The 72089-nt window shown below is 42.7% G+C and overlaps 1 protein-coding gene across 2 annotated transcripts; it reads right to left on the reverse strand.

Moving 5' to 3' along the window:
• Positions 1–11812: 11812 nt before the first annotated feature.
• On the reverse strand, positions 11813–16411 carry LOC123182324 (uncharacterized). Of its 2 annotated transcripts, none has more exons than XM_044594847.1 (3): positions 15784–16411; positions 14334–14447; positions 11813–12185 (listed from the first exon to the last, which is right to left on the reverse strand). In XM_044594847.1, the coding sequence occupies exons 1-3, from the start codon at positions 16378–16380 to the stop codon at positions 12042–12044; spliced, it is 855 nt and encodes a 284-aa protein (XP_044450782.1). In that variant the 5' UTR covers positions 16381–16411; the 3' UTR covers positions 11813–12041. The 2 variants fall into 2 exon arrangements, with proteins under 2 accessions (XP_044450782.1, XP_044450783.1); XM_044594848.1 differs by having other exon boundaries at positions 11813–12246.
• Between the last annotated feature and the right edge of the window lie 55678 nt (positions 16412–72089).

Raw genomic sequence — 72089 nt, forward strand, 5'->3', positions numbered from 1 at the left:
AATGTTTGGCACTAAATCTTTGAATGATGAGCATGATTGCAATGTTGTTAGTACGAACTCTTTGAATATCCATAGTACTAATGATGATTGCACTAGTCATGATGAAAATGTCTCTTATAAGCATGTCAATTTTTGTGGAGTGCATAGAGTTTGCAAGTACACACCAAATAGGGAAGATAGATTTTGCAAGAGGCATAAGTATTTAGAAACCAAATGGTTGCAAGAAAGGCTAGATGTTTGTGCTGAAAATTTAAATTTTCTTAGCCATCCTTGTGAACTTTGCAATGAACGTGGTCATTTAAATATCCAATGCAAATTGTTTCATGATCGAATCGTGTCCAAAAATTGTGATGACTTGATTTCCCTTGCGCATCATAATGAACTTAGTTTGCTTGTGGGTTATGAAGAAATGAAACGTATAACTAAGGATATTCCAGAATTTGCCCTTGAGACAGTTCTTGATTTTGATCTAGAGGAAATTTATATGTATTGTGCGGTGAATTGCATTGAAAATCCTTATATTGCCAATTACATAAAGACAAGAAAACAAATAGAAGATGAAAAGAATACTAATGAAAGGGAAGAGACTTCCCAATATCCTCCTATTATTTCTTATGATGAATCAGGTAACGAGGAGGAGCCTTCTATTCAACCAATCTCATTAATAAGGAGCTCCCAAAAAGGTATTAAACCCATACTTAATGTGAAGAAGAAAAAGAAAAGACGGAGAAGCGAAGGTAAAAAGGTATCCCTCCCAAATGATGTTGCTCCTATTACTCATTGTGATGATGATAATTGCTATACTATTGGTGTTATCCATACTATTAATGATGAGAGTGATTATGCTTATGATATGAAAAGGCCCAAGCTTGGGGATGCTATGTTTGATGAGAATGACATGTTTAAGAATTTATTTGCTGCAATTAATGTTTGTCCCAAGCTTGGGGATGCTATGTTTTCTGAAGATGATATTTTTAACCTCCCAAGTTTTGATATGCAAATTTAATATGATGATAGCATGCCTCCTGTTTATGATGATTATATTGATGAAAGTGGGTTTGGAAGAGTGTCAACTTTAGGAAGTAATGATCCCACTATTTTGGAGGGTGTTGAATATTATTGTGACAATTATGAAAGTGGATTTGGAGAGGTCATGACTTTATTTAGTGATGATTCCACTATTTCGGAAGAGGTGCCAATTGGTTATGAGAACAAAGTTGCTATCTATGATGATTATTGTGATTACTTGTATGCTATTAAGAATAATGATAACCATGAAACTTGTCATCATGATTTTAGTTTTCAATTGGATTATGCCTCACATGATAATTATTTTGTTGAGTTTGCTCCCACTATTATTCATGAGAAGAAATTTGCTTATGTGGAGAGTAATAAAATGGGGATCATGAAAAGAATGCTTTATGTGATGGTTATTTTGTGGAATTCATCCATGATGATACTGAAAATTATTATGAGGGAGGAATATATGCTTGTAGGAATTGCAATAATATCAAGTTTCCTCTCTACGTGCTTAAAGTTTTAAAGTTATGCTTGTTTTGCCTTCCTATGCTAGTTGATTATTGTTCCCATAAGTTGTTTGCTCACAAAATCCCTATGCATAGGAAGTGGGTTAGACTTAAATGTGCTAGTAATATTCTTCATGATGCTCTCTTTATGTTTCAATTCTTATCTTTTATGTGAGCATCATTGAAATCATCATGCCTAGCTAGGGGCGTTAAACAATAGCGCTTGTTGGGAGGCAACCCAATTTTATTTTTGTTCTTTGCTTTTTTTCTCCTGTTTAGTAATAAATAATCTATCTAGCCTCTGGTTAGATGTGGTTTTATGTTTTAATTAGTGTTTGTGCCAAGTAGAACCTTTGGGAAGACCTGGGTGAAGTCTTTGCGATCTTGCTGTAAGAAACAGAAACTTTTGCGCTCACGAGATTAGCTGCAATTTTTTCCTGGAGAGTGATTTTAGGTTGATTATGTTTTCAGATCATTAATATACAAATTCCTCAGGTCCACCAATTTATTTAAGAATTTTTGGAGTTACAGAAGTATTCGAATGATATAGATTACTACAGACTGTTCTGTTTTTGACAGATTCTGTTTTCTATGTGTTGTTTGCTTATTTTGATGAATCTATGAGTAGTATCGGAGGGTATGAACCATAGAGAAGTTGGAATACAGTAGATATTACACCAATATGAATTTAGAATGAGTTCACAACAGTACCTAAGTGGTGATTTATTTTCTTATACCAACGGAGCTTACGAGTTTTCTGTTAAGTTTTGTGTTGTGAAGTTTTCAAGTTTTGGGTAAAGATTCGATGGACTATGGAATAAGGAGTGGCAAGAGCCTAAGCTTGGGGATGCCCAAGGCAACCCAAGGTAATATTCAAGGACAACCAAGAGCCTAAGCGAGGGGATGCCCCAGATGGCATCCCCTCTTTCTTCTTCGTTCATCGGTAATTTTACTTGGAGCTATATTTTTATTCACCACATGATATGTGTTTTGCTTGGAGCGTCGTTTTATTTTATTTAGTTTTGCTTGCTGTTTGAATAAAATACCAAGATATGAAATTCTTAAATGTTAGAGAGTCTTCACATAGTTACATGATTATTCAACTACTCATTGATCTTCACTTATATCTTTCGGAGTAGTTTGTCGTTTGCTCTAGTGCTTCACTTATATCTTTTAGAGCACAGAGGTGGTTTTATTTTATAGAAATTATTGATCTCTCATTCTTCACTTATATTATTTTGAGTGTCTTTTAGAACATCATGGTAATTTGCTTTGGTTATGAAACTAGTCCTAATATGATAGGCATCCAAGATGGGTATAATAAAAACTTCCATATAGAGTGCATTGAATACTATGAGAAGTCTGATACTTGATGATTGTTTTGAGATATGAAGATGGTAATATTAGAGTCGTGTGATATGTCCATTTTGCATCATGCTTTTATATTGATATTTATTACATTATGGGCTGTTATTACACGTTATGTCACAATACTTATGCCTATTCTCTCTTATTTTACAAGGTTTACATGAAGAGGGAGAATGCGGCAGCTGGAATTCTGGGCTGGAAAAGGAGCAAATATTACAGACCTATTCTGCACAACTCCAAAAGTCATGAAACTTCACGGAGGCACGTTTTGGAATATATAAAAAATACTGGAGAAAGAATCCACCAGAGGGGGCCCACACCCTTGCCATGAGGGTGGGGGCGCGCCCTACCCCCCTGGTCGTGCCCCCTGCCTCGTGGGCCCCCTGGCAGGCCTTCGATGCCCTTCTTCTGCTATATGAAGTCTTTTACCCTGAAAAAAATCATAAGCAAGCTTTTGGGACGAAACACCACCGCCACGAGGCGGAACCTTGGCGGAACCAATCTAGGGCTCCGACGGAGCTGTTCTGCCTGTGAAACATCCCTCCGAGAGGGGGAAATCATGACCATCATCATCACCAACAATCCTCTCATCGGGAGGGGGTCAATCTCCATCAACATCTTCACCAGCACCATCTCTTCTAAAACCCTAGTTCATCTCTGCTATCCAATCTTTGTCCCAAAGCCTCAGATTGGTACCTGTGGGTTGCTAGTAGTGTTGATTACTCCTTGTAGTTGATGCTAGTTGGTTTACTTGGTGGAAGATCATATGTTCAGATCCTTTATGCATATTAATACCCCTCTGATTATGAACATGAATATGATTTGTGAGTAGTTACGTTTGTTCCTGAGGACATGGGAGAAGTCTTGCTATAAGTAGTCATGTGAATTTGGTATTCGTTCGATATTTTGATCAGATGTATGTTGTCTTTCCTCTAGTGGTGTTACGTGAACGTCGACTACATGACACTTCACCATTGTTTGGGCCTAGAGGAAGGCATTGGGAAGTAATAAGTAGATGATGGGTTGCTAGAGTGACAGAAGCTTAAACCCTAGTTTATGAGTTGCTTCGCGAGAGGCTGATTTGGGTCCATATGTTTCATGCTATGGTTAGGTTTACCTTAATACTTCTTTTGTAGTTGCAGATGCTTGCAATAGGGGTCAATCATAAGTGGGATGCTTGTCCAAGGAAGGGCAGCACCCAAGCACCATTCCACCCACATACCAAATTATCAAAGTAACGAGCGCGAATCATATGAGCGTGATGAAAACTAGCTTGATGATAATTCCCATGTGTCCTCGGGAGCGTTTTCCTTCATATAAGAGTTTGTCCAGGCTTGTACTTTGCTACAAAAAGGATTGGGCCATCTTGCTGCACCTTATTTACTTTTATTACTTGTTACCCGTTACATATTACCTTATCACAAAACTATCTGTTACCGATAATTTCAGTGCTAGCAGAGAATACCTTACTGAAAACCGCTTGTCATTTCCTTCTGCTCCTCGTTGGGTTCGACACTCGTACTTATAGAAAGGACTACGATAGATCCCCTATACGTGTGGGACATCAAGACTCTTTTCTGGCGCCGTTGCCGGGGAGTGAAGCGCCTTCGGTAGGTGGAATTTGGTAAGGAAAAATTTATATAGTGTGCTGAAATTTATTGTCACTTGTTACTATGGAACATAATCCTTTGAGGGGCTTGTTTGGGGTATGTTCACCCCGACCAGTAGAGCAAAGAGTTGCTCCTCAACCTACTGAACCTACTGAAATGTTTACTTTGAAATTCCTCCGGGTATGATAGAGAAACTACTAGCTAATCCTTTTACAGGAGATGGGACATTACATCCCGATTTGCACCTAATCTATGTGGATGAAGTTTGTGGATTATTTAAGCTTGCAGGTATGCCCGAGGATGTTATCAAGAAGAAGGTATTCCCTTTATCTTTGATGGCATGGTTTAGGCTATGTGATGATATGGGATCATGGAACTACAACCGATTGAAATTGGAATTTCATCAGAAGTTTTATCCTATGCATCTTGTTCATCGTGATTGCAATTATATATATAATTTTTGGCCTCGCGAAGGAGAAAGCATCGCTCAAGCTTGGGGGAGGCTTAAGTCAATGTTATATTCATGCCCCAATCATGAGCTCTCAAGAGAAATTATTATTCAAAAATTTTATGCTCGGCTTTCTCTCAATAATCGCTCCATGCTCGATACTTCTTGTACTGGATCTTTTATGATGAAGACTATTGAATTCAAATGGGATTTATTGGAAATAATTAAATGCAACTCTGAAGATTGGGATCTCGATGAAGGTAAGGAGTCAGGTATAACACTAAGTTTGATTGTGTTAAATATTTTATGGATACCGATATTTTCTGTGAATTTAGCACTAAATATGGACTTGACTCTGAGATAGTAGCTTCTTTCTGTGAATCCTTTGCTACTCATGTTGATCTCCCTAAGGAGAAGTGGTTTAAATATAATCCTCCCATTGAAGTAAAAGTAGTTGCACCTATTAAAGTTCAAGAAAAGACTATCACTTATAATGTTGATCCTATTGTTCCTACTGCTTATATTGAGAAACCACCTTTTACTGTTAGAATAAAGGATCATACTAAAGCTTCAACTGTGGTTCGTAAGAGTAATACTAGAACACCTACACCCCCTAAGAAAATTAAAGTTGAACCTAGTATTGCTATGGTTAAAGATCTCTTGGCTGATAATATTGATGGGCATGTTATTTACTTCTGTGATGAAGCTGCTAGAATTGCTAGACCTGATACTAAAAATAAACATAGACCTGATGTAGGCATGCCTGTTATTTCCATTAAAGTAGGGGATCATTGCTATCATGGCTTATGTGACATGGGTGCTAGTGCAAGTGCAATACCTCATTCTTTATACAAAGAAATTATGCATGATATTACACCTCTGAGATAGAAGAAATAGATGTTACAATTAAGCTTGCCAATAGAGACACTATTTCACCAGTTGGGATTGTTAGAGATGTTGAAGTCTTGTGTGGGAAAGTTAAATATCCTACTGATTTTCTTGTTCTTGGTTCTCCACAAGATAACTTTTGTCCCATTATATTTGTAGACCCTTCTTGAATACTGTTAATGCTAGGATAGACTGCAAAAAGGATGTTGTTACTATTGGTTTGGGGGATATGTCTCATGAGTTCAATTTTGCTAAATTTCGTAGACAACCCCATGATAAATAATTGCCTAGTAAAGATGAAATTATTGGTCTTGCTTCTATTGCCGTGCCTCCTAATGATCCTTTAGAACAATATTTGCTCGACCATGAAAATGATATGTTTATGAATGAAAGAAGGGAAATAGATGAAGTATTCTTTAAACAGGGACCTATTTTGAAACACAACTTGCCTGTTGAAATCCTAGGGGATCCCCCTCCACCCAAGGGTGATCCCGTGTTTGAGCTTAAACCATTACCTGATACTCTTAAATATGCTTATCTTGATGAAAAAAAGATATATCCTGTTATTATTAGTGCTAACCTTTCAGAGCATGAAGAAAAGAAATTATTGAAAACTCTGAAGAAGCACTGTGCTGCTATTGGATATACTCTTGATGATCTTAAGGGCATTAGTCCCACTCTATGCTAGCACAAAATAAAATTGGAGAAGGACGCTAAACCAGTTGTTGATCACCAACGGTGGTTAAATCCTAAGATGAAAGAAGTGGTAAGGAAGGAAATATTAAAGCTTCTGGAGGCAGGTATAATTTATCCCGTTGCTGATAGTCAGTGGGTAAGTCTTGTCCATTGTGTCCCTAAGAAGGGAGGTATTACTGTTGTTCCTAATGATAAAGATGAATTGATCCCACAAAGAATTGTTACAGGTTATAGAATGGTAATTGATTTCCGCAAATTAAATAAAGCTACTAAAAAGGATCATTACCCTTTACCTTTTATTGATCAAATGCTAGAAAGATTATCCAAACATACTCATTTTTGCTTTCTAGATGGTTATTCCGGTTTCTCTCAAATACCTGTGTCAAAAGAGGATCAAGAAAAGACCACTTTTACTTGCCCTTTCGGTACCTTTTCTTATAGACGTATGCCTTTTGGTTTATGTAATGCACCTTCTACCTTTCAAAGATGTATGACTGCAATATTCTCTGACTTTTGTGAAAAGATTGTTGAGGTTTTCTTGGATGATTTCTCCGTTTACGGAACTTCTTTTGATGATTGCTTAAGCAACCTTGATCAAGTTTTGCAGAGATGTGAAGAAACTAATCTTGTCTTGAACTGGGAGAAGTGCCACTTTATGGTTAATGAAGGTATTGTCTTGGGGCATAAAGTTTTTGAAAGAGGTATTGAAGTTGATAAAGCTAAAGTTGATGCTATCGAAAATATGCCATGTCCCAAGGAAATTAAAGGTATAAGAAGTTTCCTTGGTCATGCCGGTTTTTATAGGAGGTTCATTAATGACTTCTCAAAAATTTCTAGGCCTCTGACTAATCTATTACAAAAAGATGTTCCTTTTGTCTTTGATGATGATTGTGTAGAAGCATTTGAAATACTTAAGAAATCTTTGATTTCTGCACCCATTGTTCAGCCACCTGTTTGGAATTTACCCTTTGAAATTATATATGATGTAGTGATTATGATGTAGGTGCTGTTTTAGGACAAAGAGTTGATAAGAAATTAAATGTTATCCAATATGCTAGTAAAACTCTAGACAGTGCTCAAGGAAATTATGCTACTACTGAAAAAGATTTTTTAGCGGTTGTATTTGCTTGTGATAAGTTCAGACCTTATATTGTTGATTCTAAAGTAACTGTTCACACTGATCATGCTGCTATTAAATATCTTATGGAAAAGAAAGATGCTAAACCTAGACTTATTAGATGGGTTCTCTTGCTACAAGAATTTGATTTGCATATTATTGATAGAAAGGGAGCTGAGAACCCCGTTGCAGACAACTTGTCTAGGTTAAAGAATGTTCTTGATGACCAACTACCTATTGATGATAGCTTTCCTGATGAACAATTAGCTGTCATAAATGCTTCTCGTACTGCTCCATGGTATGCTGATTATGCTAATTACATTGTTGCTAAATTTATACCACCTAGTTTCACATACCGGCAAAAGAAAAAGTTTTTCTATGATTTAAGACATTACTTCTGGGATGACCCACACCTTTATAAAGAAGGAGTAGATGGTGTTATTAGACGTTGTGTACCTGAGCATGAACAGGAACAGATCCTAGCAAGTGTCACTCCGAGGCTTATGGAGGACACCATGCTTGAGATAGAACTGCGCATAAGGTATTGCAATCTGGTTTTTATTGGCCTACTCTCTTCAAAGATGCCCGTAAGTTTGTCTTATCTTGTGATGAATGTCAAAGAATTGGTAATATTAGTAGACATCAAGAAATGCCTATGAATTATTCACCTGTTATTGAACCATTTGATGTTTGGGGCTTTGATTATATGGGACCGTTTCCTTCCTCTAATGGGTATACACATATTTTAGTTGTTGTTGATTACGTTACTAAGTGGGTAGAAGCTATTCCAACTAGTAGTGCTGATCATAACACCTCTATTAAGATGCTTAAAGAAGTTATTTTTCCGAGGTTTGGAGTCCCTAGATATTTAGTGACTGATGGTGGTTCACATTTTATTCATGGTGCTTTTCGTAAGATGCTTGCTAAGTATGATGTTAATCATAGAATTGCATCTCCATATCACCCGCAGTCTAGTGGTCAAGTAGAACTTAGTAATAGAGAGCTCAAATTAATTTTGCAAAAGACTGTTAATAGATATAGAAAGAATTGGTCCAAGAAACTTGATGATGCATTATGGGCCTATAGAACTGCATATAAAAATCCTATGGGTATGTCTCCGTATAAAATGGTCTATAGAAAAGCATGTCCCTTACCTCTTGAACTAGAACATAAGGCATATTGGGCCATTAAAGAGCTCAATTATGATTTCAAACTTGCCGGTGAGAAGAGGCTATTTGACATAAGATCACTTGATGAATGGAGAACCCAGGCCTATGAGAATGCCAAACTGTTTAAAGAAAACGTTAAAAGATGGCATGACAAAAGGATACAAAAGCATGAGTTTAATGTAGGTGATTATGTGTTGCTATTCAACTCTCGTTTAAGATTTTTTGCAAGAAAACTTCTCTCTAAATGGGAAGGTCCTTACGTTATCGAGGAGGTCTACCGCTCCGGTGCCATAAAAATCAACAACTTCGAAGGCACAAATCCGAAGGTGGTGAACGGTCAAAGAATCAAACATTATATCTCAGGTAATCCCATAAATGTTGAAACCAATGTTAACCGTAACCCTGGAGGAATATATAAGGGACACTTTCCAGAACGCTTCAGACTCCGAAAAGGAATAGGTATGTGGTATGGTAAGTAAACCGACTCCAAAACAGTTCTAATGGCATTTTTTCTCTGTTTTGGAATATTTAAGATAATAGGAAAATAAAAAGTAGTCCGGGAAGGACACGAGGCATCCACGAGGGTGGAGGGCGCGCCCTACCCCCCTGGGTGCCCCCCTGTCTCGTGGGCACCTCGTGTGCCCCCCGGACTCCGTTTTCTTGCACGACACTTCCTTCGGTCGGTAAAAATTCATTATATAATCTCCCGAAGGTTTTGACCACCGTACCATGCAAATATCCTCTGTTTTTGTTTCGAGCTGTTTTTCTGACAGATCTAGATCACCATGACGTCTCCAAGTGCCCCCAAGGACAAGTTCTTCGAGAAGGTCATCAACCCCTACCTCGCGGAAGTGCTGCAACACCCTCAAACCATTGAGATGCTTGAGGGGGTACTGCACATCCGCGATGTTGAGGGACCAAGGAGGACCGGAAGCATGGAGACAAGACTCGAAGCAATGGGGCAGCAAGTTTTCGAGTGCCAAGGGATGGTGGAACGCGGACTCGACACCAACCACATGATGATCGCGGAGTTCACCAACAACCACAAGCTGGATGCCAAGAACATTGGGGAGGCCATCTTCAAGATTCACGAGAAAATCGAGCACCTCCAAGCCCAGATCTATGAGCTGCAAAATCAAAACTGTGAGTATGAATATAGATTCAAGAGGATGAGTTTGGCTGCAGATTTGAGGATTACGTAGACTCGATCATCTTTCTATGATGGTGAGCCTATGCCTTGGAAGATGGACGACAAGCCTCCATCATCACCACCTCTGAGGAAGGAGAACTAAGTATCTGGTATGGGCACTCCCCTTGGCAACTACCAAGCTTGGGGGAGGTGCCCCGGTATCGTCTCACCATCACACTCCTGTCTTTACCCTTTTTTTCTTAGTTCGATCCTTTTGGTAATATCTTTATCTAGTATAACAAAATTTTAGTATGATCTAGTTTTGAGTTTTGCTTTATGATCCTTCTATGTAATCGAGTCCGTGAGCTATATATAATAAAGATTAGTGTTGAGTCAAGGGCTTGATTATTCTGCTATGATCTTGACGGAATAAAAATAAAAGAAAAAGAGAAAAAAATAAAAAGAAGTAAAGAGATCATATTGATCTTATGGAGAGTAATGACTTCACATATAAAGAGTATGATAAATGAAAGTTGTTGAGAGTTGACAAACATAGTTTTGGTCGTCGTTGCAATTAATAGGAAGTAATAAAGAAAGAGAGGTTTTCACATATAAATATATTATCTTGGACATCTTTTATGATTGTGAGCACTCATTAAAATATGACATGCTAAAAAGTTGATGTTGGACAAGGAAGACAACATAATGAGTTATGTTCTCTTATATCCGAAATAAAGTATATTGTCATGGATCATCCAACATGTTGAGCTTGCCTTTCCCTCTCATGCTAGCCAAATTCTTTGCACCAAGTAGAGATATTACTTGTGCTTCCAAATATCTTTAAACCTAGTTTTGCCATGAGAGTCCACCATACCTACCTATGGATTGAGTAAGATCCTTCAAGTAAGTTGTCATTGTTGTATGCAATAAAAATTGCTCTCTAAATATGTATGACTTATTAGTGTGGAGAAAATAAACTTTATACGATCTTGTGATATGGAAGCAATAAAAGCGACAGACTGCATAATAAAGGTCCATATCACAAGTGGCAATATAAAGTGACATTCTTTTGCATTAAGATTTCGTGCATCCAACCACAAAAGGACATAACAACCTCTGCTTCCCTCTGCGAAGGGCCTATCTTTTATTCTTGTCTTATACCTTATGCAAGAGTCATGGTGATCTTCACCTTTCCTTTTTACATTTTATCCTTTGGCAAGCACATTGTGTAGGAAAGATCCTGATATATATATATATATATATATATATAGGGTCGCGCTATTTGTCACCCAGGGTGAGGAATTCTTATTCCTCACCCCAGTCCAATCTCACCGGCAAGACTTGAAAGCGTAAGAAAGAAAATACTTGAGGTAAGATTACAGTGGGGAGAAAAGAGACCGGTCTCCCATCGCACAAAGAGAGACACGTAATCTTACGGAATGCATGCTTGTAAGTTACGTCATGTCCATGAAACGTGCACCAAAATCATGCTATAAAAACGAAAGATAGTGTTGTAATCTTACGGCAATGAATGGGGTGGTGTTCATAATTTTCTTTATATGATAAGAAGCCTGCATTCCTATATTGTATTTTCTATTAAGTAATTTTATGACCCGTATAAAATAGCATACATGAGGCATTTGGACGTCCATGGCGCGAGAAAAATCTGTACAGGAGGCATTTGGACAACCATGATGTAAGAAAAATCTGTAGCCAACATACAAATAATTGGAACCTCTCTAAAAGGTGATAATCAGGCCCGTGAGAGGCATTAATGTACAGAATTTGAGAGCCAAGACAAGAACTAACCTGGTGGCCTTTAAATCATACTGCATGGAATAACAACGACATGGCCCAGGAATAACAAAGCCAAATAAATATATTCCATGTAGAAAAAAAACTGATGATTCCACAAAATATCTCACGTAATAAAAATCATCCATACGAGTACAAATGAAATTCCTTTGGAGAAACTAAATGCCACTTGGCACTCGGTAACCAGCAGCAGGAAAAATCACAAATCATTACTACAGAACTGAATACTACTGGGCTAATTACATCAAGATGCAAAGAGATTTGGAGGCGCAACTTCAGTGCCATCGTACAGGTCTGAGCTTGGTCTTGAAGCTGCTTAATTTGCAGGGGGGCAAAGATTTCTCATCAATTTCATCTGTCCAACAATCTCTCCGGCGACTGGAACATTCATATCCATGAGTTGGAAGCAACATCGTATCCTATTAATAGATATGAAGCCTTTATGTTCACTTTTCTTCTCGCCAATCCTGAATTTTGCTACTGTAAAGGAAGATCCCAAAATTTGAATCTAACATTACTTGCACCCACCAAACAATAAAATAAGAAGACATGTTCCAGAAATCCACTCCTGTTTGAAATAAAATACTGTACATTCTATCCCTTGTATATTAGCAGTCATCCACTTGAATAGACACTTGAAAAACATACTCCGCTGTTAGAAGCATACCAACAAACAGGTAGAGGCCGCCAAGGCGCCAACACGCAAGAACATATAACATTCGTGGATTATCTGAATGATGCAGTAAACCAAACAGAGCAAAAACTAATATAAATATGCAAATGATCAAAATGAGCAGATTATACAAGAACAAAGGGAACCTTAAACTTCTGATTTCCTCTTCGTATACTAATAAAAATTCTGTAAGATTATGAGCTAAAAGCTTGTCATGATAATTTAAACTCATACCAAAATTTGTACACCACATTTTCTTTTTCAAGGAATCATACAAACTAGTTTGTAGCCGGGAATTTCAATCAGTAATGGAGATGCATGCCATCAGTCTATCTAGTCTAGATTAAAACAAGCTAGTAGTCAAAATAAACCATCACAGGAAGCCAGAAGTCACTGAAGATTGATTTTTGGGGACAAAACCTACTCTTTTTGGTCACCTAAATCTACAGTTTCATGTATTGAGAAATCAAACCTTTTTTTTAACCATCAAAGATAGTAGGAAAGATTCGTACAATCGTACTGACATGTATTAATTCATGAATCACAATTTACAATTAAATGCTGGAGTATCACCCTATTCCTTCTCTCCCCATGACTGAGGAAAAGGTTATAGAGTAACCGCAAAGAGAAGGAGCTCTAAACTAGAGAGTTTACAAAAGAGTTTATAAAGGGCCCTAGGGTAGGTTTGGTTCTGTGAAATGGTACTAATACTCCCCCCCCCCCTCCCTGCCTCAATCATGCACTGTATCAAGCTTTTTAAGACATCACGTGTGTGCTTATTATAAGGAGATGGGCGCAAAGTAATATGAATGTATAACCATAGTCATAAACTATGAATTGACATGTACATGTCGAGTAAAGCTAAATTAGAAATGACACTATTTATGAACAAAAACAAGAAAAAACTCTGACCAAGCACATACAACTGGGGAAAACAAAATATGACAGTCTGAGTACTAAGCTTGTCGGAGAGCTATGCCCAAAACACCATACATCCGGGGACGAGATCAAAATAGTATACAAAATGCTTCAGCTCTGCATTTGGGGACGTAATCCATCCAAATTTAGGAAACTATATTTCTTATAGAATCTAACTTAATTCAAGCAGATATTACAGTTATTTCGCACTCCTGAAAATCAAAACTGAACTCTGGGATCAGAATTCATGTTATCTAAATATTACAGTTTGGACAGGACAATTGTAGAACCTTCAGCCAACAATTACAGTTTGGTCGTAGAGCTATCACTATATATTTTGGAGGCAATGTTATCCCTGTACTAACGAGAGCAAACTCAAAAACGGAAGTGCGCTACTGAATCCCCAATTTGCTGGAACTACCAAAGGCACTAGTTCTGAACGCCAATTAAATAGCTGCATAGTCCAGCCAGCTACACTGGGAGCTACAGAGTAGCTGGCTGGTAGCCTCGTACTATTGTCAGATCAAGCTAATTTTGTGGCGCACATGAGCATCTCCTGAAGCGGCTGATGCAATCAAATTTGGGACTATTAAAATGAAGATGAATCGAGCCACACTCCTAACCAATCCGAATACCAATGGTTCTTGTTTTTCTTCAGGCCACCATCAAACAGGCCATAGATGAGGTGCTCTGTTTGATGGTTCAATAAATGACTCTATCTATGAACAAAACCAATAAGATATCTGACTAAGCACATACAAACTACGCAAAAGAAATTATGACAGCCCGAGTACTAAGCTTGTAGGATAGCTATGCCCAAAACAAATATATTTGGGGACGAGACCAAAATAAAATACATAATGTTTCAGCTCTACACTTGGGGACACAATCCATCTAAATTTAGCTAACCAATTTTCTTACTGAATCTAACTTAATTCAAGCAGATACTTGGCATGGGAGAGTAAACTACACATACATGACGGAGAGGGGGCGATACTGAAGAACTCCGATGGTGAACACCTAGTTGCTGACCGTTGTCGTGGGAGTAGATGCAGCCCGCATCAAACAGAATGCCAACCACCACCGCACCCTAACAATGATTGCCAGTGATGTTAAAATATTATACAAGAACAGAAGTTCTATATGAAAACAGCAAATAAACACATAATTCGAGCAGATATATTGGATGGGAGAATAAGACACATACTCATATAATTTGATGGAGAGGGGGCGATACTGATTGTATTACTATGGTCATAGCAAGTGATAAGTAAAAGTGCACTGGGATTTCCTTTTTGAAGTTATTACTTCATAAAATTTCTTATTTATCCAGTAATCTATGTGGAGACTGTTTGAGCTAACTCAGCACTTCCTTAATCCAGTTATAGATGACCTGGTAGCCCTTCATAAATTTTCATGTTATGAAGAAAGTTTCAGGCAGCTAATTCAATATTTACGCAGAGACATCAGGCTAGCTGAAACCAAAACAAAGTGAACACGGTGATGGTCATAAGTCTATTTGATTATTATTTTTCTCCACGCCTTGAATCCGAACTGAACTCTTAGATCACGATTCATGTCATCTAAATATTACAGTTTGAACAGGACAATGGTGGAACTTTGAGCAAACAATTTTTTTTTCATTGGTTTGTAAAGTTATCACTATATATTTTGGACGCAAAGCTATCCCTGTACTAAGGAGAGCAAACTCGAATACAGAAAAACACCCATAAGCTTTATACTAATCCCTGATTTGTTGGAACTACCAAAGACAATAGTTCCGAATTCCAATCAGATAGCTGCATAGTACAGCCTGCTACACTAGGAGCTAGGGAGTATGCCTACTCGTACTATCTTAAGATCAAGCTAATTTTGTGGCGCACCATGGCCATCTCCTGAAGCGGCTGATGCAAACCAAAATTTGGGACTAATAAACCGAAGAGCATTCAAACAACAGTCCTAACATTCGGAATACCAATGGTTCTGGTTTTGCTTCAGGGTTCAGGCTACCATCAAACAGAGCACCTCATATACGGCATGTTTGGCAAATGATGGGGAGAGCAATAGGAGATTAAAGGAGGGAGTTAGAAGGCCCCCCGGGTCTGTCTACGCCCGCCTCAGCAGCCTGATATTTAATCAACAACCCAACCTGAACTTGAGTGAGAAAACATTCTCCTATATCCTGAATATACAGTAGATGTTTCCTTACTGGGAACAACCTTATACAAGAAAGCACAGCCGAAGCATGAACCTAGCAAGTAAGTAAATGTCTAAGGTAGTCAGATATGATTGCAATTCTTTATCACTTCACTGATGAAGCTTGGTGCACACTTCTCTTCCTATATAATATGCTAATTAATCTAAATGGCAGTAGCAAAGTGACTAATAAGAAGATACAGACAAGCATCGAGAGAGAGAGAGAGAACCTGGGGACGGCTTGGGTGGAAGCTATGCGACAGAGGCCATGGAACCTGTGTTGCTGCTGCTATCTTGCATCTTAGATGGAGGAGGGCAATGGTCAGCTCGCTGGAGAGTTCACAGAGACGGCCTCGGCTTTGTCCGGGCTCCGGAGCAGTTGTGACGGAGGGGTCGCAAGCCTTGCTCCCATCAGAACCCCTCCTTATGCCGCCGTGCGCGACGAAGAGAAGAGGAGCGTGGAGTGGAGGCAGGGGCCGCCGCCGCCGTGGCGACGAGAGTCCAGCGGCCAAAATAGGGGAGCGCGGGTGCGGGTTATGGAGAAGGAGGTCGGGCCATGGTCCTCGTCCATCACCACGGGCAAGGAAGGGAGCGGGGGATGGAGGCGGGTCGCCACACTGTCGCCACCGAAGAGGCCGCCACCCGCCGTGAAGCCTCTTGCAGCACCGGCCGCTCGCCTCGGTGCTGCCTCCGGCAAACGGGGCACCACCAGTGCCACACGCATCCGTGTCCAGCAGCAGCTGCCGACAGCTCGCCGTCGAAACCTCCCGCCGCTCGCCTCCGAAAAACTGCTCGCCGCTTAGATCCAAAATGCCGGGGTTATCCATTCTTCTTTTCTTTTCTTTTTTTTACTTTTGATCGACGGGAAGAGTGGGTTAACCGTCGCCTTGAAAAAAAAAAGTTTGACCGGACAGCGGTGCCATGTAGAGCGATTGCGATGGAGCCAGGGTCTCGGTTGGGTGCGGCCGTTCGACCCGGGTGAGGAATGAGTAATTCTTCACCCTGGGTTACTAATAGACTTTCTATATATATATATATATATATATATATATATATATATATATATATATATATATATATATATATATATATATATATATCCAATTGGATGTGAGTTAGCATGAACTAGTATAGTTGACATTACCCTTGAGGTAAAAGGTTGGGAGGCAACACTATAAGCCCCTATCTTTCTCTGTGTCTGATTAAAACTCCATAACCATCAGTATTGCGTGAGTGTTAGCAATTGTGAAAGACTAAATGATGGTTGAGTATGTGGACTTGCTGAAAAGCTCTTATATTGACTCTTTCCGATGTTATGGTAAATTGCAATTGCTTCAGTGACTGAGATTATAGTTCGTTGGTTCTCAATGAAGTTTCTGATTCATACCTTACATTGTGAATAGATTGTTACTTTAGCATAAGAAATCATATGAAAATATATATATATGTTGCTGTTATAAGAATGATCATGATGCCCTCATGTCCGTATTTTATTTTATCGACACCTCTATCTCTATACATGTGGTCATATTTTTCGATATCGGCTTCCGCTTGAGGACAAGCGAGGTCTAAGCTTGAGGGAGTTGATACATCCATTTTGCATCATGCTTTTATATTGATACTAGATCCTTGATGGTGCGCGTTGCTGCGCCCGTCTATTTTAGCTCTTAGTTGTTAGGAATATAAAACAACTTGTATACATTTGTTTACTACTCCCCCAAAAATAAGTGTTGTTATTTTAGGTCAAATTTGAACTAAAGCCACTTATTTTGGGACAGAGGGAGTATACTGGATTTTCTTGCACAATTTTGCGACTTAAGTGATATGCTTCCAATTACATTCATGCCATAAAGGTTTATGAAATATAAGTTCATCATATAGAATAACAATCAAATCATATAACAATTGTTTTCATAGTTGCATATAATGAAATATTTGTCCAAGAGAAACATTAACAATGTACCATTTTAGGCGAACTTAGAATTTTGTATTAATTCCTTTGCACAGGAGAAGTTTAGATATTTTGCATGAATAAATGGATCACTATGCATACATAAATGAAGATAACATTTAGTTCTCAAGTTATAGGAAGGTATGCCAATAGGTATATAGCTATGCAAACCCTAATCTTTAAATAACACATGCTAGTACAATTTTATTTTCCCAAAACAGAACCAATGTGACCAATTGCTCATTATGTAGATGCCGCCACATAGCCAAAGTGCAAATTTACTGCAAGAATGGAGAAAGCCCACGCATTAGTACTGCTGGAGTCAAAAATTTAATCATTTCCATACGCAGCAGCCCTTGTATTCGATCAAGTAGACTGAGCACCATACATAAAAAAGCTATCTAATTTTAGCAGTTAAACGAATCCGTAAACTCACCAAACCAAATACGCATGGGATGGGAGATAGCAGCAAACTTATCTCTTGTGCATCAGAAAATGGGATCCAGTGATCATGCACGCCAATAATTTATGTTTGAAAACAGAAGACATGAAGAGAAAATTAAATATCATGTAGGGAGAGACCATCTGAGGCAAGCAGTCACAAAATCACCTAGCCACCCAGGTACAAAATAGTTGAAATCATCATACCAGAGAAATTTCTCATGAGATACATACCATCTTAATTTCTGACGATAACACAAAGGGATTGATCCTTCGACCTGATCACCGATGTTTGATGCGATCTGACGTCTCTTCTCCAATCAGGGCTTGAAACCTGATACATCATCTCATGAGATGACCTTATTCCTAATTGGTTGAAACAACCACAAACCTACCAAAAATATAAGGAGAAACCACATCACTAAATCGCGCACAGTACAGATCAGGGATCATCTTACAACCTAAATTGGAGAAGGAATCACTTGATCAGTAGTTCAACAACTCATTGCTTGCTCCATGGTTGACGCATGAGTAAAGATGAACATAGGAGTTTCGGCTGGGGATGTTGTAAAAGGCAGGTATGCATGTCTGCATGTGAAATATGAAGACACTTCTCCTATGTACATGTCAATTCAACCTTGGATGAAAGAAGTACCATATACGCTAGTAATACCACATAAGAATAATTCGAAATTGAGCATACATGTTGTTCTATCACCAGTGTAATGTAAATAAGTTGAGATAGAGGAAGTCTCTCCGATCTGTCGGTCCAGCAAAGGGACTGCAACAAATTAGGAACTTCATGAATCACGATCCATCTGTATTCAAAGGAGAGAGAGAGGAGGAGGAGGACTGGCAGAATGGCGAAACAAACCAGCGACCAGCACGTCGACCATGGCTGCCGGAGAAGGAGTTGCAGATGTAACCAAGGGAATGGGGAAGGAGCAGATGCACGATGCAGATTATCGAGCGGAGAGTAAATGAATAAGATGAATCGGGGTAGTAACCGACCTCCAATTATCGCTTACCAGTAATGGGCTGTAGCAATTATGGTTTGCATCTTCAGTCCCGGACGAATCGACTCCAATCGCGGCCGATGCTTGTTTTCCCCCACCGCCCTGCTACCTCTTGAGCATGCATTGGTTTTCCCTTGAAGAGGAAAGGGTGATGCAGCAAAGTAGCATAAGTATTTCCCTCAGTTTTTGAGAACCAAGGTATCAATCCAGTAGGAGGCCACACGCAAGTCCCTCGTACCTACACAAACAAATACGAACCTTGCAACCAACGCGATAAAGGGGTTGTCAATCCCTTCACGGCCACTTGCAAAAGTGAGATCTGATAGAGATGATAAGATAACATTTTTGGTATTTTTAGATAAAGATTAAAAGTAAAGAAAGCAAAATAAACGGCGCCAGAAATAACTCGTGGACAGGAGATTAATATGATGGAAAATAGACCCGGGGCCATAGGTTTCACTAGTGGCTTCTCTCAAGATAGCATAAGTATTACGGTGGGTGAACAAATTACTGTCGAGCAATTGATAGAAAAGTGCATAATTATGAGAATATCTAGGCATGATCATGTATATAGGCATCACGTCTGTGACAAGTAGACCGAATCCTGCCTGCATCTACTACTATTACTCCACACATCAACCGCTATCCAGCATGCATCTAGAGTATTGAGTTCATAAGAACATAGTAACGCATTAGGTAAGATGACCTGATGTAGAGGGATAAACTCAAGCAATATGATATAAACCCCATCTTTTTATCCTCGATGGCAACAATACAATACGTATCGTTTCCCCTACTGTCACTGGGATCGAGCAACGCAAGATTGAACCCAAAGCTAAGCACTTCTCCCATTGCAAGAAAGATCAATCTAGTAGGCCAAACCAAACTAATAATTCGAAGAGACTTGCAAAGATAACCAACCATACATAAAAGAATTCAGAGAAGATTCAAATATTGTTCATAGATAATCTTGATCATAAACCCACAATTCATCGGATCTCGACAAACACACCACAAAAAGAGTTACATCGAATAGATCTCGAGGAAGATCGAGGAGAACTTTGTATTGAGATCCAAAGAGAGATAAGAAGCCATCTAGCTAATAACTATGGACCCGAAGGTCTGTGGTAAACTACTCACACATCATCAGAGAGGCTATGGTGTTGATGTAGAAGCCCTCCGTGATCGATTCCCCCTCCGGCGGAGCGCCGGAAAAGGCCCCAAGATGGGATCTCACGGGTACAGAAGGTTGCGGTGGTGGAATTAGGTTTCCGTGGTGCTCCTCGATGGTTTCGGGGTACGTAGGTATAGGAGGAAGAAGTAGGTCGGTGGAGCCACGAGGGGCCCACGAGGGTGGAGGGCGTGCCAAGGGGGGGTAGGAGCGCCCCTTGCCTCATGGCCTCCTCGTTCATTTCTTGACGTCCACTCCAAGTCCTCTGGATCACGTTTGTTCCAAAAATCACGCTCCTGAAGGTTTCATTCCGTTTGGACTCCGTTTGATATTCCTTTTCTGCGAAACACTGAAATAGGCAAAAAAACAGCAATTTGCACTAGGCCTTGGGTTAATAGGTTAGTCCCAAAAATAATATAAAAGTGTATAATAAAGCCCATTAAACATCCTAAACAGAATATATAATAGCATGGAACAATAAAAAATTATAGATACGTTGGAGACGTATCAAGCATCCCCAAGCTTAATTCCTGCTAGTCCTCGAGTAGGTAAATGATAAAAACAGAATTTTTGATGTGGAATGCTACCTAGCATATTTCTCAATGCAATTTTGTTTATTGTGGCATGAATGTTCAGATCCGAAAGATTCAAGATAAAAGTTTAATATTGACATAAAAATAATAATACTTCAAGCATACTAACCAAGCAATTATGTCTTGTCAAAATAACATGCCAAAGAAAGCTCATCCCTACAAAATCATATAGTTTGGCCATGCTTCCTTTTCGTCACACAAGAATGCTCTGATCTTGCACAACCTCGATGACAAGCCAAGAAATTGTTTCTTACTTTAGTAATCTCAAACTTTTTTCAACTTTCACGCAATACATGAGCGTGAGACATGGATATAGCACTATGGGTGGAATAGAATATAATGATGGGGGTTGTGTGGAGAAGACAAAAAAGGAGAAAGTCTCACATTGATGAGGCTAATCAACGGGCTAGGGAGATGCCCATCAATTGATGTCAATGCAAGGAGTAGGGATTGCCATGCAACAGATGCACTAGAGCTATAAATGTATGAAAGCTCAACAAAATAAACTAAGTGGGTGTGCATCCAACTTTCTTGCTCACGAAGACCTAGGGCATTTGAGGAAGCCCATCGTTGGAATATACAAGCTAAGTACTATAATGAAAAATTTCCACTAGTATATGAAAGTGACAAAACAAGAGACTCTCTATCATAAAGATCATGGTGCTACTTTGAAGCACAAGTGTGGAAAAAAGGATAGTAGCATTGTCCCTTTTTTTCTTTTTTTCTTTTTTCTTTCTTTTTTTGGGACTTCCTTTTTTTGGCCTTTCTCTTTTTTTGGGACAATGCTCTATTAATGATGATCATCACACTTCTATTTATTTACAACTCAATGATTACAACTCGATACTTAGAACAAAAAATTACTCTATATGAATGCCTCCGGCGGTGTACCGGGATGGGCAATGAATCAAGAGTGATATGTATGAAATAATATGCATGGTGGCTTTGCCACAAATACGATGTCGACTACATGATCATGCAAGGCAATATGACAATGATGAAACGTGTCATAATAAACGGAACGGTGGAAAGTTGCATGGCAATATATCTCGGAATGGCTATGGAAATGCCATAATTGGTAGGTATGGTGGCTGTTTTGAGGAAGATATAAGGAGGTTTATGTGTGATAGAGTGTAATGTATCACGGGGTTTGGATGCACCGGCGAATTTTGCACCAACTCTCAAGGTGAGAAAGGGCAATGCACGGTACGAAGAGGCTAGCAATGATGGAAGGTTGAGAGTGCGTATAATCCATGGAATCAACACTAGTCATAAAGAACTCACATACTTATTGCAAAAATCTATAAGTCATCAAAAACCAAGCACTACGCGCATGCTCCTAGGGGGACAGATTGGTAGGAAAAGACCATCGCTCGTCCCCGACCGCCACTCATAAGGATGACAATCAAAGAACACCTCATGTTTCAAATTTGTCACACAACGTTTACCATACGTGCATGCTACGGGACTTGCAAACTTCAACACAAGTATTTCTCAAATTCACAACTACTCAACTAGCACAACTTTAATATCACTATCTCCATATCTCAAAACAATCATCAAGTATCAAAGTTCTCCTGGTATTCAATGCACTTATATGGAAGTTTTTATTATACCCATCTTGGATGCCTATCATATTAGGACTAATTTTATAGCCAAAGCAAATTACCATGCTGTTCTAAAGAACTCTCAAAATAATACAAGTGAAGCTTGAGAGATCAATAATTTCTATAAAATAAAACCACCACCGTGCTCTAAAAGATATAAGCGAAGCACTAGAGCAAAATTATCTAGCTCAAAAGATATAAGTGAAGCACATAGAGTATTCTAATAAATTCCAATTCATGTGTGTCTCTCCAAAAGGTGTGTACAGCAAGGATGATTGTGGAAAACTAAAAAAACAAAGACTCAAATCATACAAGACGCTCCAAGCAAAACACATATCATGTGGTGAATAAAAATATAGACTCAAGTAAAGTTACCGATAGACGAAGACGAAAGAGGGGATGCCTTCCAGGGCATCCCCAAGCTTAGGCTTTTGCTTGTACTTGGATTTTACCTTGGGGTGCCTTGGGCATCACCAAGCTTAGGCTCTTGCCACTCGTTGTTCCATAATCCATCAAATCTTTACCCAAAACTTGAAAACTTCACAACACAAAACTTAACAGAAAATCTAGTGAGCTCCGTTAGCGAAACAAAACAAAACACCACATCAAGGTACTGTAATGAACTCATTATTTATTTATATTGGTGTTAAACCTACTGTATTCCAACTTCTCTATGGTTCATAAACTCCATTACTAGCCATAGATTCATCAAAATAAGCAAACAACACACGAAAAACAGAATCTGTCAAAAACAGAACAGTCTGTAGTAATCTGTATCAAACGCAAACTTCTGGAACTCCAAAAATTCTAAAATAGATTTCTGTACGTGAGGAATTTATCTATTAATCATCTTCAAAAAGAATCAACTAAATAGCACTCTCCAGTAAAAAGTTGTAGCTAATCTCGTGAGCGCTAAAGTTTCTGTTTTTTACAGCAAGATCAAAAAGACTTCACCCAAGTCTTCCCAAAGGTTCTACTTGACACAAACACTAATTAAAACATAAAACCACATCTAAACAGAATCTAGATGGATTATTTATTACTAAACAGAACCAAAAAGCAAGAAACAAAAATAAAATTGGGTTGCCTCCCAACAAGCGCTATCGTTTAACGCCCCTAGCTAGGCATAAAGGCAAGGATAGATCTAGGTATTGTCATCTTTGGCTTTTAATTTTTTAGCGGAGTCATGCTTGAATCCGGGAGGTTCTTTACGTTTCCCTTCATATTCGGAAATCTTTAGATCTAAAGAATCTAACCGCTTATTACAAAGAGTGATCAACATATTCATGCGGTGAAGATTCCCGCTAACACTCTTAAGAGGTTCAAGAGATTTTTGTAAAATTTTCGTTACTTCGCAAATTTTCTCAAAAACTTGTGTTTCTTCCTGGGTATGATGCGAACCCTTTTGTTGAGGTAGTGTTCCCACTATTCCCTCTATAATTTCATGTGCAATACTGTGATCAATTTCGATAAAATTTCCTTTGGCAACGCAATCCAAGAGTTGTCTATGGGACATATTTAGTCCAACATAAAAATTGCGAAGCAAAATTCTAAAATTCACCTCTAGGGTGCAATTACGATAAGATTCCATCATCCTAAACCAAGCATCTTTTAAGTTTTCTCCCTGTCTTTGTTTGAAGTGAAGAACTTCAAACTCGGGAGACAAAGGAGTAGATAAAGGACTAGCCATGACGGCACATGGGACACAAGAAGCAAGCAAAAAAGAGGCGAACGGAAAAAGAGAGCGAATAAAAAGGCAAGGGTGAAGTGGGGGAGAGGAAAACGAGAGGCAAATGGCAAATAATGTAATGCGAGGGATAAGAGTTTGTGATGGGAACTTGGTATGTCTTGACTTGTGTGTAGAATCCCCGGCAACGGCGCCAGAAATCCTTCTTGCTACCTCTTGAGCATGCGTTGGTTTTCCCTTGAAGAGGAAAGGGTGATGCAGCAAAGTAGCGTAAGTATTTCCCTCAGTTTTTGAGAACCAAGGTATCAATCCAGTAGGAGGCCACACGCAAGTCCCTCGTACCTACACAAACAAATAAGAACCTTGCAAGCAATGCGATAAAGGGGTTGTTAATCCCTTCACGGCCACTTGCAAAAGTGAGATCTGATAGAGATGATAAGATAATATTTTTGGTATTTTTATAGTAAAGATTAAAAGTAAAGAAAGAAAAATAAACGGCGCCAGAAATAGCTCCTTGACAGGAGATTAATATGATGGAAAATAGACCCGGGGGCCATAGGTTTCACTAGTGGCTTCTCTCAAGATAGCATAAGTATTACGGTGGGTGAACAAATTACTGTCAAGCAATTGATAGAAAAGTGCATAATTATGAGAATATCTAGGCATGATCATGTGTATAGGCTTCACGTCCGTGACAAGTAGACCGACTCCTGCCTGCATCTAGTACTATTACTCCACACATCGACCGCTATCCAGCATGCATCTAGAGTATTAAGTTCATAAGAACAGAGTAACGCATTAGGTAAGATGACATGAGGTAGAGGGATAAACTCAAGCAATATGATATAAACCCCATCTTTTTATCCTCGATGGCAACAATACAATATGTGACGTATCCCCTAGTGTCACTGGGATCGAGCAACGCAAGATTGAACCCAAAGCTGAGCACTTCTCCCATTGCAAGAAAGATCAATCTAGTAGGCCAAACCAAACTGATAATTTGAAGAGACTTGCAAAGATAACCAATCATACATAAAAGAATTCAGAGAATATTCAAATATTGTTCATTGATAATCTTGATCATAAACCCACAATTCATCGGATCTCGACAAACACACCAAAAAAAGAGTTACATCGAATAGATCTCCAAGAAGATCGAGGAGAACTTTGTATTGAGATCCAAAGAGAGAGAAGAAGCCATCTAGCTAATAACTATGGACCCGAAGGTCTGTGGTAAACTACTCACACATCATCGGAGAGGCTATGGTGTTGATGTAGAAGCCCTCCATGATCGATTCCCCCTGCGGCGGAGCGCCGGAAAAGGCCCCAAGATCGGATCTCACGGGTACAGAAGGTTGCGGTGGTGGAATGAGGTTTTCGTGGTGCTCCTCGATGGTTTCGGGGTACGCAGGTATATATAGGAGGAAGAAGTAGATCGGTGGAGCCATGAGGGGCCCACGAGGGTGGAGGGCGTGCCCCCTGCCTCGTGGTCTCCTCGTTCGTTTCTTGACGTCCACTCCAAGTCCTCTGGATCACGTTTGTTCCAAAAATAATGCTCCCGAAGGTTTCATTCCGTTTGGACTCCGTTTGATATTCCTTTTCTCCGAAACACTGAAATAGGCAAAAAACAGCAATTTGCACTGGGCCTTGGGTTAATAGGTTAGTCCCAAAAATAATATAAAAGTGTATAATAAAGCCCATTAAACATCCAAAACAGAATATATAATAGCATGGAGCAATCAAAAATTATAGATACGTTGGAGACGTATCACGCCCCATTGCGTTGCTCGGAGTAAGAGACTGGACCACAGGCGTGGCGTCCATGCAAGCCATTCTTCGCCCGACCGTATGCCCCAGGCGAGGCGTGTCCGCCGACACGCAATAGCTGCGCACCTGCGCCTGTGCGAACGATGCGTTAGTACTTTTTCTCAATCTAAAAAAACACATCACATCTAGCCAATCTGGGCCAAATTGATGACAGACGCCCAAATTAGTTATCGGAGCAGCGGCCCAGTACCATCCAGCGCTCTATGGTCATCGTAACAAAGCCCAAGCGGGGCCACAAGGGGCATCTGACGGACATGAATGTCCACAACAGTGCATCCAACGGTTAAAATTGCTAATGGTCTAAGATGGCTGGAAAAATGCTCAGTTATAATGTTTCTAAATTTATTACATTATGGGCTGTTATTACACGTTATGTCACAATACTTATGCCTATTCTCTCTTATTTTACAAGGTTTACATGAAGAGGGAGAATGCCGGCAGCTGGAATTTTGGGCTGGAAAAGGAGCAAATATTAGAGACCTATTCTGCACAACTCCAAAAGTCCTGAAACTTCACGGAGGCACGTTTTGGAATATATAAAAATACAGGAGAAAGAATCCACCATAGGGGGCCCACACCCTGGCCACGAGGGTGGGGGCGCGCCCTACCCCCCTGGGCGCGCCCCCTGCCTCGTGGGCCCCCTGACAGGCCTCCGATGCCCATCTTCTGCTATATGAAGTCTTTTACCCTGGAAAAAATCATAAGCAAGCTTTCGGGAAGAAACACCGCCGCCACGAGGCAGAACCTTGGCGGAACCAATCTAGGCTCCGGCGGAGCTGTTCTGTCGGGGAAACATCCCTCCGGGAGGGGGAAATCATCACCATCGTCATCACCAACGATCCTCTCATCGGGAGGGGGTCAATCTCCATCAACATCTTCACCAGCACCATCTCCTCTAAAACCCTAGTTCATCTCTTGTATCCAATCTTTGTCCCAAAGCCTCCGATTGGTACTTGTGGGTTGCTAGTAGTGTTGATTACTCCTTGTAGTTGATGCTAGTTGGTTTACTTGGTGGAAGATCATATGTTCAGATCCTTTATGCATATTAATACCCCTCTGCTTATGAACATGAATATGATTTGTGAGTAGTTACATTTGTTCCTGAGGACATGGGAGAAGTCTTGCTATAAGTAGTCATGTGAATTTGGTATTCGTTCGATATTTTGATGAGATGTATGTTGTCTTTCCTCTAGTGGTGTTATGTGAACGTCGACTACATGACACTTCAGCATTGTTTGGGCCTAGAGGAAGGCATTGGGAAGTAATAAGTAGATGATGGTTTGCTAGAGTGACAGAAGCTTAAACCCTAGTTTATGAGTTGCTTCGCCAGGGGCTGATTTGGGTCCATATGTTTCATGCTATGGTTAGGTTTACCTTAATACTTCTTTTGTACTTGCGGATGCTTGCAATAGGGGTTAATCATAAGTGGGATGCTTGTCCAAGGAAGGGCAGCACCCAAGCACCAGTCCACCCACATACCAAATTATCAAAGTAACGAACGCGAATCATATGAGTGTGATGAAAACTAGCTTGACGATAATTCCCATGTGTCCTCGGGAGCGTTTTCCTTCATATAAGAGTTTGTCCAGGCTTGTCCTTTGCTACAAAAAGGATTGGGCCATCTTGTTGCACCTTATTTACTTTTATTACTTGTTACCCGTTACAAATTACCTTGTCACAAAACTATCTGTTACCGATAATTTCAGTGCTTGCAGAGAATACCTTACTGAAAACCGCTTGTCATTTCCTTCTGCTCCTCGTTGGGTTCGACACTCTTACTTATCAAAAGGACTATGATAGATCCCCTATACTTGTGGGTCATCATCGTGCTAGTTGAGTAATTGTGGAACTGAGAAATACTTGTGTTGAGGTTTGCAAGTACCGTACCATGCACGTATGGTAAACGTTGTGTGACAAATTTGAAGCATGAGGTGTTCTTTGATTGCCTTCCTTATGAGTGGCGGTCGGGGACAAGCGATGGTCTTTTCCTACCAATCTATCCCCCTAGGAGCATGCACGTAGTGCTTGGTTTTGATGACTTGTAGATTTTTGCAATAAGTATGTGAGTTCTTTATGACTAATGTTGAGTCCATGGATTATACGCACTCTCACCCTTCCATAATTGCTAGCCTCTTCGGTACCGTGCATTGCCCTTTCTCACCTCAAGAGTTGGTGCAAACTTCGCCGATGCATCCAAACCCCGTGATACGATACGCTCTATCACACATTAGCCTCCTTATATCTTCCTCAAAACAGCCACCATACCTACCTATTATAGCATTTCCATAGCCATTCCGAGATATATTGCCATGCAACTTTCCACCATTCCGTTTATTATGACACGCTTCATCATTGTCATATTGCCTTGCATGATTATGTAGTTGACATCGTATTTTTGGCAAAGCCACCATGCATAATAGTTCATACATGTCACTCTTGATTCATTGCCCATCCCGGTACACCGCCGGAGGCACTCATATAGAGTCATATTTTTTCTAGTATTGAGTTGTAATCATTGAGTTGTAAATAAGAAGTGTGTTGATCATCATTAATAGAGCATTGTCCCGTCTGAAAAAAGAGAAAGGCCAAAAAAAGGAAGGCCCAAAAAAAAGAGAAAAGAAAAAAAAAGACAGAAGGGACAATGCTACTATCCTTTTTCCACACTTGTGCTTCAAAGTAGCACCATGATCTTCGTGATAGAGAGTCTCTTATTTTGTCACTTTAATATACTAGCGGAAATTTTTCTTTATAGAACTTGGCTTGTATATTCCAACAATGGGCTTCCTCAAATGCCCTAGGTCTTCGTGAACAAGCAAGTTGGATGCACACCCGCTTAGTTTCTTTTGTTGAGCTTTCATACATTTATAGCTCTAGTGCATCCGTTGCATGGCAATCCCTACTACTCGCATTGACATCAATTGATGGGCATCTCCATAGCCCGTTGATTAGCCGCGTCAATGTGAGACTTTATCCTTTTTTGTCTTCTCCACACAACCTCCATCATCATATTCTATTCCACCCATAGTGCTATGTCCATGGCTCGCGCTCATATATTGCATGAAAGTTGAAAAGGTTTGAGAATACTAAAGTATGAAACAATTGCTTGGCTTGTCATCGGGGTTGTGCATGATTGGAGCATTTTGTGTGACGAAAATGAAGCATGGCCAAACTATATGATTTTGTAGGGATGAGCTTTCTTTGGCTATGTTATTTTGAGAAGACATAATTGCTTGGTTAGTATGCTTGAAGTATTATTATTTTTATGTCAATATTAAAATTTTGTCTTGAATCTTTCGGATATGAACATTCATGCCACAATAAGGAAAATTACATTGAAAAATATATTAGGTAGCATTCCACATCAAAAATTCTGTTTTTATCATTTACCTACTCGAGGACGAGCATGAATTAAGCTTGGGGATGCTTGATACGTCTCCAACGTATCTATAATTTTTGATTGTTCCATGCTATTATATTATCCATCTAGGATGTTTTATATGCTATTTTATATGATTTTTGGGACTAACCTATTAACCTAGAGCCCAGTGCCAGTTTCTGTTTTTTCCTTGTTTTTGAGTTTTACAGAAAAGGAAAACCAAACGGAGTCCAATTGACCTGAAATTTCACGGAGATTATTTTTGGACCAGAAGAAGTCCACGGAGTATCGGAGATGGGCCAGAAGGTTCCCGAGGCACCCACGACTATGGGGGGCGCGCTCTACCCCCTGGGTGCGCCCCCCTACCTCGTGGCCGCCTCGGAGACCCCCTGACTTGTTCTCGACGCCAACACCTCTTATATATACCCAAACTTCTAGAACATAACCTAGATCGGGAGTTCCGCCGCCGCAAGCCTCTGTAGCCACAAAAAACCAATCTGGACCCTGTTCCGCACCCTGCCGGAGGGGGGATCCCTCACCAGTGCCATCTTCATCATCCCGGCGCTCTCCATGACGAGGAGGGAGTAGTTCACCCTCGGGGCTGAGTGTATGTACCAGTAGCTATGTGTTTGATCTCTCTCTCTCTCTCTCTCTCTCGTGTTCTTGATTTGGCACGATCTTGATGTATCGTGAGCTTTGCTATTATAGTTGGATCTTATGATGTTTCTCCCCCTCTACTCTCTTGTAATGGATTGAGTTTTCCCTTTGAAGTTATCTTATCATATTGAGTCTTTAAGGATTTGAGAACACTTGATGTATGTCTTGCGTGGGATACCCATGGTGACAATGGGGTATTCTATTGATTAACTTGATGTATGTTTTGGTGATCAACTTGCGGGTTCCGTGACCTTGGGAATCTATGCATAGGGGTTGGCACACGCTTTCGTCTTGACTCTCCGGTCGAAACTTTGGGCCACTCTTTGAAGTACTTTGTGTTGGTTTAAATAGATGAATCTGAGATTGTGTGATGCTTATCGTATAATCATACCCACGGATACTTGAGGTGACATTGGAGTATCTAGGTGACATTAGGGTTTTGGTTGATTTGTGTCTTAAGGTGTTATTCTAGTACGAACTCTAGGATAGATCGAACGGAAAGAATAGCTTCGTGTTATTTTACTACGGACTCTTGAATAGATCGATCAGAAAGAATAACTTTGAGGTGGTTTCGTACCCTACAATAATCTCTTTGTTTGTTCTCGGCTATTAGTGACTTTGGAGTGACTCTTTGTTGCATGTTGAGGGATAGTTATATGATCCAATTATGTTATTATTGTTGAGAGAACTTGCACTAGTGAAGATATGAACCCTAGGCCTTGTTTCCTAGCATTGCAATACCGTTTATGCTTACTTTTATTACTTGCTACCTTGCTGTTTTTATATTTTCAGATTACAAAAACCTATATCTACCATCCATATTGCACTTGTATCACCATCTCTTCGCCGAACTAGTGCACCTATACAATTTACCATTGTATTGGGTGTGTTGGGGACACAAGAGACTCTTTGTTATTTGGTTGCAGGGTTCTTTGAGAGAGACCATCTTCATCCTACGCCTCCCACATAAACCTTAGGTCATCCACTTGAGGGAAATTTGCTACTGTCCTACAAACCTCTGCACTTGGAGGCCCAACAACGTCTACAAGAAGAAGGTTGTGTAGTAGACATCAAACAACAACAGGCACATCCTCATAGATACCGATAGGTATGGCAGTTGATTTGTCAGCCATTTGCAAAGATATCTCAGTAGGTGTGAGTTTATTCAATTCAAGTCTTTTATATAAAGAGAAAGGCATAACACTAACACCAGCTCCTAAATCACACAAATCAGTTTTCGCATAATTTTTTTGATAGAGCAAGGTATAGTTGGTATTCCCGGATCTCCAAGTTTTTAGGTACTCCATCTTTTAAAGTATAATTAGCAAGCATAGTGGAGATTTCAGCTTTCGGTATTTTTCTCTTATTTGTGATGATGTCTTTCATATACTTTGCATAAGGAAGCATTTTTAAGATGTCAGTCAAGCGATTATGCAAAAAGACTGGCCTCAGCATTTCAGCAAGGCGTTCAAATTCTTCATCATCTTTCTTTTTAGTTGACTTGGGTGGAAAAGGCATAGGTTTTTGAACCCACGGTTCTCTTTCTTTACCGTGTTTTCTAGCAATGAAGTCTCTTTTGTCATATCTTTTATTTTTAGGTTGTGGGTTATCAAGATCAACAGGTGGTTCTATCTCAACACCATTATCTGGTTCTTTATCATTTGGTTGAGTGTCTTCATGAACATCATCATTATCTTTTTCATTATCACTAGGTGAGTGTTCATTACCAGATTGAGTTTCAGCATCAGAGATAGAAGTTTCATTATCATTATCAGGAGGTTTCTCTATTTTAGTTTCACTAGAAGTATGCACAGTCCTATCATTTTCCTTTTTCTTTTTCTTTTTAGAAGGACTAGGTGCACTAGTGTTAGCTCTTTGTGAATCTTGTTCAATTCTTTTTGGGTGTCCCTCAGGATAAAGTGGTTCCTGAGTCATTTTACCTCCTCTAGTTGCAACTTTAACAACAAAGTCATGCATATTATGATTCATTTCATCAAGCAATTCTCTTTGAGATTTAGCAACTTGTTCTAGTTGAGTTTGAACCATAGAAGCATTTTTTCCAACACCTCTAACATCATTTGAGATTCTAAATAACAAGTCACTTAAGCGAGCAATCATATCAGAATTATATTTCAGTTGTTTCATAACATTTGCATTGAAGTGATCTTGTTTTCTAATATAGTTTTCAAACTCATAAAGGCATTGACTAGGATGCATATTGTGACGATTATCATTTTCATTAAACTTCATAAGAGAATTTACCTCTACCACTGATTGCTCTCTGACTATAGCGCCAGAAAAGCCCCTGTCTGCTAGGACTATGTCGGTTTTCCCCAAAGAGGAAGGGATGATGTAGCACAACGAAGGTAGGTATTTCCCTCAGTGAAGAAACCAAGGTTATCGAACCAGTAGGAGAACCAATCAACACAACGTAAACAACACCTGCACACAAATAACAACACCTCGCAACCCGACGTGTTAAAGGGGTTGTCAATCCCTTTCGGGTAATGATGCCGGAAAATGGCAATAGATTGAAATAATAGATCGCAAATTAAATAAAGTGCAGCAAAGTATTTTTGTATTTTTGGTTTAATAGATCTGAATAGAAATGCAAACGAAAAGTAGATCACAAGCAAATATATGAGAAAGAAGACCCGAGGGCCATAGGTTTCACTAGTGGCTTCTCTCGAGAAAGATAGCAAATGGTGGGTAAACAAATTACTGTTGGGCAATTGATAGAACCTCAAATAATTATGACGATATCCAGGCAATGATCATTACATAGGCATCACGTCCAAGATTAGTAGACCGACTCCTGCCTGCATCTACTACTATTACTCCACACACCGACCGCTATCCAGCATGCATCTAGTGTATTAAGTTCATGGAAAAACAGAGTAATGCAATAAGAACGATGACATGATGTAGACAAGATCCGTTTATCTATTGCGTAGATATAGATCCCATATTTTTATCCTTAGTAGCAATGATACATACGTGTTGTTTCCCTTTCTGTCACTGGGATCAAGCACCGTAAGTTCGAACCCACTAACGGGCACCTCTTCCCGTTGCAAGATAAATTGGTCAAGTTGGCCAAACAAAACCTAAATATCGGAGAATAAATACGAGGCTATAAGAGATCATGCATATATGAGATCAAAGAAACTCAAATAACTTTCATGGATATAAAAAGATATGACTGATCATAAACTCAAAGTTCATCAGATCCCAACAAACACACCGCAAAAAGAGTTACATCATATGGATCTCCAAGAGACCATTGTATTGAGAATTCAGCGAGAGAGAGAAAGCCATCTAGCTACTAACTACGGACCCGAAGGTCTACAAAGAACTACTCACGCATCATCGGAGAGGCACCAATGGAGGTGGTGAACCCCATCCGAGATGGTGTCTAGATTGGATCCGGTGGTTTTGGACTCTATGGCAGCTGGATGAATATTTCGTCGACTCCCCTAGGGTTTCTGGAATATTGGGGTATTTGTAGAGCAAAGAGGCTGTCCGGGGGGCACCCGAGGTGGGCACAACCCACCAGGGCACGCCTGGGCCTCCTGGCGCGCCCTGGTGAATTGTCCCCTCCTCGGGACTCCCCCCCAGGTGCAACCAGGGCCCGTTGTGTTCCTTCTGGCCCATAAAAATTCTCCGTGCAGTTTCGTGGCATTTGGACTTCGTCTGATATTTATTTCCTGCGATGTAAAAAACATGGAAAAAACAACAACTAGCACTTGGCACTATGCCAATAGGTTAGTACCAAAAAATGATATAAAATGACTATAAAATGATTATAAAACATCCAAGATTGATAATATAACAGCATGGAACAATCAAAAATTATAGATACGTTGGAGATGTATCAGCATCCCCAAGCCTAACTCCTGCTCGTCCTCGAGTAGGTAAGTGATAAAAACAGAATTTTTGATGTGGAGTGTTGTTTATCATGTCATATCATATTCTTTTCTTTATAGCATGGACATTTGGACTTTTATGTGATTCAAAGCAATAGTCTAGTTTTGACATAATAATTTAGAAACTCAAGCATATCAACAAGCAACCATGTCTTTCAAAATATCAACGCTAAAAAAAGTTATCCCTAGCCCATCAAGCTCAAACATTGATCCATTCATGAAAAACACTCAAATATTAGCTACACCCAATACTTAAGTACGATCATATTGCCTTCTAGTTGGCGCTTTTTATGAGAGGAGATGGAGACTCAAATTCAAAATAAAAATTGCATAAAGTAAAAGAAAGGCCCTTCGCAGAGGAAGTAGGGATTTGTAGAGGTGCCAGAACTCAAAGCGAAAAATTAGAGATAAAAACATTTTGAGAGGTGTATCCATCTCACCAACGAACACAACTTAGAGTTCCCAACACTTTCCATGCTAGATATGCCATAGGTTCCCAAACAGAAAATAAAGTTTATTCCTTTTTCCACCATACTTTCACTTTCCATGGCTAACCGTATCCACGGGTGCCCTCCATACCAACACTTTCCAAGGAATTTATTATTTGACAACATAAGTAAATTCATTTTTGCATTTCGGGACTGGGCATCCCTAAGACCTTTGCCTTACTCTCGTGCAATGACAAGTGAATAAACACTCATCTTGAGAATAACACATCCAGCATGGAAAATATTAGCCACCCCTCACCGCTCCGCGAGCGAAAGAAACACACAAAAGAGAAGTTTATTTTGAAAATTAGAGATGGCACATGCAAATTTGCTTAGAACGACAAAAGAATACCGCATATAGGTAGATATAGTGGACTCATGTGGCAAAACTGGTTTAAAGGATTTTGGATGCATAAGTAGAGATCATACTTGGTGCAAAATGAAGCCTAGCAAAAAGATTGAGAAGCGACCAACCAAGAAACGAATAATCTCATAAGCAAGCATTAAGCATAATTAACACCGAATAATGCACCACAAGTAGGATATAATTTTCATTGCATGACTATTGACATTCGGCCATGCATAGGGAATCACAAACCTTAACACCAATATTCTTACTAGAGCACAGTTACTCATCAACATAACTCACATATCACATCATCATATCTCAAAACTATTACTAAGAATCAAGTTTATTTTGTCCAATGATCTTCATGACATTTTTTTCTTTTTCTTTATCCTTCTTGGATATCTATCACTTTGGGACTAATTTTCATGTGTTGCTTTTCATAAGCTCAAACAAATATAAGTGAAGATCATGAGCATAACAAATTTTCTTTCTCTCAAAATAATTTAAGTGAAGCAAGAGAGAATTTTTCAAAATTTTACTAACTCTCAAAGAATTCTAAGTGAAGCAAGAGAGAATTTCTTCAAAAATACTAAGCACACCGTGCTCAAAAAGATATAAGTGAAGCACTAGAGCAAGTCCTAGCTCATAAAATATTTAAGTGAAGCATAGAGAGAAAATCTAACAAATCATGACATAATTTTGGCTCTCACAAATAGGTGTGTCCAGCAAGTATTGATGACTTAAAACACAAAATAAAACAAGCAAACACACATATCATACAAGACGCTCCAAGCAAAATACATATCATGTGACGAATAAAAATATAGCCTCGAGTAAAATACCGATGGTTGTTAGAAGAAAGAGGGGATGCCACTCGGGGGCTGTGACGCCTGGGTAATAAGGCTACAGAAACCCCCTCGTAATGATGCCACATCACCTCGGTTACTATTGTTAAACTCGCGTTGATTAGGAACCGATTCAAATTCAAATTCAAAATCAAGGCAAACAACAAAAGTTTTCAAATGTTAAAACTAAAATGTTTGGGTTGTGACAAATGTTGCATAGGTAGTTATGGTGAAGAACCCATATTTAAATAAAATGTTTAAATGCACTCTAGTAAATAAAATAGTGGCTAAAACAAATATTTAAATGATTTTACAATATTAAACAAATAAAGACTAACTTATTTGCCTATCAAACTAAAGGTGATAGTAGCCTAAATTATAATAGGATTTTTAGGCGCAATTTTTGTATTTTAAAACTAGTTTTGTTTTGAAATGAATTAAAACAGAAAAGAAAATAAGTAAAGAAAAGAAAACACAAAAAACAGAAAACAAAAGAACAAAAAGATAAAAAGAGAACCCCCCCCTGGCCAGTTGGCTTAGCTGCTAGCCAGGCCGGCCCTAAACCGGCCAGCCCACCCTCACTCCTCCATAACCCCCCCCCCCCACGACACCAAAACCCTAATCCAACCACCCCAGACTCCTCTCCCACGTCTCTCTCCCAGATCCACATCGGGGGAACGAACCCCACATCGCCCCCGACGCTAGCGCCACCTCGCCGGACGCCATCGACGGACTACCTCCCCGTCGTCCTCTCCGTCGCCTACTCGTCCCCGTCGTCGCTCGCGTCGTCCCCGTCGTCCTCCCCACGTCCCGTTGCCCCGAACCCTACGAACCCGTCGTGAGCACCGCACTTCCCTCCCTCTTCCCCTCTGCCCTCGCGAGTCGCTAGCCGTGTCACGGCCCCGCTCGCCCCCCACTCTCACGCGCGCGCTCACGCGCCCCCACACTCGTCGCCGAGGCCATCGCACGCGTGCGCCCCGTGCACGCCCGTCCCGCTCAAGCCATCCAGTGCCTCCCCGCACTCACCCGTGCCGGCCGCCCCTGACGCCCCCCGTCCATCGCTCCGCGGTGCCCGCAACAACTACCGCTGCTGCCGCCTTCCCCCGTAGCCGCACACCACCGCGCCCACCCCTGCGCGTGCTGCCCCCCTGCTGCTTCGTGCTGCGGCCGCCGCTCGCCTCGCCCGCATCTGCCCGCCCGCGCTCGCCCAGCTGGCCGCGCCCGGCTGCGCCTGCTGTCTGGCCCGCCGCGGCTCCCGCTCCGCTCCGGCCGCGCGCCCCGCCTCCACTGCTGCTTGCCGTCGCACTCCGCCTCGCAGCCCCCCCGCGTGTTGTCCGCGACCCGCGCGCCCGGCTCCTCCTTCGCCGCCCCAACACCGCCGCTGCATCGCTCCGCCGCGTCCGCGACCACCTCGCGTTGCGCCACCGCCTCCCCTGCTCCGGGCACCTCGGCCATGGCCTCGCCCCTCTCCTGGCGTCGCCGCTGGCCGTTGGCCGCGCGTGCCCCGCGGCCTCCACCGGCCGCCCGCTGGCCTCGCCGGGTCCAGCCGTCGGCGTGCGTCGTGCGCGCCCCGCTGCTCCTCCGCCGCTCTGCGCCCGCTGCCGCATCAACGCCCGTTCGGGCTGGGCACCAGCGCCCCTACGCCCGCGCGCCCGCTTAGGCCCCAAGGGCCACAGACAGCTGGGCCCGTTCCCCCTGTACCTATGACAAAGGGGCCCCAGCCCGAGAACGTTTTAATAAAAAAACAAAATTAAATAAATAAATAAAATTAAATATTAATTAATCAATTAATTAACTAAATAATTAACTTAATTAATTCTATTTAAATTAACTAATTAAGATTAATTAACATAACTAACTACTATTAATTAGCTAACAGTCCTTGACACGTGGGACCCACCTGTTAGGTTGACTAGGTCAACGGTCAACATTGACTGCTGATGTCATGTTGACGTCATGCTAATGCAGTAATGTTAATTTTGAATTAATTTAGTAATAATAATTTAGAAAATGATTTAAAACTTTAAAAACTAATAGAAAATAAACCGTAGCTCAGATGAAAATGTTTTCTACGAGAAAGTTGCTCAGAACGACGAGACGGATCCGGATACGCAGCCCGTTCGTCCGCCACACACCCCTAGCATATCGAACAAGCAACTTTCCCTCTCCGGTACATCTGTCTGAAAACGCGAAATACCGGGGATACTTTCCCGGATGTTTCCCCCCTTCGCCGGTATCACCTCTTACCACGTTAGGGCACACCTAACACCGTGAGACGTCTCCGTCGTATCTACTTTTCCAAACACTTTTGCCCTTGTTTTGGACTCTAACTTGCATGATTTGAATGGAACTAACCTGGACTGACGCTGTTTTCAGCAGACTTTCCATGGTGTTATTTATGTGCAGAAACAAAAGTTCTCGGAATGACCTAAAACTCCACGGAACGTCTATTTGGAAATAATAAAAAATCCTTGCAAAAGATGAAGACCAGGGGGCCCACACCCTGTCCACGAGGGTGGAGGGCGCGCCCCCTACCTCGTGGGCCCCCTGGAGCTCCTCCGACCTCAACTCCAACTCTATATATTTGCTTTCAGGGAGAAAAAATCAGAGAGAAGGATTCATCATGTTTTACGATACGGAGCCACTGCCAAGCCCTAAAACCTCTCGGGAGGGCTGATCTGGAGTCCGTTCGGGGCTCCGGAGAGGGGATTCGTCGCCATCGTCATCATCAACGATCCTCCATCACCAATTTCATGATGCTCACCGCCGTGCGTGAGTAATTCCATCGTAGGCTTGCTGGACGGTGACGGGTTGGATGAGATCTATCATGTAATCGAGTTTGTTTTGTTAGGGTTTGATCCCTAGTATCTGTTGGGGATCGTAGCAGAAATTTAAAATTTTCTACGCATCACCAAGATCAATCTATGGAGTTTACTAGCAACGAGAGGGGAGGAGTGCATCTACATACCCTTGTAGATCGCGAGCGGAAGCGTTCAAGAGAACGGGGTTGATGGAGTCGTACTCGTCGTGATCCAAATCACCGATGATCCAAGCGCCGAACGGACGGCACCTTCGCGTTCAACACACGTACGGTTGGGAGAGACGTCTCCTCCTTCTTTATCCAGCAAGGAGGGAGGAGAGGTTGATGGAGATCCAGCAGCACGACGGCGTGGTGGTGGAAGTAGCGGGGATCTCGGCAGGGCTTCGCCAAGCTCAGCGAGAGGGAGAGGTGTTACGGGGGGGAGGGAGGTGCCAGGGGCTTTGGTGCGCAGCCCTCCCTCCCTCCTCTTTATATAGGGGCCCTGGGGAGGGCACCGGCCCCTAGAGATCTAATCTCAAGGGGGGGCGGCGGCCAAGGGGGGGACTTGCCCCCCAAGTCAGGTGGGGCGCCCCCCACCCCCAGGGTTTCCAACCCTAGGCGCAGGGGGAGGCCCATGGGGGGCGCACCAGCCCACCAGGGGCTGGTTCCCTTCCCACTTCAGCCCATGGGGCCCTCCGGTATTGGTGGCCCCACCCGATGGACCCCCGGGACCCTTCCGGTGGTCCCGGTACAATACCGGTGACCCCCGAAACTTTCCCGGTGGCCGAAACTGGACTTCCTATATACAAATCTTTACCTCCGGACCATTCTGGAACTCCTCGTGATGTCCGGGATCTCATCTGGGACTCCGAACAACTTTCAGGTTACCGCATACTAATATCTCTACAACCCTAGCATAACCGAACCTTAAGTGTGTAGACCCTATGGGTTCAGGAGACACGCAGACATGACCGAGACGACTCTCCGGTCAATAACCAACAGCGGGATCTGGATACCCATGTTGGCTCCCACATGCTCCTCGATGATCTCATCGGATGAACCACGATGTCGAGGATTCAAGTAATCCCGTATACAATTCCCTTTGTCAATCGGTACGTTACTTGCCCGAGATTCGATCGTCGGTATCCCAATACCTCGTTCAATCTCGTTACCGACAAGTCACTTTACTCGTTCCGTAATGCATCATCCCGTGACTAACTACTTAGTCACATTGAGCTCATTATGATGATGCAATACTGAGTGGGCCCAGAGATACCTCCCCGTCATACGGAGTGACAAATCCCAGTCTCGATCTGTGCCAACCCAACAGACACTTTCGGAGATACCTGTAGTGCACCTTTATAGCCACCCAGTTACGTTGTGATGTTTGGTACACCCAAAGCATTCCTACGGTATCCGGGAGTTGCACGATCTCATGGTCTAAGGAAATGATACTTGACATTAGAAAAGCTTTAGCAAACGAACTACACGATCTAGTGCTATGCTTGGGATTGGGTCTTGTCCATCACATCATTCTCCCAATGATGTGATCCCGTTATCAATGACATCCAATGTCCATGGTCAAGAAACCGTAACCATCTATTGATCAACGAGCTAGTCAACTAGAGGCTCACTAGGGACATGTTATGGTCTATGTGTTCACACATGTATTACGATTTCCGGATAACACAATTATAGCATGAACAATAGACAATTATCATGAACAAGGAAATATAACAATAACCATTTTATTATTGCCTTTAGGGCACATTTCCAACAGTCTCCCACTTGCACTAGAGTCAATAATCTAGTTACATTGTGATGAATCGTACACCCATAGAGTTCTGGTGTTGATCATGTTTTGCTTGTGGAAGAGGTTTAGTCAACGGATCTGCGACATTCAAATCCGTATGTACTTTACAAATATCTATGTCTCCATTTTGAACATTTTCACGAATGGAGTTGAAGCTACGCTTGATGTGCCTGGTCTTCTTGTGAAACCTGGGCTCCTTGGCAAGGGCAATAGCTCCAGCGTTGTCACAGAAGAGAGTCATCGGCCCCGATGCATTGGGAATAACTCCTAGGTCGGCAATGAACTCCTTCATCCAGATTGCTTCATGTGCTGCCTCCGAGGCTGCCATGTACTCCGCTTCACATGTAGATCCCTCCACGACGCTTTGCTTGCAACTGCACCAGCTGACCGCCCCACCATTCAAAATATACACGTATCCGGTTTGTGACTTAGAGTCATCCAGATCTGTGTCGAAGCTAGCATCGACGTAACCATTTACGACGAGCTCTTCGTCACCTCCATAAATGAGAAACATATCCTTAGTCCTTTTCAGGTACTTCAGGATGTTCTTGACCGCTGTCCAGTGTTCCATGCCGGGATTACTTTGGTACCTTCCTACCAAACTTACGGCAAGGTTTACATCAGATCTGGTACACAGCATGGCATACATAATAGACCCTATGGCCGAGGCATAGGGGACGACACTCATCTTTTCTCTATCTTCTGCCGTGGTCGGGCATTGAGCCGTGCTCAATCTCACACCTTGCAATACAGGCAAGAACCCCTTCTTGGACTGATCCATATTGAACTTCTTCAATATCTTGTCAAAGTATGTGCTTTGTGAAAGACCTATGAGGCGTCTCGATCTATCTCTATAGATCTTGATTGAAAAACACTTATTCAAGTAGGCCTTTATACTATCCAAGAATTCTATATCATTTCCCATCAATAGTATGTCATCCACATATAATATGAGAAATGCTACAGAGCTCCCACTCACTTTCTTGTAAACACAGGCTTCTCCATAAGTCTGTGTAAACCCAAACGCTTTGACCATCTCATCAAAGCGAATGTTCCAACTCCGAGATGCCTGCACCAGCCCATAGATTGAGCGCTGGAGCTTGCATACTTTGTCAGCATTCTTGGGATCGACAAAACCTTCCGGCTGCATCATATACAATTCTTCCTTAAGGAAGCCATTAAGGAATGTCGTTTTGACGTCCATTTGCCATATTTCATAATCATAGAATGCGGAAATTGCTAACATGATTCGGACGGACTTCAGCCTCGCTACGGGTGAGGTCTCATCGTAGTCAACTCCTTGAACTTGTCGATAACCCTTAGCGACAAGTCGAGCTTTATAGATGGTAACATTTCCATCCGCGTCCGTCTTCTTCTTAAAGATCCATTTATTTTCTATCGCTCGCCGATCATCGGGCAAGTCTGTCAAAGTCCACACTTTGTTTTCATACATGGATCCTATCTCGGATTGCATGGCTTCAAGCCATTTGTTGGAATCTGGACCCGCCATTGCTTCTTCATAGTTCGAAGGTTCACCGTTGTCCAACAACATGATTTCCAGGACAGGGTTGCCGTACCACTCTGGTGCGGAACGTGTCCTTGTGGACCTACGAAGTTTAGTGGTAACTTGATCATGATCGTCATTATTAACTTCCTCTCTAGTCGGTGTAGGCACCACAGAAACATTTTCTTGTGCTGTGCTACTTTCTGGTTCGAGAGGGGTCATCTCATCAAGTTCCACTTTCCTCCCACTTACTTCTTTCGAGAGAAACTCTTTCTCTAGAAAGGACCCGTTCTTGGCAACGAAGATCTTGCCTTCAGATCTGAGGTTGAAGGTATACCCAATGGTTTCCTTAGGGTATCCTATGAAGACGCATTTTTCCGACTTGGGTTCGAACTTTTCAGGTTGAAGTTTCTTGACATAAGCATCGCATCCCCAAACTTTAAGAAACGACAGCTTAGGTGTCTTTCCAAACCATAATTCATACGGTGTCGTCTCAACGGATTTTGACGGAGCCCTATTTAAAGTGAATGCGGCAGTCTCTAAAGCATAACCCCAGAATGATAGCGGTAGATCGGTAAGAGACATCATAGATCGCACCATATCCAATAGAGTGCGATTACGACGTTCGCACACACCATTACGCTGAGGTGTTCCAGGCGGCGTGAGTTGTGAAACAATTCCACATTTCCTTAAGTGTGTGCCAGATTCGTGACTCAAATATTCCCCTCCACGATCTGATCGTAAGAACATTATTTTCCTGTTACGTTGATTCTCAACCTCACTTTGAAATTCCTTGAACTTTTCAAAGGTCTCAGACTTGTGTTTCATTAAGTAGACATACCCATATCTACTCAAGTCATCAGTGAGGGTGAGAACATAACGATAGCCACCACGAGCCTCAACGCTCATTGGACCGCACACATCAGTATGTATGATTTCCAATAAGTTGGTTGCTCGCTCCATTGTTTCGGAGAACGGAGTCTTGGTCATTTTGCCCATGGGGCATGGTTCGCACGTGTCAAATGATTCATAATCAAGAGACTCCAAAAGTCCATCTGCATGGAGTTTCTTCATGCGTTTGACACCGATGTGACCAAGGCGGCAGTGCCACAAGTATGTGGGACTATCATTATCAACCTTACATTTCTTGGCATTCACACTATGAATATGTGTAACATCACGTTCGAGATTCATTAAGAATAAACCATTAACCAGCGGGGCATGACCATAAAACATATCTCTCATATAAATAGAACAACCATTATTCTCAGATTTAAATGAGTAGCCATCTCGCATTAAACGAGATCCAGATACAATGTTCATGCTCAAAGCTGGCACTAAATAACAATTATTGAGGTTTAAAACTAATCCCGTAGGTAAATGTAGAGTAGCGTGCCGACGGCGATCACATCGACCTTTGAACCATTCCCGACGCGCATCGTCACCTCGTCCTTTGCCAGTCTCCGCTTATTCTGCAGCTCCTGCTTTGAGTTACAAATATGAGCAACCGCACCGGTATCAAATACCCAGGAGCTACTACGAGCACTGGTTAGGTACACATCAATAACATGTATATCACATATACCTTTGGTATTGCCGGCCTTCTTATCCGCTAAGTACTTGGGGCAGTTCCGCTTCCAGTGACTGTTTCCCTTGCAATAAAAGCACTCAGGCTTAGGTCCATTCTTTTTCTTCTTCCCGGCAACTTGCTTACCGGGCGCGGCAAGTCCCTTGCCGTCTTTCTTGAAGTTCTTCTTACCCTTGCCTTTCTTGAACTTAGTGGTTTTATTCACCATCAACACTTGATGTTCCTTTTTGATCTCCACCTCCGCTGATTTCAGCATTGAATATACCTCAGGAATGGTCTTTTCCATCCCCTGCATATTGAAGTTCATCACAAAGCTCTTGTAGCTAGGTGGGAGCGACTGAAGGATTCTGTCAACGACCGCGTCATCCGGGAGATTAACTCCCAGCTGAGACAAGCGGTTGTGCAACCCAGACATTTTGAGTATGTGTTTGCTGACGGAACTATTCTCCTCCATCTTACAACTGTAGAACTTGTCGGAGACTTCATATCTCTCAACCCGGGCATGAGCTTGGAAAACCATTTTCAGCTCTTGGAACATCTCATATGCTCCGTGCTGCTCAAAACGCTTTTGGAGCCCCGGTTCTAAGCTGTAAAGCATGCCGCACTGAACCAGGGAGTAATCATCACTACGCGACTGCCAGGCGTTCAGAACGTCTTGAGTTGCTGGGAAAACAAGTGCATCACCTAGCGGTACTTCAAGGACATATGCTTTCTTGGCAGCTATGAGGATAATCCTCAGGTTACGGACCCAGTCCGTGTAGTTGCTACCATCGTCTTTCAGCTTGGTTTTCTCTAGGAACGCGTTGAAGTTGAGGGCAACATTAGCATGGGCCATTTGATCTACAAGACATGTTGTAAAGATTTTCAGACTAAGTTCATGATAATTAAGTTCATCTAATCAAATTATTAATGAACTCCCACTCAGACAGACATCCCTCTAGTCATCTAAGTGATACATGATCCGAGTCAACTAGGCCGTGTCCGATCATCACGTGAGACGGACTAGTCATCATCGGTGAACATCTTCATGTTGATCGTATCTGCTATATGACTCATGTTCGACCTTTCGGTCTCTTGTGTTCCGAGGCCATGTCTGTACATGCTAGGCTCGTCAAGTCAACCTAAGTGTATTGCGTGTGTAAATCTGGCTTACACCCGTTGTATGCGAATGTTAGAACCTATCACACCCTATCATCACGTGGTGCTTCGGAACAACGAACTTTCGCAACGGTGCGCAGTTAGGGGGAACACTCTCTTGAAATTTTAGCGAGGGATCATCTTATTTATGCTACCGTCGTTCTAAGCAAATAAGATGTAAAACATGATAAACATCACATGCAATTAAATAGTGACATGATATGGCCAATATCATTTTGCTCCTTTTGATCTCAATCTTCGGGGCGCCATGTTCATCATCGTCACCGGCATGACACCATGATCTCCATCATCATGATCTCCATCATCGTGTCTTCATGAAGTTGTCTCGCCAATTATTACTTCTACTACTATGTCTAACGGTTAGCAATAAAGTAAAGTAATTACGTGACGTTTCAGTTGACACGCAGGTCATAAATAAATTAAGACAACTCCTAGGCTCCTGCCGGTTGTCATACTCATCGACATGCAAGTCGTGATTCCTATTACAAGAACATGATCAATCTCATACATCACATATATCATTCATCACATCCTTTTGGCCATATCACATCACATGACACTTGCTGCAAAAACAAGTTAGACGTCCTCTAATTGTTGTTGCAACCTTTTACATGGCTGCTATAGGTTTCTAGCAAGAACGGTTCTTACCTACGCCAAAACCACAACGTGATATGCCAATTTCTATTTACCCTTCACAAGGACCCTTTTCATCGAATCCGATCTGACTAAAGTGGGAGAGACAGACACCAACTAGCCACCTTATGCAACTAGTGCATGTCAGTCGGTGGAACCTATCTCATGTAAGTGTACGTGTAAGGTCGGTCCGGGCCGCTTCATCCCATGATGCCGCCGAATCAAGATAAGACTAGTAACGGCAAGTAAATTGACAAAATCAACGCCCACAACAACTTGTGTTCTACTCGTGCATAGAAACTACGCATAAACCTGGCTCTGATACCACTGTTGGGGATCGTAGCAGAAGTTTAAAATTTTCTACGCATCACCAAGATCAATCTATGGAGTTTACTAGCAACGAGAGGGGAGGAGTGCATCTACATACCCTTGTAGATCGCGAGCGGAAGCGTTCAAGAGAACAGGGTTGAGGAGTCGTACTCGTCGTGATCCAAATCACCGACGATCCAAGCGCCGAATGGACGGCACCTCCGCGTTCAACACACATACGATTGGGAGAGACGTCTCCTCCTTCTTGATCCAGCAAGGAGGGAGGAGAGGTTGATGGAGATCCAGCAGCACGACGGCGTGGTGGTGGAAGTAGCGGGGATCTCGGCAGGGCTTCGCCAAGCTCAGCGAGAGGGAGAGGTGTTACGGGGGGAAGAGGGAGGCGCCAGGGGCTTTGGTGCGCAGCCATCCCTCACTCCTCTTTATATAGGGGCCCTGGGGGGCGCCGGCCCCTAGAGATCTAATCTCAAGGGGGGCAGCCAAGGGGGGGACTTGCCCCCAAGTCAGGTGGGGCGCCCCCCCACCCCTAGGGTTTCCAACGCTAGGCGCAGGGGGAGGCCCATGGGGGCGCACCAGCCCATCAGGGGCTGGTTCCCTTCCCACTTCAGCCCATGGGGCCCTCCGGGATAGGTGGCCCCACCCGGTGGACCCCCTGGACCCTTCCGGTGGTCCCGGTACAATACCGGTGACCCCCGAAACTTTCCCGGTGGCCGAAACTAGACTTCCTATATACAAATCTTTACCTCCGGACCATTCCGGAACTCCTCGTGATGTCCGGGATCTCATCCGGGAGTCCGAACAACTTTCGGGTTACCGCATACTAATATCTCTACAACCCTAGCGTAACCGAACCTTAAGTGTGTAGACCCTACGGGTTCGGGAGACACACAGACATGACCGAGAGGACTCTCCGGTCAATAACCAACAGCGGGATCTGGATACCCATGTTGGCTCCCACATGCTCCTCGATGATCTCATCAGATGAACCACGATGTCGAGGATTCAAGTAATCCCGTATACAATTTCCTTTGTCAATCAGTACGTTACTTGCCCGAATTCGATCGTCGGTATCCCAATACCTCGTTCAATCTCGTTACCGACAAGTCACTTTACTCGTTCTGTAATGCATGATCCCGTGACTAACTACTTAGTCACATTGAGCTCATTATGATGATGCAATACCGAGTGGGCCCAGAGATACCTCTCTGTCATACGGAGTGACAAATCCCAGTCTCGATCTGTGCCAACCCAACAGACACTTTCGGAGATACCTGTAGTGCACCTTTATAGCCACCCAGTTACGTTGTTACATTTGGTACACCGAAAGCATTCCTACGGTATCCGGGAGTTGCACGATCTCATGGTCTAAGGAAATGATACTTGACATTAGAAAAGATTTAGCAAACGAACTACACGATCTAGTGCTATGCTTGGGATTGGGTCTTGTCCATCACATCATTCTCCCAATGATGTGATCCCGTTATCAATGACATCCAATGTCCATGGTCAGGAAACCATAACCATCTATTGATCAACGAGCTAGTCAACTAGAGGCTCACTAGGGACATGTTATGGTCTATGTGTTCACACATGTATTACGATTTGTGGATAACACAATTATAGCATGAACAATAGACAATTATCATGAACAAGGAAATATAACAATAACCATTTTATTATTGCCTCTAGGGCACATTTCCAACAGTATCCACTATGTTCTGAGATTGATGTTGCTATGACTTTGCTATGCTTAATGCTTGTCACTAGGGCCCGAGTGCCATGATTTCAGATCTGAACCTACTATGTTTTCATGAATATATGTGAGTTATTGATCCTATCTTGCAAGTTTATAGTCACCTACTATGTGTTATGATCCGGCAACCCCGAAGTGACAATAATCGGGACCACTCCCGGTGATGACCATAGTTTGAGGAGTTCATGTATTCACTATGTGCTAATGCTTTGTTCTGGTACTCTATTAAAAGGAGGCCTTAATATCCCTTAGTTTCCATTAGGAACCCACTGCCATGAGAGGGTAGGACAAAAGATGTCATGCAAGTTCTTTTCCATAAGCACGTATGACTATATTCGGAATACATGCCTACATTACATTGATGAATTGGAGCTAGTTCTGTGTCACCCAATGTTATGATTGTTACATGATGAACCGCATCCGGCATAATTCTCCATCACCGATCCAATGCCTACGAGCTTTCCACATATTGTTCTTCGCTTATTTACTTTTCCGTTGCTACTGTTACAATCACTACAAAACATCAAAAATATTACTTTTGCTACCGTTACTTTTGTTATCGTTACCACTACTATCATATTACTTTGCTACTGAATACTTTGCTGCAGATATTAAGTTATCCAGGTGTGGTTGAATTGACAACTCAACTGCTAATACTTGACAATATTCTTTGGCTCCCCTTGTGTCAAATCAATAAATTTGGGTTGAATACTCTACACTCGAAAACTGTTGCGATCCCCTATACTTGTGGGTTATCAAGACTATTTTCTGGCGCCGTTGCCGGGGAGAATAGCTCTATTCTTTGAGTCACTTGGGATTTATATCTGCTGGTCACTATGAAGAACTTGAAAGACGCTAAGACAACAATTTATCCCTCAACTACGAGGGGAGGTAAGGAACTGCCATCTTGCTCTGCACTTGATTCACCTTCTATTTTGAGTAAGCTTGCGACACCTAAACCTGCTTCTGCTATTCGTTCTGATATGTCGTATGTTATTGATGATGCCACTTCTGCTATGCATGATACTTATGATGAAACTACTTCTATGCTTGATACTACTGTGCCACTTAGTGAATTTCTTGATGAACAAATTGCTAGGGCTAGAGAGAAAGAAATTATTGAAACTGATTATATTGATGAAAGTGATGATGAAGACTTGCCTGTTATTCCTGAGGGTTATGTTTTTGATAAAGAAACTACTTTAGCTATTTTAGCTTGCAAAGATAGATATGAACTCAAGAGGTTATTAGCTAAATGGAAGCAGCAATCTCATAATGATAGAATGAAACCTGACCCTGCTTTTGCTACTTCACCTATCTGTGTTACTGATAAGGATTATGAATTCTCTGTTGATCCTGATATAATTACTTAGGTTGAATCTGATCCTTTTCATGGCTATGAATCTGAAACTGTTGTGGCACATCTTACTAAATTAAATGATATATTCACCCTGTTCACTAACGATGAGAGATCTCGCTACCTATATATCCTTAAAATATTTCCGTTCTCATTAAAGGGTGATGCTAAGATATGGTTTAATTATCTTCATCCTGGTTGTGTGCATAGTCCCCAGGATATGATTTATTACTTCTCTGCTAAATATTTCCCTGCTCACAAGAAACAAGCTGCTTTGAGGGAAATATACAATTTTGTGCAAATTGAAGAAGAGAGTCTCCCACAAGCTTGGGGGACGCTTCTCAAGTTACTTAATGCTTTGCCTGATCATCCTCTTAAGAAAAATGAAATACTTGATATCTTTTATAATGGACTAACCGATGCTTCCAGAGATTACCTGGATAGTTGTGCTGGTTCTGTTTTCATGGAAAGAACACCGGATGAAGCTGAAATTCTATTGAATAATATGTTGACAAATGAAAATAATTGGACACTTTCTGAGCAGCTCCTGAGCCAATTCCTGAGCCTATTCCTAAAGCAACTCCGAAGAAGAGAGGTGTTCTATTTCTCAGTCCTGAAGATATGCAAGAGGCAAAGAAATCTATGAAAGAAAAGGGTATTAAAGCTGAAGACGTTAAGAATTTACCTCCTATTGAAGAAATACATGGTCTTAATTTACCGCCTGTTGAAGAAACTTGTGATCTTAATCCTCCACCTATTGAAGAAACTCATGGTCTTGATAACCCGACACAGGTAGTAAAGGTAAATTCTCTCTATAGATTTGATGAAGGTGATATTCCTCACTATAAGTCTGCTAGACAATGCTTAGAAGAGTTTGATAATTTTATTGTCAAACAAGAAAACTTCAATGCTTATTTTGGTAGACAATTGAAATACAATTCCGATACGCTTGAACACTTGAGTAATTATATGTCTAGAGTTAAAGGTGAACTTAAACTCATTACTAAACATGCTTCTATGGTTACCACTCAAGTAGAACAAGTACTTAAAGCTCAAAGTGATTTGCTCAATGAAATGAATAGTAAGAAAAATGATTATGCTGTTAGACTGGCTACTAGAACTGGTAGAATGACTTAGGAACCGTTGTATCCTGAAGGCCACCCTAAGAGAATTGAGCAAGATTCTCAGAGAAATAATATTGATGCACCTAGTCCTTCTAAAAAGAAGAAAAAGAAAAATGATAGGACTTTGCATGCTTCTAGTGAACCTATTGCTGAACCACCTGAGAATCCAAATGATATTTCTATTTCTGATGCTGAAACACAATCTGGTAATGAACATGAACCTAGTGAAAATGTTAATGATGATGTTCATGATGATGCTCAACCTAGTAATGATAATGATGTAGAAATTGAACCTGTTGTTGATCTTGATAACCCACAATAAAAGAATCAACGTTATGATAACAGAGACTTTGTTGCTAGGAAACATGGTAAAGAAAGAGAACCTTGGGTTCAGAAACCCATGCCTTTTCCTCCGAAACCATCCAAGAAAAAGGATGATGAGGATTTTGAGCGCTTTGCTGAAATGATTAGACCTATCTTTTTGCGTATGCGTTTGACTGATATGCTCAAAATGAATCCTTATGCTAAGTACATGAAAGATATTGTTATAAATAAAAGAAAGATACCGGAAGCTGAAATTTCCACCATGCTTGCTAATTACACTTTTAAGGGTGGAATACCAAAGAAACTAGGAGATCCAGGAGTACCCACTATACCATGCTCCTTTAAAAGAAACTATGTTAAAACTGCTTTATGTGATCTTGGGAGCCGGTGTTAGTGTTATGCCTCTCTCTTTATATCGTAGACTTGATTTGAATAAGTTGACACCTACTGAAATATCTTTGCAAATGGCTGATAAATCAACTGCTATACCTGTCGGTATTTGTGAGGATGTGCCTGTTGTGGTTGCAAATGTTACTATTTTAACGAACTTTGTTATTCTTGATATTCCTGAGGATGATAGTATGTCTATTATTCTTACAAGACCCTTTTTGAATACTGCAGGGGCTGTTATTGATTGCAACAAAGGCAATGCCACTTTTCATGTTAATGGTAATGAGCATACGGTACACTTTCCGAGGAAACAACCTCAAGTTCACAGTATCAATTCTATTGGAAAAATTCCATCGATTATTTTTGGAGGTTTTGAATTTCCTCTTCCTACTGTCAAGAAGAAATATGATATTCTTATTATTAGGGATGTGCATATCCCTGTTGAGGTAACATAGTGTTTTTCGAAATTTCTCCGGTTCCGTGTTATTCGGAATGAGTTTGTTAACAAGACTTGATCAACCTTGTTAGTGGATTCCTTTTGATAAGCATGAGATGGATCAAACTAGAAGGCACAACCTTCTGTACCCTCTCTCTATTTTCTGTTATTTAGTTGAAATAAAGTAAAAATAGTAGTTTTCTGTCTGTTTTCTGATTTATCCGTGCAATATAAAAATACCCCGAAAATAAAAGTTCTCCAAATGCCCTGAAAATGAAATATGATTTTTTCTAGAATTTTTGAGAATATCTGGCACAGAGAACACAGCAGGAGGGGCAAGCACCTGGCCACGAGGGTGGAGGGCGCGCCCTACCCCCTGGGTGCGCCCCCTGCCTCGTGGGCCCATGGTGGCTCCCCTCCACTTATTCCTACACCCACACACTCCTTCTTCCTCCCACAAACACCAATATCCAGCTCAAGCACGAGTTCTAGCTCATTTTGCTGTGATTTTCGATCTCCTTGCTCAAAACACCTCTCACAAAACTGCTTGGGGAGATTGTTCCTTGGTATGTGACTCCTCCATTGGTCCAATTAGTTTTTGTTCTAGTGCTTTATTCATTGCAAATTTGTGCTGCCTAGGTGACCATGTTCTTGAGCTTGCATGTCAAATTTATATGGTTCCAAGTAGTTCTAATGCTTGATATAGGCTCTAGGCACTTGTAGGAGTAGTTGCTATCAATTTTGTTGAGCTTGGTTCACTTTTGTTTGAAGTTACTAAAAATTTCAGAAATTTTTCAGAGGAAGAAATATGCTTAGGAAAATGTTCCAAGGTGGTTCTTCAAGGAAGCAAGGACCCAGGCTTGCAATGCGTGATGCTGACGATGAGCCACCAAGGGACGCTCCAGTGCGGCCTTGTGAATGGCCTTCAGAAAACTTTATGGATCGAGCGGGAATCAAGGAAGAATTTAACGCATATTTGCGTAACGCTGATCTTGTGAGCTTTGAGGCAGACAAATGCCGCCAGTACCACTATCTCACTAGTTCATTTGTGAGGAGGTTTGAATTTTCATCTTCACGTAATTCTCCAACTGTCCTGTTTGATCTTTATGAAAAATCTTATACTATGGACTTAGAGGATTTTACCGCTGCTTGCAAACTTCCACAATGGGGTAGTGCTAGTGAACCTCGCAAATCTGAATTTAGAAATTTTCTTGCTAGTATAACTGTGGGGGAATCTAGAGATATAGCACAAGCTACCATAGGGAGCATTCATTTTCCTGCTATACATTATTTTGCTCTCTTCATAGGTAGGTGCATAAATGGTAAAGATGAAGCATGTCACATGTGTGTCCCTGATCTCAGTATTCTTAGGAGTGCTGTGTTAGGAGACAAAACTTATAACTTGGGAGCCATTGTTGCACGTAGGTTGCACCATAATAGATTTAATGGAGATTTCTTTGGAGGAATTTATGCAACCCGCTTAGCTGATTTTCTAGGTGTGGACATTCGTGAGGATGATATTGAGTTGCCTCCTACTTATTTAGACCATAATGCTATGGTCCACCACCATTTTATCGAGAGGAATGAATCACCTCTCCGGTATCGCTTAATCTTTAACAAACGTCGTGCTGTCCGTATTACTCTCCCTGCTCCTGCCTTCTTTGATTATCAGGCAAAAGGAAGATATGTTATTACCAGAGAGGAGGCAGATGAGTATGAGAGGAGGGCGGAGGCAGCTCGCCGCCATGCTGCAGCTCAGGAGGCGATAGCCGCTGCATCTCAGTACGACCCCGGCTACAACTACGGATATCCGCCAGGCCATCCTTGGCAATAAACCAACTTAGGCCAAAAGCCTAAGCATGGGGGAGTACGTATTTCTCACCGACATTACATTTATGTTCACACACTCATTACTAGATGTCAGTGCTCATACTTTTTCACTGTAATATCCATGCTAGTTTATTTTCTTTTTCCTGCTTTCTTCTTGTGTGTTTAATAAACTTCAATAAAAAACCAAAAAAATTAATGTAACTTTTACTTAGTTTACTTTTCTTGCTGTTGTAGTAATAATTAAAAAGAAAAACCCAAAAAGATTTCATGTTCTTCTTTTGCTTGTTGGGAGCTTTCCCGTGTAAATAGTTTTATTTCTTTTCTTTATTTGGGGGTCGATAGGAGAAGACCATAATTAAATTGTTGAAGTGGCTCTTATATGCATTATTGTTGATTTAACCAAGAGCCCATATTGCCTTGTCTTCTCCTGTTTATTGAATGCTCGCAGATTCCAGCTTAGTCCAATGCACGTGCACTCTTATTATTTTCACTTCGTTTGGTCGTGCAAGTGAAAGGCAATTATGACGATATATGATGGACTGACTGAGATGAGAGAAGTTGGTATGAACTCGACCTCTCTTGTTTTTGTAAATATGATTAGTTCATCGTTCCCGATTCAGCCTATTATGAATAAACATGTTTGCAATGACAATTAGAGATCATAGTTGCTTATGCCATGCTTGATTAGCTATGAGTTATAATGGTTTACCTTGCGTGCCAACATGCTATTAAAATGGTTGTGATGTGGTATAGTGGGGTGGTATCCTCCTTTGAATGATTTAAGTGACTCGACTTGGCACATGTTCACACATGTAGTTGAAACAAATCAACATAGCCTTCACGATATTTATGTTCATGGTGGATTATATCCTACTCATGCTCGTACTCAATGTTTATTAATTTTAATGCATGTTCATGACTGTTGTCGCTCTCTAGTTGGTCGCTTCCCAGTCTTTTGCTAGCCTTCACTTGTACTAAGCGGGAATACTGCTTGTGCATCCAATCCCTTAAACCCCAAAGTTATTCCATATGAGTCCACTATACCTTCCTATATGCGGTATCTACCTGCCGTTCCAAGTAAATTTGTATGTGCCAAACTCTAAACCTTCAAATGAAATTCTGTTTTGTATGCTCGAATAGCTCATGTATCAACTAGGGCTGTCCGTATCTTCCATGCTAGGCGGGTTATTCTCAAGAGGAGTGGACTCCGCTCCTCACTCACGAGAAAATGGCTGGTCACCGGGATGCCCAGTCCCATGCTTTATGCAAACTAAATCAAAATAATTGCAAACAAAACTCCCCCTGGGACTGTTGCTAGTTGGAGACACTCGTTGTTTCGAGCAAGTCATGGATTGATGCTTGTTGGTGGAGGGGGAGTATAAACTTTACCATTCTGTTTGGGAACCGCCTATAATGTGTGTAGCATGGAAGATATCGCCATCTCTTGGTTGTTATGTTGACAATGAAAGTATGCCGCTCAAAATATTATTTATCTCTATTTCAAAACCGAGCTCTGGCACCTCTACAAATCCCTGCTTCCCTCTGCGAAGGGCCTATCTATTTACTTTTATGTTGAGTCATCACCCTCTTATTAAAAAGCACTAGCTGGAGAGCGCAGCTGTCATTTGCATTCATTACTATTAATTTATATTGGGTATGACTATGATTGGATCTCTTTACCATGAATTACAATGTCTAGTCAGTCCTTGATCTTTAAAGGTGCTCTGCATTTATGTTTTGCGGTCTCAGAAAGGGCTAGCGAGATACCATCTTGTTATATCATATCATGATTGTTTTGAGAAAGTGTTGTCATCCGAGATTTATTATTATCGCTCGCTAGTTGATTATGCCATTGATATGAGTAAACATGAGACCTAAGAGTTATTGCAATGTGGTTAGTCATAATCTTTGCTGAAAACTTGAATGCTGGCTTTACATATTTACAACAACAAGAGCAAACAGAGTTTGTAAAAGTTTTTCTTTATCACTTTCAGTTTATCAACTGAATTGCTTGAGGACAAGCAAAGGTCTAAGCTTGGGGGAGTTGATACGTCTCCGTCGTATCTACTTTTCCAAACACTTTTGCCCTTGTTTTGGACTCTAACTTGCATGATTTGAATGGAACTAACCCGGACTGACGCTGTTTTCAGCAGACTTTCCATGGTGTTATTTATGTGCAGAAACAAAAGTTCTCGGAATGACCTGAAACTCCACGGAACGTCTATTTGGAAATAATAAAAAATCCTTGCAAAAGATGAAGACCAGGGGGCCCACACCCTGTCCACGAGGGTGGAGGGCGCGCCTGCCCCCCTAGGGCGCGCCCCCTACCTCGTGGGCCCCCTGGAGCTCCTCCGACCTCAACTCCAACTCTATATATTTGCTTTCGGGGAGAAAAAAATCAGAGAGAAGGATTCATCGCGTTTTACGATACGGAGCCGCTGCCAAGCCCTAAAACCTGTCGGGAGGGCTAATCTGGAGTCCGTTCGGGGCTCCGGAGAGGGGATTCGTCGCCATCGTCATCATCAACCATCCTCCATCACCAATTTCATGATGCTCACCGCCGTGACTGAGTAATTCCATCGTAGGCTTGCTGTACGGTGATGGGTTGGATGAGATCTATCATGTAATCGAGTTAGTTTTGTTAGGGTTTGATCCCTAGTATCCACTATGTTCTGAGATTGATGTTGCTATGACTTTTCTATTCTTAACGCTTGTCACTAGGGCCCGAGTGCCATGATTTCAGATCTGAACCTATTATGTTTTCATGAATATATGTGAGTTCTTGATCCTATCTTGCAAGTCTATAGTCACCTACTATGTGTTATGATCCGGCAACCCCGAAGTGACAATAATCGGGACCACTCCTGGTGATGACCATAGTTTGAGGAGTTCATGTATTCACTATGTGCTAATGCTTTGTTCCCATACTCTATTAAAAGGAGGCCTTAATATCCCTTAGTTTCCATTAGGACCCCACTGCCACGGGAGGGTAGGACAAAAGATGTCATGCAAGTTCTTTTCCATAAGCACGTATGACTATATTCGGAATACATGCCTACATTACATTGATGAATTGGAGCTAGTTCTGTGTCACCCTATGTTATGATTGTTACATGATGAACCGCATCCGGCATAATTCTCCATCACCGATCCAATGCCTACGAGCTTTTCACATATTGTTCTTCGCTTATTTACTTTTCCGTTGCTACTGTTACAATCACTACAAAACATCAAAAATATTACTTTTGCTACCGTTAGTTTTGTTACCGTTACCACTACTAACATATTACTTTGCTACTAAATACTTTGTTGTAGATATTAAGTTATCTAGGTGTGGTTGAATTGACAACTCAACTGCTAATACTTGAGAATATTCTTTGGCTCCCCTTGTGTCGAATCAATAAATTTGGGTTGAATACTCTACCCTTGAAAATTGTTGCGATCCCCTATACTTGTGGGTTATCACACCGCTGTTTGCTTTTTCATGCATCGTTATGCATCTGTTTGCATTGTATTCATTGTTTCTTCCCCCTCTTCTCTCCGGTAGACTACGAGACCGACGCCGCTGCTGGTGCCCCGTCCGACTACGCTGTTGACGACCCCTCCTTCTTGCCAGAGCAACCAGGCAAGCCCCCCCCCTTGATCACCAGATATCGCCTATTCTTCTCTATACTTTTTGCATTAGAATAGTGTTGCATGTTACTGCTTTCCGATAATCCTATTCTGCTGCATAGCCTGTCTTTGCCACTACTGTTGTTACCTTTACCTGCAATCCTAAATACTTAGTATAGGATGCTAGTATTCCATCAGTGGCCCTACATTCTTGTCTGTCTGCCATGCTATACTATCGGGCCATGATCACTAGGGAGGTGATCATGGGTATATATTATATATTATATACATGATACATGTGGTGACTAAAGTCGGGTCGGCTCGTGGAGCACCCGCGAGTGATTCACGGATTGGGGGCTGAAAGGACCTTTGTCCCGACGGCCCTTTGGGTGGATCTTTCTGGCGGAGCGACAGGGTAGGTTGAGACCGCCTAGGTGAGAGGTGGGCCTAGCCCTGGTCGGTGTCCGCGGTTACATCAATTAACATGCTTAACGAGATCTTGGTATTTGATCTGAGTCCGGCCATTTGCACTACAAAAAAATACACTTCCGTGATGATACGTGTTTGTCACAGTAGGTCGCGTTTTCTGTCATGCATGTACATCCATGACAAATTTATGACAGAATCAAGATAGTCATACCTGTGTTGTCGTAGAAGTGTTCCATGACATTGCCAAAATTATCATCACGGAAGTGTCCACTTCCTTGACGATAAATCGCGCGTCACAGGAGTGCTTTCGTTAAGGGTGACCGACACGTGGCATCCACCGTAACGGAACGCCGTTAAGCTATCGGGTCAGATTTTGGATCCGATAACCCGTTAACAGCCCTGACCAATGGGAAATTTCCACGTGTAAAATTCTGATTGGCCGAAGGGAACACCTGTCAGCTCGTCAGTGGGCCAGATGTCGCCCGTCCATTGGAGGAGACATGCCTATGATATGTCGACACGTGGCTGGGCCCAACAGAGGCCCATATAGGTTAAAAAGGCCGGCCCAGTCAAAGGCCCGTAGAACTTAATAAGGTACTAGTGGGCCAGCCCAATAACGGCCTGCTTAATAAAGGCCCATTTACGGCCCGAAGCTAGATCTGGCCCGTTAATTGTTTGCCCAATATTTGGGCCCATTTGCGGCCCGAAGCCAGATCTGGCCCGTTAATTGTTCGCCGAATATTTGGGCCCAACTATAGCCTAGTGACTTTCGGCCTGTTAGAGTCCTGATGTAGACATGGGCCCATTTCAGCCCGGTGTGACTTTCGGCCTGGGAATTGCCCGTGCTGCCCATGGGCTATATATGGTCCGACGGGACATCGGGCCCACTAACGGCCCGTGCTAAAGGTGGCAACAGTTAAGCCCAACGTGACTTTGGGCCTGTTAAAGGCCTGTCGCGTAATTCGGCCCGTTGATGCCTGTGCTAAGCTTTTGGCCTCTTAAAGGCCCATGATATCAGTGGGCCAACTAAGGCCCGAGATATGTTTCGGCCTGGTAACGGCCCGTGAGCTAACTGGGCCCAAAACGGCCCGGTCTACATTTTGGCCTGCTAAAGGCCCGTCGACGACTAGTGAAAATTGAGGCCCAACATGCATTTTGGCCTGCTAAAGGCCCGTGGTTTCATCTCGGCCATAACAGACCAGTACAATATTCAGCCTGTTAATGGCCCAACGCTACCTGGGCCAAACTAAGCGCGGGGTCGACAAAAGGGCCAACTACAATATAGGCCGGTGTAAGTTTGGGCCTGGCGCAATGTGTGAAGGCCCCAATCATTCGGGCCCAAGAAAGACGCAGGCCGGCCCAATTGTGGCCCGCTCAAAACCTGTCCCGTTAGAGTCGAATGTTTCGGTCCGGTCGACTACATCTGATTTTTTTTCAGATAGCGAATGATGGCAGTAACTAGTAGGAATTAAGAACAAACCTACTCTATACAATAAAGAAATTATGGCATAGTAACTAAGAATAAACCTACACTATACAATAAAGGATTTAAGGTATATTACATCCACTGGGCATCGAAGTTCGCCACCAGTGATCATAAAGCGCAACGAAGAAGCAGATTACAAAAACTGGGCACCATTGTAGCGTAACAAAATAATACTGAACTGAGACCACTTCCAAGACAGTTCAAGAAAGGTTAGCCTTGCGGGGGAACTGCTGAGCAAGGCTGTGAGACCGGCCTAGCATGTCGGTCATAGCTTCCAGGTGTAGCTATTTAGCGATGAAGTTCTCATTGGTGTTCTCCGCAATCTTTCTTAGAGATAGGACTTCAAGTCGAAGTTGAGTTGCAGAATGCCTTTCTGCTAGACCTTGGGACTGAAGAAGTCAAACTGATTCAGACAACGAATTCTGTGAGCTTGTCTGACTGTTAGTCTCAAGTAACTTGAACACTGCATCAAGACAAGACTTTGGGGTTGTCTCGCTATCTTCAAGATGTTTTGCCTTCTTTATTGCAATATATGTTGGGTTTGTCTCACAGCCTTCAGCAGACTTGTGCATGCCATCAGGCATATCACCCTGAAACAAAGCAGAGAGATGACAGGTTTTGCACGTGTATAAACAAAGATGATAAATGTTCTGTCAATTCTATCCAATTTCAAATTAGAAAATAAAGAGTAAGTTCAAAATATCAATAGCATAATTTGGCATTGTTCATAATGCGGGGAGCTTGACCACACTACTGGATTACCATGTCAACATAACAAGCATAGATGAAGGGCAATGAAAATCATTGTATCTATTTTGGATAATGTGCATGGCATGTTGTTCATATCATCAGCCACATCAGTAAGATAAAACAGGAGATGACAAGGTGCAAACGTGGGCTGCTTCACCACACACTGGATTATAGATCCACAAAAACAAGCATACATATAGGGAGTATTAAGTAATGTGCATGGTATGAATAAGGAATTTGGTTTTACAAGTAAAACTTAGAACTTACGATTCTTACAAACATGCATTTTGGTAGAAACAGCAAACTAAACAGCAGTAAACGATAGGGAGTATGAGCAAATTAAACAGCAGTTGAGGATAAAGGCTTTAGAAGGACTGACTTACATTAACAGTTAACACCGGCTTTATAATGCCCTTCTCCATGTCAAGGGAAGGATAACTCAAGAATTTCAGCACAAAATCTTCATAAGCATTGCCTGTACTCTACATTTTGTAGAGAGTAATTATAGATATGATAATACTGGAAGGGATAGAGGATAATGAAGATAAGATGCAGATTGATGATACATAATCAACTACCAATCCCTGGAAGTACAAGCGTTACAGGACAAAATGTACTGACAAGAGCAATGGGCTACACTTCTGCACTGGCATTGTCTATGTATTCTACTTGTTGGTAAGATTAAATATAGATCTGATCTTTTTTAGTAAATGGTGGGCGAGGGAGATAAGATGCAGAATGCTACAAAATGAACCAATCCCTCTTCCCATAATACAAGAGTGTTTTGAACACTGGTGTACTGTACAAAACGTTCTTATATTATGGGACGGAGGGAGTAGCTGTTAATGTAAGTACAGTGATAGACCACGTTCAGTCCTTACAAGAGGACTGCAGAGCTAAACCTCTTCAAAAGCATTGGGTTGATTCTAAATTTATGTAAGAGTCCATACGGATCTTATAATGTCCACCAAATGGACGATTACGAGGCTAACATGTGCAGTGATGCTACATAATCAAACAGCTATGAAAGTAAGTATGGTCATATAGGGCAAGAGGTACTCACAAGAGCAATGCAGTGTGCAGTATAGTTGCGAGATTCTATGGTCCCTTGAGAACGAATGTTCTTCTGCTAACAGTTTTCGTACAAGTGAGACATTAAGGCAAATGCAGAAATGTAGTTCAAATTGTGATGTGATATCATAGACAGTACCTTACGCTGCAGCCAAGACCAATGTGAAACAAGATTATTCCAGTCACCGTCGAATAAATGTAGCACCGAAGACTTTACAGAAATTTCGTTCAGAGGCTTGCCATCGAAGTGCGCTTGCCTCAGGTAGGAATGATACTTCATCAACGAGTGCTTGAAAAGCGCAACCAACCCTTGCTCGTCATCACAATCCAGTTTGCTCCTCGCCTATTTAAAAGAATGAAATCTTGTGTCTTCTGTCAGCAGAAACATATGCAGTAATGACCATGAATAACATTAGTACATTACTTACGCGTAAGTTGCGGAGGAAGACTAGAAATTGTTCTGTGTCTGCGGTATAATCTTTCCATGAAGGAAAGATGCGCACAAAGTTCCTGACAACAACATAAGCTTCGTCTTCTAAACTGGGAAGAAATGGAACAAGGCTCCTATTTGCTACAACTGGGGCTCTCTCTAGTTCGAAAACGGATTTGGCAACTGGATTTGGTGTACTCTTTGCTGGAATGGGGGTTTTGCGTCGTACAGCTGGTGTTATGTCAACTGGCATAATCATACTGTTTGCTGCAGTTGTGGTCTGCTGAGTTGGGGCATCAGAAATGACCAGTGTAGTAGGGCTAGAGTCTGCTAGAGTTGGGATATTTTGTGGGTCAGGTGATATTGCAACTACACCTAATGGGCTATTTGAATTATCAGGTGCCACTACCTTTTCCAAATACTTTGCTTGTGCTCCTCCACGATCAGCAATCGCCCTCTTCCTTTTGACAAGCTGTCAGACGTCCATGACGTATTTCACGTCTCATAGTTAAGGAAATGTGTGAGTAACCCGGAGAAGCATGTACCTCATGAGAACATTGATATGCAACCAGATCTCACCTACAGAGAAAGACCAGTAAAGATTTTAGAAGAGTCTGAACGGAGGACCCGTCAGAAAACGACAAGATTTTTCAGGGTTCAGTGGAGCAACCACACTGAGGATGAAGCTACATGGGAAAGGGAAGATTTTCTCCGGGCGGAGTATCCATATCTATTTGAGGATCAGCAGAAATCTCGAGGACGAGATTTTTCCTAAGGGGGTAGGTGTTGTGACACCCAAGTTTTTATTTGGATTTTTCAAAAGATTTTATTTGACTTGAGGGAGGTGATTTAAATTTTTCTTCAAGAGAACTCTCCCTCTCAAATATTTTTTTTATGGCAAAAGTTTTATTTGGATTCACCCAAGATCTGTCTTTGGTCTTGGAGGTTCTTGCTTTTTATTTGGACTCAAGACAAAATATTTTTCACTTGGGAAAATACCTTTTGAAAATCCCTTTGAAAATTGCACTATGGCTTTTCGAATAATCCTTTGCCACTTTCAACAATTCCTTCTTGCCATGGCCTTAGTGCAAATCCTCTCTCCTAACCATTCCCTCTCCTTTGGATCATGATTTGCATCAAATCCAGCAAGTTGAACCTCCCCATGTGATTATTTCCATTTAAATCTTATTCAAACAAATTTCTGCCTTCTTTTCTAGCCATTGGTGATTTACAAAGGAGCTACACTTTCTACTTTGTTTCTTGCCCCCAAACCTTTTTCCCTTCCTAGTCCTTTGAACCCTCAACCAAGATCCATGAAGATCCACTGGTCTTCAGTTCAAATTTTTCAAACTACACTTGCTGCAAGTTTGGACCAGATTTGTCAAATTTGGTGAAATTCATTCAAAACTTTCTCCAAAAATTCCAAGTAAAATCAGGCAGCCTCTGGATGCATTGAGTGGTCACCTCACCAAGTTACAGCCCCAGAAAAATTTATCTCATAGCCAAATCTTTCTGTCGAACACCTGCAGTGCATTGTCAATGTCAAGTTTCAGTTAAGTTCAGAGAACATTGCAGTGCACTGTCGTTTTCTTCAGAACCCGGCGTCGATCTCACCAGTGCCACTGTGTCGCCTTGCTCCCCGTCCCCTCCCTCTTGTTCCTGCACCGCACGAACGCCTGGCACCTTGCGGACGTCGGCGACGAGCAGCAGAAGGTGCGCCGCCCCGTGACCGACGCCAGCGGCGGCTTTGCGGCCGCCAGCGGGAGGCACGGCGCTGACGGCGCCACCCAGCGCCGCCCAAACCACCGGAGCTCGCCGCGTGGCCTTCCACTCCCCCGAACGCGCTGCCACCCTCGTCGTGAACCGCAGGGCGCGGAGCGCGCTCTCTGCCGCCGTCGAGCCCGTGCAGTCATCTCACCGTGGACCGACGCCATTACGCCAAGACCAACTCAGTTTAGCTGTGGAATGACACCAGTAACCTCCACTGATGCTGCCTGGCCACTCAAACCTCCTGCCAATCCGCTGCATCGCCGTAATCGTTCGCCGGAGATTCTCCGTTCATGGCCACCCCGTCGATCCGCCTATAAAGAGAGGCCCCGAGCTTCAACTCGAGCACCCACCATCCCTGCACGCTACCTAGAGCACGCCTAGCCACTGGAAGAGCCCCGAGGAGGTCTCCTTCCTCGACTCCGGCCGCCGCGACCCGCCACGGGATCCAGCTCGATTCGCCCCCGTGTGTGCACCTCCGCCTCCCTTCTCTTGCCAGTAGCTTCACTATGCATCCCTCTTTCTGACACGCGCCTCAATTCGAAGTTTGCAGCCCTCCACCGGAGTTCTCCACCACCACCCGAGCCGTCGCCCGCCGGAGAAAGTGTCGCCGTCGACGTGGTGCTCCCCGTTGGTCGAGTCCACCACCCACTGACGCGGAAGAAGACGCTGAAGCTCTTGGTACCCTCCGATCCTCCTAACTCGCCGTGGTTCGACGCCGGCGTCCACCGCAGTCTTCGGGCGCCGGCGAGCTTTTTAAACCTGACATGTGGACCCCGCATGTCAGCCTCTGTTCTATTCCCCTTCGAACCGTTTTCTGTTGGCGCCTTCGGGCAAAATACGCTTTCCCTCTGTAGCTAGCGCATTTCTTTCCTAAGCATTTTCTGTTTTCTCAGTTTAAACCCTGGAACTTTTCTGTTTCATTACAGATAAGTCCCTAGACAGAAACCTTTATAACTTTTAAATGAAAAGGGATTTTTGAGTGATTCTTTTTCTGACAGTCTTAAAATTTTGTCTAGTTTTTTATGGGATTTATTTGAAAAATATTTGGAGAAGTTTCTGTGCACCCATTGGTTTTCACGTTAGTGCCCGTTTTCGTGATTGTCGTAGGTTCCGGAAGAGGTGACGGAGCTGCGAACTTCGCCGAGCTAGACTCCGACTTCTCCGAACCAGGAAAGCATGTTTTGAACATTTGATATGATAGGTGTTTTGCATGGTTGCTTGAAAGTTTTGTGCGTGGCATATGAGTATCGGTAAATACCTCGTTGCTTGTAAGGCAACTACCCACATGTTCCAAAGTTGCGATGATCTCTGATGAGAGATGGCCTAATCATGTGGTGACATGAAGGGCAGCAAGGTGGTACTGTTGTAGCATACCAGCCTTGCGTCATCCGACTTTCTCCGACGTTAACGTGGACGGAGTCACGTTATCGTTCTTTTCCCCGGATGTTCCATAGTTGCGATGATCTCTGATGAGAGATGGCCTAATCATGTGGTGACATGAAGGGCAGCAAGGTGGTACTGTTGTAGCATACCAGCCTTGCGTCATCCGACTTTCTCCGACGTTAACGTGGACGGAGTCACGTTATCGTTCTTTCCCCCTTCCGTGCTACCACATGTTTCATTTGCCAGGATGCGGTTTAGTAAGTTGGTAACCTCTTTCCGTGTACACACCAAACAGAGAGGCCGGGATGATGGTACCTTGGCCCAGGATTAAAGCCAGTCATCCGGTCAGGGGGCATGGGTGTTTCCGGTTGGGACCGAGAGGGGGGGCACCCCCTTAGAGCGCGCGTATAGAAATTTGATCCCATGCTACGCGAGGTTGTAGCCTCCCCGTCTCAAGGTTTTTCTTGAACGTTGCCGAGGGTGATCCCTGGCTTCGGAAGGTTGAATTGGGTGTGTACTGGTTAGACGTGTTTCTTCCAAAACACCGTAGACGGAACTAGTCCCCGTGACTACTGAAATCCGTTGGCTGTGGTTAAGTACAAACTCTGCAGAGTCAATTCCTTCCAAATCATCGTATCCATGATCTAGTAGTGTAATCATTATATCCATATCTATCCGCGTGGAAAACTTGTCCCCGGTGAACAAGCTCAAGTGGTAAATCCAGATTTATTGTTATTCCTGTGGATGGACTAACATTTTATTTGTCTCGTACTTGTAATAATTTATGTTCCCGAACTATTGAATTATTAAGCTACAAGGTAAGCCCTTTATGTGACGTCGCGCAGACGTCCGACTGTGGCGTGTTCTTGTTTCTTACTTTAAATATAAGCCCTTTATGTGATGTCGCTCCGACGCCCGACTGTGGCATTATTATTCTGCAGTTTCCTCTCGAGGAGTCATTCAGACCCTCGTTTGGCACCAGTATTACTATTCTTGCAGTTTCCGCTCGAGGAGTCATTCAGACCCTCGCTTGGCACCCAGTATTTATTATCTCTATGTCTGAACGCACTGGTTAATTTGCTCATACGCTTCATGTTTACATTTGTTATATCTTATGTCCGAACTGTCTTGCGAGTACTTTCATAGTACTCACCTGGCTTGTTGATTTGGCCAGATGTTGACGAAGGCGATCTCTTGGATGAAGAGTTTGATAGCGCGTCCGACGCCTAGAGGAGTCCCAGTCAGTCCTGGGCGATCCCGGATATTGGTCACTTGTATTATATACGCTTCCGCCACCCGCAATAAGTCTCCTCGAGCCTCACTCCGACGCTCGAAGAGCTGTAGTCTTCAGGAATCATATCACTCGCTTCGCGGTGATATTTCCACCACCGTTATTATCGTGAGTTAGTAGTTTGCCACCCTATCCGCCGTCTTGTTTTATCGGCGTGCATGTAATAATTGTTGAGCAGTCTCCGCTCAACCTTGTATTATATTCAGTACTCCTGGTATTTTTCTTCTGTGACCAAGATATTGTCTACCAGTGAGAAGGAATTCTTCCTTACTGGTCCGTAAAAGGGATTGGTCTCTCAATAATTATTTTATTGAAAAACCGGTCGTGACAAGCTTGGTATCAGAGCCAGGCTGACTGTAGGAAGCCACTAGGTGCGATCGCTAATCGGTTATTAGCGTCTTTTGTGCTTTTTCAGCATTTTGCAATTGTAGCTATTTTCTGTTGGTCATCATAAATTTATGACATGACTACTCAGAATTTTTGCCTACTTTTGTAGATGGCTGGCAGCAGCTGTGAGAATCGAGTGTTCACGAACGTGCCCGAGGGGTTTGTCAAGCTCCTCGTCTCCATCACCAAGCTCGCGATCGGGCCAGCAGCTCGCCCGGAGTTCACACTCTACCAGCACAAGCTCAGCGATGACGTGTCTATGCACCAAGCTGTGGTGCAATTCAAGGGAGGACGTTCTGCAGCTCGCCACTTCCGTTTTGTGGGAAGGGCCATGCCTACGGAGAGGCATGCCATGCAGATGGCTGCCCGTGAGGCGATAGCTCGCCTTCGGGACATCCTTCCTACGATGAAGACTCGTCGCTACCGCTACCTCCCATGCCATGTGCCATACACCAGCCACTATGCGTTCGCCTGCCATCGGGGAGAACGAGATGAAGCCATCGAGATGGTTGTGGAGTATCTCAAGGCTCTGGAGGAGTCTTTCGACAACCTCGTGGACGATCTTGTGGCTGCCCGCATGGACTTAGTCCGGGGCGGTCCTGCCAGCAGGAAGGAGCTTCTCAACACGGCGCCGCCTCTGACATTCGTCTCGTCTTCAGCCTCTTATGCACCGGCCGTTTTGGCCACTGCTCGCCGTCTGCCTACCACTGAGGAGTTCGACCGAGTCATCGCTCCTACTCCAGTCAGAGCCGCACCGCCTGCCGCACCCGCTCTACCACCAGTCGCCCCCGCACCATCACCGCAGCGCAGCGTTACGCGCCAGGAGCCAGCTAGAGAGGAGGTGGAGGTTGATTCTCCTGGACCGCTGAGTCTTGCCATCGGCAAGGGGAAGGAGATCTTCACCATCTCCGACTGAGAGCACCGAGTAGCCGCGTGTTATGTCTGCTTCTATGATGTGCTAGTTTTATCTGTGCGCTAGTTGTATTGGTGTGTTTGCTGCCTTCCGGAGTAGTACGCTAGTCTAAATAACATGTCAGGAATGTGTACGCGCATCCTGAGTGCTGTATCGTGTGTTTGCTTTTCGCGTGTAAGATTCATGTTAAGCAGTTCTTCTCCGTCCAAAATCGTTTATGTTTTCATGAAAAACCCTGAAGCCTTTTAAATTGTTGCCTTTGCAAGATTTTTCCGTGTGCTACACAGTTTTTCTCATGGGTTTTGAAAATAATACCCCAGACTGGAAAAATGTCTCGCCCGTGGACTCGCTCCATGCCCAATCAGCCAGAAGAGGTTTACGGGACACAGACTAGCAACAATTTCACTCAGGGTCAGTCCAGTCAACAAGACAGTGAAGCAGCCCTGTCTCAAGTATGCCGTCTCTTCGAGCAAAGTCAGCAACAGCACCAAGAGATGATGAATCATGTCATCAATATGGGGAACCACCGTGAACCCTATCAACCACATTCCAAGTTATCTGAGTTACAGAAGACTCGCCCCTCAACTTTTGCTCACACCGATAGGCCGCTGGAAGCCGATGATTGGCTTCGTGACATTGAAAGGAAACTGATTATTGCTCAATGCTCAGATCATGAGAAGGTGCTTTATGCACCACACTACCTTACCGGAGCAGCTGCAGCATGGTGGGAAAACTTCCTACACATGCATCCCAGTGAACACAACATCACCTGGGAAGAGTTCAAGGAAGGCTTCCGTGGGGCACACATCCCCAGGAGCATCCTAAAGATCAAGAAGAGAGAGTTCGATGACCTGAAGCAGAGAGGCATGTCAGTGACAGAATACAACGGTCAGTTTACCCAGCTGTCTCGTTATGCCTACGACGAGCACATGACAGAGAGCAAGAAGATGGAAAAATTCCTGGACGTCCTGGCACCAGCACTAAGATGCCAACTGATCGTGCACACCTTTCTGGATTTTAAAACTCTGGTGGACAAGGCCATTACCTTGGAAAATGAGCGCCGTAGTCTGGACGATATCCTTAAGCAAAAGAGGGACAAGACGACTCTTGCTCGCAACAACCGAGGCAAGACTGAGGTTCCACGGACAGACACAAGGAGATCCACGACTACTGAACCAAGGCCCGTCGGACAGTTTCATGCCAGGGACAAGGAGTACACGTACCGTCCAGGGGTCACCTGCTATGCTTGTGGTCAAGAAGGGCACTATGCTAAACAGTGCCCAAAGCCAAAGAACTCGGCACCCAAGGCAAACAATGGTGGAAACAATCCAGCCCCCAAGCGCAACAATTTCAACCCCAACAACAACCACAGGAAGGGTCACCTGAACCATGTGACCAGGGAAGAAGCGCAGAATGCCCCAGACATCGTGCTCGGTACGTTCCCTGTCAACACAGTACCTGCCACGGTTTTGTTTGATTCTGGAGCTTCCCATTCATTCGTTTCGAAGAGTTTTGTTTTGCAACATGGTTCTCCGATACTTCCCTTGGAAAAATCTATGATCATCAAGTCCCCCGGAAATAAGCAAATCGCTCAGGGTTACTGCCAAGGAGTGGTCATTGAGTTCGAAGGACTACAATTCCACGCGAATCTCATCGTGTTGGAGAGTAAAGGACTGGATGTCATTTTAGGGATGGACTGGTTGACCACCAACAAAGGATTCATCGACTGTTTCAATCGGACAGTGATTCTCACTCACCATCACGGCAAGACTATAAGAGTTTCCGCTCAAGAAAGGCCACGATCACAGCAACCAAAACTGAACAAAATGGACATTGCAGAACTGAGAAAAGTTCCAGTGGTATGCGAGTTTCCTGATGTGTTCCCTGAAGAACTACCAGGCATGCCACCAGACCGAGAGATAGAATTCAGCATCGAACTAGCACCTGGCACCGCTCCCATCTATAAGAAGCCATATAGAATGGCACCCTCAGAATTGGTGGAGTTGAAGAAGCAGATAAAGGAATTATTGGACAAAGGATTTATTCGAGCCAGCTCCTCACCATGGGGTTCGCCAGTGTTGTTCGCCAAGAAGAAGGATGGGACACTGAGACTGTGTATAGACTATCGAGCCCTCAATATGGTCACCATCAAAAACAAATATCCGATGCCACGGATAAATGATTTGTTTGACCAGCTCGCACAAGCCAAGGTATTTTCAAAGATTGATTTGAGATCGGGATATCACCAATTGAAGGTACGGACAGAAGATATCCCCAAGACAGCTTTCACTTCCAGATATGGGTTATACGAGTTTACAGTGATGCCTTTTGGACTAACGAACGCCCCCGCATATTTCGTCCACCTCATGAACAAAGTGTTCATGAAATTCATGGACAAATTTGTGGTGGTATTCATTGACGATATTCTGGTTTACTCAAGGACACCAGAAGAGCATGCTGAGCACCTCAGAATTGTTTTGGGAGAATTGACAAAACATCAGTTGTACGCCAAATTTAGCAAGTGCGAATTTTGGCTAAGACAAGTTGGTTTCTTAGGCCATATACTGAACCAAGAAGGCGTGGCCGTAGACCCAGAAAAAGTCAAGGCCATACTGGACTGGAAGCCACCCGCCAACGTTACTGATGTGCGGAGTTTCCTAGGAATGGCCGGATATTACAGAAGATTTATTGAAGGATTCTCCACTGTGGCAAAACCTATAACACAGTTGCTCAAGAAGGACAAGAAATTTGTATGGACGGAAGCATGCGAGAAAAGCTTCCAAGAACTCAAGAAGAAGCTGACAACCGCACCGGTCTTAACTGTGCCAGACATACACAAGAGTTTTGAAGTTTATTGTGACGCGTCCCGAAAAGGTCTCGGATGCGTACTAATGCAGGATGGCAAAGTTGTCGCATATGCCTCCAGGCAGCTGCGAAAACATGAGGAAAATTACCCAACACATGACTTGGAGCTAGCAGCAGTCATACATGCACTCAAGGAGTGGAGGCACTTTCTGTTGGGAAATCGCTGTGAAATATATACGGACCATAAGAGCCTCAAATATATTTTCACACAGCCAGAGCTGAATTTACGCCAACGACGCTGGTTGGAACTGGTCAAGGACTATGATGTCGGTATTCACTACCATCCAGGGAAAGCAAATGTAGTGGCCGATGCCCTTAGTCGGAACCCCAGCCCGGACAATGACGGTCCGCAAAACTTGAGGCCTGAGTTTCAGAAAGAGTTCGCTAGGCTCAACATGATGTTAGTCGCTGAGGGCACCGTATCAAATCTGGAGATACAACCCACCCTGGTGGAACAAATTAAGAAGGCTCAACAGGGACATCCCAGCATCGAAGGCATAAAGAAGAAAATGAACCTTGGTAAGACTTCAGAGTTCGTCACAGACAGTGAAGGAACATTATGGTACCGAGACAGACTTTGCGTACCTAACATTGAGGAACTCAAGCAACAGATCTTGACGGAAAGCCACACCGCTGCATACTCGATCCATCCTGGAGGAACCAAAATGTACAAGGACATTCAGGAAAGATTTTGGTGGCACGGTATGAAAAGAGATATAGCCACATTCATTGCTTGTTGCGATTCATGTCAGCGCATCAAGGCCGAGCATCAAAAGCCAGCAGGGCTACTCCAGCCAAACAGGATACCGGAGTGGAAATGGGATGAAATAGGAATGGACTTCATTGTCGGATTACCCCGATCACAACGCGGAAATGACGCCATATGGGTCATCACAGACCGACTAACCAAGGTTGCTCATTTCATTCCCGTGAAGACTACCTACTCCACACAAAGACTGGCCAAACTTTATCTCTCCCGTATAGTTTGCTTGCACGGAGTCCCAAAGACTATAATATCAGACCGAGGCACCCAATTCGTCTCCAAATTTTGGGATCACCTACAACAAGCTCTGGGCACGCAACTAGCTTTCAGTACAGCATACCACCCTCAGACTGATGGACAAACGGAACGTGTAAACCAAATCCTAGAGGATATGCTAAGAGCCTGTGTGCTCACCTATGGATCCAGTTGGGAAGAGAGTTTGCCGTATGCCGAATTTGCTTACAACAACAGTTACCAAGCCAGCTTGCAAATGGCACCCTTTGAAGCATTGTACGGACGAAGGTGTCGTACCCCACTGAATTGGTCAGAAACAGGTGACAGCCGTATCTTCGGCCCAGACATGCTTAAAGAGGCCGAGGAGAAAGTTAAACAAATCAGGGACAGACTCAAGACAGCACAGAGCCGACAAAAGAGCTACTATGATCAGAAGCATCGTGAGGTCAGCTTTGAACCCGGTGATTCCGTATACCTCCGAGTATCTCCTATGAGGGGTCTGCAACGGTTCAAAATTAAGGGGAAGCTAGCCCCAAGATTTATTGGACCATTTTGTGTAAAGGCACGAAGAGGCACGGTAGCCTACCAACTAGACCTCCCAAGGAGCTGTCAGACGTCCATGACGTATTCCACGTCTCACAGTTAAGGAAATGTGTGAGTAACCCGGAGAAGCATGTACCTCATGAGAACATTGATATGCAACCAGATCTCACCTACAGAGAAAGACCAGTAAAGATTTTAGAAGAGTCTGAACGGAGGACCCGTCAGAAAACGACAAGATTTTTCAGGGTTCAGTGGAGCAACCACACTGAGGATGAAGCTACATGGGAAAGGGAAGATTTCCTCCGGGCAGAGTATCCATATCTATTTGAGGATCAGCAGAAATCTCGAGGACGAGATTTTTCCTAAGGGGGTAGGTGTTGTGACACCCAAGTTTTTATTTGGATTTTTCAAAAGATTTTATTTGACTTGAGGGAGTGATTTAAATTTTTCTTCAAGAGAACTCTCCCTCTCAAATATTTTTTTTATGGCAAAAGTTTTATTTGGATTCACCCAAGATCTGTCTTTGGTCTTGGAGGTTCTTGCTTTTCATTTGGACTCAAGACAAAATGTTTTTCACTTGGGAAAATACCTTTTGAAAATCCTTTGAAAATTTGCACTATGGCTTTTGGAATAATCCTTTGCCACTTTCAACAATTCCTTCTTGCCATGGCCTTAGTGCAAATCCTCTCTCCTAACCACTTCCCTCACCTTTGGATCATGATTTGCATCAAATCCAGCAAGTTGAACCTCCCCATGTGATTATTTCCATTTAAATCTTATTCAAACAAATTTCTGCCTTCTTTTCTAGCCATTGGTGATTTACAAAGGAACTCCACTTTCTGTCTTGATTTTTGCCCCAAACCTTTTTCCCCTCCTAGTCCTTTGAACCCTCAACCAAGATCCATGAAGATCCACTGGTCTTCAGTTCAAATTTTTCAAACTACACTTGCTGCAAGTTTGGACCAGATTTGTCAAATTTGGTGAAATTCATTCAAAACTTTCTCCAAAATTTCAAGTAAAATCAGGCAGCCTCTGGATGCATTGAGTGGTCACCTCACCAAGTTACAGCCCCAGAAAAATTTATCTCATAGCCAAATCTTTCTGTCGAACACCTACAGTGCATTGTCAATGTTAAGTTTCAGTTAAGTTCAGAGAACATTGCAGTGCACTGTCGTTTTCTTCAGAACCCGGCGTCGATCTCACCAGTGCCACTGTGTCGCCTTGCTCCCCGTCCCCTCCCTCTTGTTCCTGCACCGCACGAATGCCTGGCACCTTGCAGACGTCGGCGACGAGCAGCAGAAGATGCGCCGCCCCATGACCGACGCCAGCGGTGGCTTTGTGGCCGCCAGCGGGAGGCACGGCGCTGACGGCGCCACCCAGCGCCGCCCAAACCACCGGAGCTCGCCGCGTGGCCTTCCACTCCCCTGAACGCGCTGCCACCCTCATCGTGAACCACAGGGCGCGGAGCGCGCTCTCTGCCGCCGTCGAGCCCGTGCAGTCATCTCACCGTGGACCGACGCCATTACGCCAAGACCAACTCCGTTTAGCTGTGGAATGACACCAATAACCTCCACTGATGCTGCCTGGCCACTCAAACCTCCTGCCAATCCACTGCATCGCCGTAATCGTTCACCGGAGATT

Source organism: Triticum aestivum, chromosome 1D (genome assembly GCF_018294505.1).
Source record: "Triticum aestivum cultivar Chinese Spring chromosome 1D, IWGSC CS RefSeq v2.1, whole genome shotgun sequence".
Lineage (NCBI taxonomy): Eukaryota > Viridiplantae > Streptophyta > Magnoliopsida > Poales > Poaceae > Triticum > Triticum aestivum.

Bases quoted from the DNA above. Each gene is read 5' to 3' on its own strand.
- LOC123182324 (XM_044594847.1), bottom strand. From the start codon at position 16,380: ATGGATAACCCCGGCATTTTGGATCTAAGCGGCGAGCAGTTTTTCGGA. The intron at 14,448-15,783 runs GTTCTCTCTCTC...AATCATTGTTAG, and splicing joins TCCACCCAAGCCGTCCCCAG to GGTGCGGTGGTGGTTGGCAT. The intron at 12,186-14,333 runs GTATGTGTAGTT...ATCTATTAATAG, and splicing joins TATCGCCCCCTCTCCGTCAT to GATACGATGTTGCTTCCAAC.